Below are 72,089 nucleotides of genomic sequence, written 5' to 3' on the forward strand. Positions count from 1 at the left end.
CAGCAGACTGTCTGCTATAGTTTGGTGTTAGTAGCAGGTTTGTTCAATAATTTGTTACCTGACAGTGTTGAAAAATGATGATGACCCAGTACATATTTCATATTCTGGATCTTAGTGTCCAGAATATTACCAGGATCTGGATGGTACTCTTACATCTGTAAGAAATTATGTTGACCTTGTCTTGTATTGTTTTGCAAAGCAATCCGACTATTTGTGGTGGAGTTATATACTCATATGGTGAAAACGGCCCTATCTCACAATGATAAAGAATCCTTTAGAAAAATCCCGGATCCAGACAGGGATCCGGATCACTTTAAAATTTAATCACTTCTTCCTCATCCCATTTCGTACATTTTCTGAATATTTCATCAAGATCTGTTTGTTATTTTATGAGCTATGTTGTTCACATACAAACAGACAAACTCTCCCAAAAACACAACCTCCTTGCTTGAGGTAACAGAAGCTGAGAAAGACTTTGTTTAGCTGCTGCACATCCTCAGGTCTGAGGATGCGGTATCAGTAATCATGAAAACTTCCATTTGTCAGATGAAATGGCTTCAGACCAAAGGGCGTCAGACTAAACAGCCTGACTTGTCAGACAAAATTGTATAAGACCAAACAGCTTCAAACCAAACAGCTTCAGACCAAATGGCGTATGGTCTGAAGCTGTTTGGTTTGGTGTCTTCTGGTCTGATGCCATTTTTAATCTGTACAATGACAAGAGTTTTCCTAATAACTGATACCCAGACATGAGGATGTCCTTAAATATACACCTTACTGCTGTCTCTTTAAGGCTCCCTGCTCCACAAACCACCTTTCTTCTGATTGGCCAGCCCTCTGGAAGCCTGGCAGGGGTGGAGCTATGGCCAGACTTTGGTGTTTGAGGCCCAACCCTTTAACGTGTCATAAATCAGTCCGGTGATCCTCATGAGATGACCTCATCATTTACAACATTACAACAACACAGGTTTGAAAATCTGCTAAAGTTTGGTGTGAACATCCAGTGTTGTTACATCATATCCATGATTAGGTCTAAGATAGGATGTTACCCCCTTTTCTTGCTGTTAACATGGGCACCACACATTAACGTAATAGGTTTGTCTTGACCTTTGGAGTGAGCTTCAAGTGAACTCTCAGTTTTCCACACTCCTTCATTTTCAAAAAGGTTGGTGTTGAGAAGTGATTTTTCTCCAAAAGTTCCATCTTCAGCTGCCATAACTCAAACTCTTCAGAACTTTCAATCAGCTCTCACTCTGAGGAAGTAACACTTCACAGCCTGTTTTATTTTTCAAGACTTGGACAGAAACAGTATTGTAAATACCAGTAGGTTTTTCTCACTGCAACTGAGATTTCTACTGCTTTTATTTCCGACTCCAGAGCACACAGACCAAATTCTTCAAAGGGACTTCAGAAGGCTGTAACATGAATCCCACTTCCAATTATTGGAGTCAAAGAAAACTCACTCCTGAAAAACAACCACAATCCTCTGGAAACTACTCAGAGCCGTGTTCAAAAACAGAATCACACACCAGAGTTAGCTCAAACACAACAGTACATTAAGTCACAGAGCTTGATAAACTGTATATAAAAACCTCAAATTCAGCTTCTTTGGACTTGAGGACCAGCTGCCTTTTTACTCCAGCTCTATTGGTTTTCCAGCAGAGAATTAACAGTCCTGTAACCTTGCACTCCTCCATCATGCAATTACAGTTTCCCTTGTTTGCTACTGATTGATGCCTCTACAAAGATGAACCTCAAAAAGGATTTTGATAAGGTAATTGAGTTTAAAGGTGAACACGCTCCCCGAAATGAAAACAGAGAAACCAGATTTACACCAGCCTTGTATCCTTTCACTGTTCTGCTGATTAATGTTGTACAAGAGCACCGGCTGCAAACAAATCATCTGACTGCAGCGGGGAGGAACTTGTCAGTAAAATATGCTTTTTAATCTACCAGAGGCAAATAAACACAAACATCTCCTGTGTCGTCAAAGGTGAGACTGGATATAAAGTTACTTCAAATTTAATTAACAATCGATAAAAAACTCAAAGGTCAATCAAATTAGCTCTTTAGCTTGAAGCTGCTTCATCCCCAGGAGATGTAAAGGCACAGGAACAACCGGCTAGCTAACTTACAGGGCTGATTTTTAATGAGAAGAAATGCCCCTGCATGCTAACGTCAATTCTCGGGGACCTCAATGCAGCGACACCAGAGATCCTGTAGGCTGTGATGCCCAAATCTTTGCGACCCCAGCAGAAAAAAGCTGGAGGCAGTTTGCATCCATTAACACATTTTACTGAAATGCCATACATATGCATTTTAGACTGGATTCAAGCCGTGCTCTCTCTGATGACTGCCGCTCAACTGCTGGCATCATTTATGTAGCATTGCAAAGACTTATGAATGATTCATGAAGTTTGATCAAGTCTCTGAAGTTCTGATGTGATTTGTGTCTCTCTGAAGGTCATTCCACCACTCTGAAGACTGTGAAGATGCTCTGCTTGTTAGGTTAGAGGAGTTCTCGGCCTATTATGTTCTCCGAGAAGGAGTTTCTCTTATTTCACGACAGCTGAAAGAATCTGAAGTCTCACTCTGCTGGTTAGTGCAGACAGGTTCCTTTATTTGGACATGAAGGCCATCAGTGTTAAGCACAATGTGAGTTTGAAAGACCACTTACTTGTAAGAAAACCCTTGTTGTAAGCTCCTTGATAGGTTTTAATGTTGGATCTCTCAGAGGGCGAAGTAATAAAACACATGAAGTGGCACAATAACTAGTAAAGGACAAACTGGCACGCAGAGAAAGAGCAAGAAGAGTGGCTCACTCGAAAGAGGCTTTTATATCACCAGACTGTTGTATCCATTGATGAGAACACACAGATGATGCAACTGACCACCAAGTGCTGCACATCTCCTGCTTTAGTGGTGAAACGTAAAGGGAGGTAATATCAACACTTCAGCACCCAGAGCGTACACAAACAGAGTCTGTTGAAGGTGGCAATAATGTGCTGGCTGAAATGACTGAGGGTGACAGTGTCAGGATCAAGGAAAAAAATAAGGGCAGCTGGAGGAAGGGGACCCAAGTGCTGTCACTTATCTTTAAGGAGCATGTTTCTGGTTTTTATTTCTAATGTAGAGTTAATTACTCATAATGAGCCTGAAGGACACTCAAAACATTCAGTTAAGCTGAAACTAAGGGCGCTACCACGCTGGCCATTTGCACAGTGCCCAAGCACACTTCAACCCAGAAGTCCGGTTCCAGTCCTTTAGACATTTGTTTTAAACAATAACAGGGGTGTTAGATGGCTGTGTCAGACAAAACCGGCTTAACATACCATACCATACCATACCATACCATACCATACCATACCATACCATACCATACCATACCATATCATACCATACCATACCATACCATATCATACCATACCCTACCCTACCCTACCCTACCCTACCCTACCCTACCCTACCCTACCCTACCATAACATAACATAACATAACATAACATAACATAACATAACATACCATAATATAACATACCATACCATACCATACCATACCATACCATACCATACCATACCATACCATAATATAACATATCATACCATACCATAACATACCATACCATACCATACCATACCATACCATACCATACCATACCATACCATACCATACCATATCATATCATACCATACCATACCAAACCAACTTTATTTGTGAAGCACTTCTAAAAACAACCACAGCTGTAAACACAGTGCTGTACAGGTAGATTAAAAAAAAAAAAAAAAAGATAAGGAAAACAGACACATAAAACAACTTAAAGCAAATAAAAACAGATAAAAGGGAATAAAAGAAAGTAAAAGGGAATAGGATTGGGCAAATAAACTAAGTCTGGCTGAGGTTAAGAGCCAAAGAATAAAAATGGATTTTGAGACGTGTTTTAAAGTGGACAGTGAAGGGGCCTCTCTAATGTGCAGGGGAAGACTCTTCCACAGCTGGGGGGCAGCATTAGAGAAGGACCTCTTCCTGAACCTTGATCAAGTGTTTTTGTCTAATTTTCAGTTGAAATTACCTTTTTGTACTTAATATGAGCCACAGTAACCTGACTGTTCCAGAAAAATGTCTTATTTGAAGTGATTTAAAGACAAAAATGAGGTCTGAATTGCTTGTAACAAGTTACAAAAATCTGCCGATGGAAAAAGAGAAAAGTTAACCATGGTAAGACATTATTCTAGTTTTAAGCTTATTTTCTAGCAAATATCTCTTGTTCCATTGGCAGATTTTTTTTAATTGTTAGCAAGCAATTCAGACCTCGTTTTTGTCTTTGAAAAACTTCAAACAAGACATTTTTCTGGACTGACCAGTTGAATGTGGCTCATATCAAGTACAACATTTTTTTTTTACTTAAAATAAAACAAAAACACTTGCTATTATTTTAGTTTTTTGCAGTGTACCTGCAGGAGCAGCTGGTCAGCCGACCTGATTAACCAAGAGGGTGAGTAGGGGTGAAGAAGTTTAGAGAGGTAAGGTGGGGCAAGAGTATTTTAACATTTAAAAACAAACATAGGAAGAAAAAGTGAAGCCAATACCAGGCTGATGTGCCCTCTTTTGTGTATACCAGTTAAAAGTGGTGCAGCAGCGTTCTGGGCCAGCAGCAGACGTGAGAGCAGGGACTGACTCACTCCAATAAAACGTGAGTCACAGTAATCCAAACGTGTTGAAATAAAAGCATGGATCACTGTTTCAAAGTGCTACCTGGACATAAAAGATTTGACCTTTGCCACCGCCTCAAGTGATTAAAACAAGATTTAACAACAGTTTTAATTTGGCTGTCTAGTTTAAAATCACTGTCCAACTTCAAACCCAGATTGGTGACAGTTGATTCAAAATGTACTCTCAAGGGTCCAAGGTCAATAGAGGTGGACTCACAGGGGCCACTTGATCCAAACACAATGACCTCTGTTTTCTTTTCATTACAGCTTAAGAAGTTCAGGGCCAACCAAAATTTAATGTCTTCCAGACAAACAAGGAGGGGTTTGACTGAGAAGCCATCTTTTGCTTTTCAGGGCACATAAATCTGACAGTCATCAGCGTAGCTATGGAAACTATTCCATTCTGTCTCAGTATAGACCCCAGAGGCAGTATGTACAAGGAAAAAAGTAACGGCCCCAAGACTGAGCCCTGTGGGACCCCACATGACAGAGGAGCAGAGGATGACTCTGAGCCTAAGTATCAACACTGAAGGACCTATCAGTCAGATAGGATTTAAACCAATCCATTGCAGTGTCACATAGGCCCACTTGTTGTTTTAAATGATGATGGTTGATGTTGGAGTAGTGATGTGAAAATACTTTTGGCTTAGCCATACCCCCCACTCACTCAGACAAACAATAAACATTCAATAACAGGTACTTTAGCAGGTGTCACAGTAGGAGACATTTCACAGGATACTATTGATGAGGTTTGGAAACAGAAAGATTTTAGATCATCGCCAAAAAAAGTCTAAACTACACAATGGAGGGATGTATGAATTATGTTTTTGTTCAGAGGGTCAATAAACTTTATATTTCTTAACAGCAAAGTCACAACCTGCTGCCTCAGATATGTCAGCTTACCTTGGAGCAGATGGAGACATCCTTCTTCATTTGATTCACACAGAGCTGATGTTGCTCTACTGCACAACTTTATCCAAAAGAGACACTTTGCTCTGTTCAGATGTGTGTTTGGAAAGGGTTAAAAATACACCCCCTCGCCCAGCCTCCCAGGATACTTTGTGTCAGAGTTGCATGTATCCCATGAACACCATTTGACCATTTTTAAATTGAAAATCTCAGAAAAGACTGAACCAACAGCAATCTTTTGCAGTGTACTCCAATGGTTGTACAAGCAGAGAATGTCCAAGTGTATTGGAAGGCCATAAGCACTGTGATTGGCTTGTCCCATTTGTGGGCGGGACTTAGCCACAGATCAACTGTGCTGGTTGGGGCAATCATGACAAACCGTGCCATGGTCAATCTGATTGCACTCTAAGGCATCTTTTGACCCTTTTGTGTGCAGTTCGACCGTGGCAAGTAAGGTTGAGATGGTACCTGAGTTAGATCCCAAACCTGGATGCAGTTGAGGTTTTTATTCCACCCCTAACTTTCACACATTTGAGGTGCTTTTCAGCTTCAGGAACTTGAGTATAAATTTAGTTCTGGGGTGAGTGATCCACCACGTGAAATGGCTTTCCCGGGGGGTACTTTCCTGAGGTCCAGGAACTTTTGAAGGCAGGGCCTACAAGCTGAATGTTTCTGATTGGTGGAGCATCCACAGTACCCCCCCATCCACCATAAGGTGACCCCCAGCTGTGATGGACTTGGTTTAGTACCTCCGAACCAATGGTCTTCTTTGTGCCTGATAGTGTGAATGTGTCTCTGTCAGCTTTTCCAGTGTAAAAAGTGACCCTGTAAACTGAGCAGTTTGAGAAGGATTTGTCCCACTAAAAGTCGTTCATCAACATTGTTGCTATTTCATCCAGAACACCGCTTATCTCTGCTGTCTTATAAAGCGCAACATTAACCAGAACATGCTGAATATTCTCCATGCTAACAAGCTTACTGTGGTGTTACACATATCATACCTCTGTCTCCTCCCTTAGTGGCATCTTTGATTGCCCTTCCTCATTGTCTTACTGCCCCCTACAGGTCTGCTGGTGAACTCAACTGTTAAAAGTCTCTTAATTGACACATCATTCATCTTGTTTTCAACCTCCCTAAAGCATCAAGCTTCAGCTTTGCTTTCTTTTGTGTCTGCTTTCTGTGACACAGCAGAGAAAGTCATCACTGCTGCTGGGCCGAGGACATGTTTGGAACTTCTCACTTGTTGTGGATAGACGGGATCAAAGAAAACAAATGACAAAGCTGTTTGTTTGTGGAGCACGCTTTGCTGCAAAGACAACCGAGGTGACAGAAGAGATATGAGAACACTTCACGCCGTGTCAGCTGGACTTGGCGCTTACTGCAGATTTGAAGAAAACAGCAGATGCAGAGTGAAAAACTCTGGTAGAGCAAGAGAAAGAGGGCCTACATATTAACATGAACTTTCTTTGAACTGTTGTAGAGAGTGAATTTTTTATCTGAGGCTGAGATTTTTGTCTTTTTTTGATAACAATCATGTTTTCCGATCAGAGTTTCATGGAACTTCTTCCTCCTACCTGAACCGTCTTTTATAATAAGGCGAAAGAGAGAGTGGAAAAGATGCAGTGTCCTTCTCGTCAGCTTTTTTAGCTTGTGTCTAAATTCAAGTCACTTTTAGTCTTTTTTACTTGTATAGCTAATAAGAGGTTGGTAATAAGGGATGTACCAAGTGTTTAAATCTACAACTTTTCTCTCTCTAAAGACTTCTTCTTGTGTTATATCTTAGTGTAATAATTGATTCTGATCTCTCCTCCTGATGTAAAGCTGTTGCGCTGTCCTTGCTGATCTATAGACTAAGTAAAGGTCATCACACATGGATTAAAGTGAAGTTATGGAAGAAGAATGATCTTAACTTCAAGTCAAGACAAAAGACTCTATCTACTGTCTCTGTATTTAATCTCTGGATCAAAAACAGAAGAACCATGTTTCAAGTTAAAAACGGTCTTTACATGCACCAGCAGAGACAGACTCACTGGACAGTCTGAACTACTTCTTCTTCTTTGATAATGAAGAGTTGACCCAAAACTTGTCCGTAAATTGACTAATTCCAGGACAGATCCCCAAACAACCGAGATAAGCCATCCCACTTTGTGGGACCCTTCCATAGGGGTGCTAGACCATGATCTGATCCCACAAGGTGGCGCTACAACACTGCAGACCGTTGATTGGTCGAAATAATTGGCACTTTCTGTGCGACAGTGGCTGTATTTCTCCTCACAGCACACAGCCTTCTCTGAAAAAAAATTTGATTGCACTTTGTTTTGAAGAGCCACAAGCCAATTATAAAGAAGACAAATTGCTGGATGTCTTCCACCATTGCTCTTTGATTACTGTGTCGCATTTTTGTTCTTCATTGAATGTATTAGCAGGGGCTTAAGATCGTCAATGAAAATGAGAAAAATGCATGGAAGAGGTGAGGACTAAAGTTTCATGTCTATAAGTAAGAACTTTATTTATTTATCTATTTTAAAATGTATTCTTTCCTCTCCAAAATCATGAATAGTACTAGTTATCAACATTGCATTGGACTTTTCTCTTGTTGTGTAAATGAAATGTCTGTATTCTTGATGAATTGATGAGAAATAACCAATTTGAGAAAATATATTAGTAAAACACTATGTTAGCTTGAAAACGATTTGTACCTTTTTTAAAATCTCATTCTGCTGATTCTTTAGTAGATTGACATTTCCAAATGTATCATATTTTATTAGTTATGAATCAGATTACCATATCTGTTGATGCTTCAGGTATAAATAACTGTGAGTCTGACATTTGGTATTTGTTTGTCTTCCTGATGTTGTGGTAATGTTGCTCTGCAGACGCATGCTGTCGCATGTCCAACACCCCACCATGCACCACAGGAAGCACTCGAAGACAGATTTTTGCCATGTCCTTTGAGTTCATTTCACTGACACTGTCAAGCTATTCATTTACCACTCACGTCTGTGTTTCTGCATCCTTTGCTTTTCAAAGGGGCGGTGTAGCAGATACAGTCACAGACTTGTTTGCTTAAAATTTGACATGACTTTCTCTCACCCAATCAATGATGAGCACTTATTCCATGCTTAAAATCAACCAACTGCCATTTTTAGTGGTAGGACAAATTCATGTTGAATTCGGGCAGAATAGTGCCACGTTCAAGGCAAACTGAAAATACAGGACAGATCACGTCCCATAATGATTCAAAACGGGAACCAACATTTAAGTGTGAAATATGGGACGATTCCGTATTTTTCTCAGACGGGTGGCAACCCTAAGCCTGGCATGCATGACAACATCGTTCTCAGGCCCCTCACGTTTTCATGTAAATGGATTTCTTTACACTGCATTTTTTGCATTTTTGTGAAATGTCTTGTAAATGGTGTCTTATGTTCCCTGTGTGTTCATTTGCTAGTGACCAGATCAATTTGTGTTTGACCAATAGACTGTATAACACATGGACGTAGTCTCGCCGATGTCACCCGTCTGTTTCTAAAAGGGGAAAATGAAGCACATTGGCTATAGCGGCCATATTGGTAGTGGCAAGGGCTTCGTGTACAGCCATAGGGCGCTTGTCGGTCACGTGACCCTGAGCTGTGCCTCTTATTGGGGGAACTCGTAATCTTAATATCTTCTAAATGGCCCAGTTAGAAAAAACTTCTCCTTACAGTGGGAGCTGGTAGTAAAATTAGCGACTCAGACAGGAGACATTATTTGAACCATGCTGTAAAAAGGTTAATTTCTGCTTTGAAAACAGCTTTTTTTTGGCTCGGTGTGTATGTGACTTCCGCCATTTCTGGAACCAGCCTCAAGCGAACACTCGAGAAACAGCAGATTTTATCACTTCCGCATTGTCTCATATTCTCAGACTGGAGGTTGTCGCTTGGTTTGACCATCTTTTGATTCCTGGTTTTTGACTCTTTCGCCTGCCTTCTCTGTATCTTTGCCTGTTCTCTCACCTCCTGGTCACAGCCTTTCCTTTTAAATAAAGACTATGACTTTTTTAATCATGACTATGTCTGATTTTTTTCTCCTGTCTGTGCCATGACATGCTACAAACACTTCAATACCCTCTGTACAGCAGCTGCATACTCAAACCACTTCAGAAATCTTGACCTGTTTGCTCCCTTTGCTTCACCTTGCACCTTTCACTCTATAGAAAGTGAATTCATCTTAAACCTCAGAATGATGGGTGTTTTGTCCTTTGCTGCTGCACATACCTACAAAAAAACCCTTGATCTCTTGATCTTGAACTTGTGTTCCCACAAGGGAGTGCCTTCGAGGAATTTCAGTGCATGAGATTAGATGGAAGCTGCAGCATCATGCAAGGGAAGAAAGCAGGAAGCGCTGGCTCTGATATGAAATGTTTGCAGCCATTCCTGTAATTTGCTCTCTGCATCACAGTGAAAAATGAGTTTAAAGAAGTTATCCAGCACTGGGAGATAAGAGTGCTGGTTACTTGTTCCTTTTCCTGATCATATTTCAGGATCTGAATAAAGTTATCACACAGTGAATGCCTTTCCAGCACACTTTATCTTAAACTCTGTGTTCATTGCATCATGCATAATGCATGTTGCATGTCTGTGTAGTTGTCTGCGCAGCACGTTGGGAAACATAAAAGCCCATAGAATATGCATGGCCCGCTATGGCTGTAAAATGCCACACGCTCAAACTTTAGGGTCCATCGACAAACGAGACTCAGCAGCTTTAAGCACTCACAGTCCCTCCTCTTTGATTAGTCTGACTTCAGCAGAGATTTCCAGCTTTTTATTCATTCTGGGGAGCTCAGAGAAACAGCTTGAACAGATATTGTGTCAAGAAAATAAAATTTCATGGCAGGCAGGATTCAGCCCACGAGCCCCGAGATTGGCAAGCGATACACAAGTTTAGTTTGTAAAGTGTGTTCCAAGTTGGAAAATGAAGCGCTGATAGATATATATTTTCTCATCAAGACTGTTTTCCTGTGCAAACAGTGGAAAATCTGTTGGGTTTTATGGTTTCGAGGATGTAACTCAAAATGACATGCTGCTGTTCGGGCATGGTGCCAAGTTTAGGTGACTCAGCTGAGATCAGAGCCGATGAAAAACACAGGAAATATCAATGTGTTGAGTTCAAGAGCTCCTGAGATACTCGGTGTGCAAGGATAGGGTGGATTGGCAGGATGTCAGATAGTGAAGGCTGAAGTTAGAGAGCTGTCAAAGCTTGAAACAAAATGAATGACAACAGGAGAGGACGTGACATGTGAAGCATGATGTCACCAACTAGATAAAGGATAAACTAACTGAGTTTGTTTGGTATGAAGTATTTGAAGATGTTGCAGCTCACAAACTGTGGAACAAAGAGCTTTGTCTTTAAGTTCACTATGAGGAAACAGAAGAGACAAAGGATCCAGTTGGACTACACTTCCCAGGGGTCACAGTAAGGACCACAAGCTGATCTACCTGGGACTCACAGCCCAATTGGGTGAGACACCATCCAAAACTTTAAGAGCTTTTGGATCTTGACTTCAACTGCCAAGACAAGTGATCCTCCACCTTCTTCATTTGTTCTTCTTCCTTTGCAGCATCTATAGCCCTGTCACCAAGTGGATAAGTTTGGTTAGTCTTGGCACAGCATGCATTTTACAGTGTTCCCACTGGCTAATCCCGGGACAGATCACCAAAGAACCCACTTTTTGGGACCCTTCCAAAGGGGTGCCAGACTAAACTGATCCAGTTCCAGAAGGTGGAGCTTCAACACTGCAGACCCTTGATTGGTCTAAAAAATCATCACTTACTATGCGACAGCCGCTGTATTTCTCCTGGTGGCACACAGTCTTCTCTTCAACAAAGCCCAATTGTTCTTTGTCACAAAAAGCCACATGCCAATCACAAAGAAGACGAATTTCTGGATGTCTCCCATAGATCCCCTTTGTTTACTGTGTCATATTTTTCTTCTTCATTGGATTTATTAGTGGGGTACACTGTGTTGCTGCTATGGTGTCATGCTATTATTTAACTGATGCAGTTGTAGGCATCCAGCTTGTACCCCGCCTACCACAAGGGGGAATGGTTGGAAATGCAAATAGGATTAGGCTCAACGGAACTAGCCCGTACCAAACTGTGCTGATTTAAACCAGACTGCTTGGTCGAAACGGGGCTTTTCTCAGTGTACACATTTATCGAGGCCCATGGAAGATTCTCTGTATGAGCAAAAACATAGCCTGTAACCCGACTTGAGATAAACTAAGGTCCCTTTCCTTCACTGAATAAAAAACTGGTCGCCCAAGAAGACGAATAACACAGTTGTGGGTTCTTTTCATTGTGTAAACCAGCGGATCTTTGCCGCCAAGACTAGGCCCTCATGCGAAAGTATGTTAGCCACTGCTAGCTGCTAATCATGGCATTCCACCCCCACGCCTGGAAAAACTGACTTTGTGGGTAGACAACCATACTACAACTTCCTATAAGAGTAAAAGGCTTTGGCTTTAGTGTTGCCAACTCCTCAGTAAGGAAAGTAGCTGTTGGGTGTCCTAGAAGATGCTATGGCATCACCTATTATTGGGCAATTGCATGTAATTGTCATGGATGCTGTAGAAAAGAGGAATAACATTTTGGGAGAGACAAAAAGTGAGTAAAAAACACTGTAAATGTGTGCGAAACTACAAATGAACTTTTTTCTATTGATTCTTGTTTTTTGATAAACATTGACGTATCAACCTTTCTCCTTTATCTGGCTTTGGATGGCAAAAGGGACCCAAAAGAGACACTCTGACCACAGCAGCAGCACGTTTGCACATGCTCAATTCATTTTCATGCAGTCGCCTGCTCTGGCTGCAGCTGGGAGGGACTGCTCCACAATAAGAAGGACATGTCAGTCTGTGAGTGGTTTGAATGAGCTGAAAAAGTTGTTAGATTTGTTGCCAGTCACTTTTTTTTTTTTTTTTTTGAAAAAGATAAGCTAAAGGGGTCTCAATTTTTTTTTGTTTTTTAAGTAAACACTGTGCCTTTTTTTTCCACTTGATTTTCCAATGTAAAGTTTTTAGGGGTTCCTGTCGCATCTTTTTTTGTTTTTTCCATTATGTTCTTGACATTACTTGTACTATCATACTGAATGATTGCTGGGATTTTTGTTACTCTGCACTAGTGGCACTAACCCGCTTGCTGTATGATTATTAAGTAATTTGGAACAGGCTTCAAATAGGCTCCTATGCAGATTAACAGAGTGATAAAACTTACCATGAACGAGGTCCTTGTCTTGGAAAAGCACTACTAACTTTGGCCAAAGGGGTCACCAGATTCAACACAGCATGCACGGTGGCTTTAGAGGGAGTTAACAAAGGTCAGGCCAGGTTATTGTCGTATTCTTCTGAAGAGCTTCCTTCAGGTGTAGTTGTAATGTAGTTTGGCACATCTGGATTAACTTCACCCTTTAAAGCCAGAGACTGCATTCAATTTTTCCTTCATGTTAGGACAGAAGACTTTCAGTGACCTTTCTCATGGATAGAGTATTTAATTCATATTTCTGCTTGCACCCTGTTTTCATAAGGAGCTTTTTAAAAAAGGCAGACAGGAGCTTGAGGGAGACCTACAGCTCTTCAGGAGGACAATGTTGCAGTCTGGGCACACACTGCAGTAATTACAGGGGAGGGAAGCTCTGTGAGAGGCCCTTTAGATTTAATTGCTGTGCATGTTCTTTTTTTTATGACTGTTCCTGCGTGACGTTAGAGCAGCAAAGGACGGATGAGGGCGAGGGCTGTGTGGGTCACTGAGATTATAACAGAAGCCTGAGACAAATATCTTTCTTTGAAAGGCCACTTCAAAGCCCCGCTAAAACCATGATATTGATATTCATGAATTCTATTTTTGACGGCGGCCGGTTCACTCTGTATTTTCCCTGACCCCTCCTTTCCCCACTCGATAAGCCAACTGAAAATCACTGTGAAGAATGTTTTATATCAAGCCGGAGGGGAGTAAACTGAGTCGACACATTTGAATGATTGATATGACTTCATTATGAGCGGCTCAGATTGAAAAGTAAATGAGGAAAAAGGGAGTGGGAGGGGTAATAGATTAATTTTGCCTGAGGTGTTGTTGACAACTGTTTCAGGTGTCGACAGATATGAACATTTCAGCAGCATGCATTCATTCAAATATATTGTTTAACAAAGAGAATGAAAAGTGATGCTTTCAAAGTGCAAGTCAGCTCAGACAGACTGACTTTACAGGTCCTGTGTGTTTTTTCACTGATGCTCGCTTTGTTCTGTACTCAGTGGGTCTTTGCTGCTGCTCTCCCTTCCCAGATTTTCCTGTATACTAATGAAAGAAAGAGGACCTCTTCTTGACAGTACAGTTTTATAGAATCGCTACCTTGTGGTATAAAGTACAACCCCAATCCTGAAAGACTTCGGACATTGAGTGAAATGTAAAGAAATAAACAGAATGCAATGATTTGCAAATTGTATAAACCCATATTAGAATCACAAAAGCAAACAAACAAAGAAACAACACACCAGGTATACAAAGTCAAACATTTTACTGTTTCATACAAAAAATTAACCCGTTTTGAATCTGATAGCAACAAGTCTGTTTGTTGCTCTTGGGTCAAGGGCAACAAAGGCTGAAGAAGTAAGTAGTTCTGATTAGAAACAGCTTGCAGAGCATTTTGAAACTAATAAGATAAATTGGCAACAAGTCAGCAAGATGACTGGTGCTCTGTAACCACAAATTAACATATCACTTCTGTAAATACTCGCTTTTAAACCTGAAGGATGGCTTTTGCATCCCTTGTTCATTGGACATTGATTCAGCATTCAGGTTTTCTGTACCCCAAAACAATCTACAGTCTGACTTTAAAGGAGCTGTGAGAACTATCTATAAAAGCTAGTGTTTTTCCAGGAAAAGACTCCATTTCCCATGAGCAGTTGCACCTACTGTCATTAGGACATGACCCTTTCCAAGGCATGCATTTGTTTTATATTGAATCAATGGAGAGCAGATTTCCTTTTCAACACTACTTTTCTTTGTTCAAGACAACTTTTCCCAGGATGCAAAGTGAGAAGATTATGTATTACTTTGTGGTTACATTGAGCCATTGTTTAAAAAACAAAAACAAACTTTATAAACTCTGTTTATGCCGTAGTTAAGAACCAGGATATATTTACTGCTACTCATAGCCCAGTGCTCTGAGACATGTCTGTAATCGGAAACGATGGTCACTTTTGATCATGTCCTACCAGAGCTCATATACCAACTCCAACCTCTCCAAGCAGAGCTAATGTAACCTCACTCTTCATTTTATTGATAGACTCTTGAAATGATACACGCTACAAAGTAAATCCAAGAAAACATTTTCAGCAGAAAAAAAACCCCCCACATATCTCTCTTCTCTCTGCTAAACTTTGTTAGCTGGCATGGTGTTGTCATGGGGACTTCTCCATGCCCTAAACCAATCTGCGCCTGGGTTTCTGAGAAATAGCATTTAGAAACAACCTGTTTTGGGGCTGATAATCTCATTTTGGATCATGGAGAACAGTCAGTGAGAAGTTTTTAGGATCGCTTTGAAAGTCCTCACAAGGACTTTTAACTGTAAAACTTAGACTAAGTGTTTGTTAAGTCTTTTGTGCAAAGTCTTTCTATTTGCTTTTTTATGGTTCAGATTGTTTAGTTGTTAACACTTTTGTTTGACAAAGGTCTCAATGCATCAAGCCTGGCTAAATAAAGGTTCAATAAAACAAAATAAATTTAAGAGGCATATGAGCATACAGATAACTCTGAGACTTTGTGATGTAATAAAAAATGGAACTGAAAAGTGACTGAAACTTGGGGTAGAGAACAGTCTGAGGAACAAGTTTAACCCACATTCACTTATTATTTAGACAATTGGCTTATAGTTAATATAAACAAATAATACAAACATTATCCAACATTGTTACAATTTATGTACATGTTAAATTATGCTAAACACTGAAACCTGCTCTTAAAATCATCTTTCAGTGCTGACACTGTCTCTGATTAACGCAGGCAAAGGTTGCATCAGTCTTCCATTAAGGTTTGTTTGACTGTTTAACATAACGTTGCTTTCGTTAATGTATTTCTCTCAGTGGCTTTGTTTGCTGTGGTTGGATGTGTGCAGATCTCTTTGGAGTAGGGACGTAGCTCACACTGCGCTCTCATAAGAGTGCAAATAAATAACACAGCATCAAGTGTCATTCTGCGTTTTTCCTGTTAATGTAGTCTAGTTGTTTGCAGTGAGCTCTGCCCCTATTCATACACACATACACACACACACACACACACACACACACACACACACACACACACACACACACACACACACACACACACACACACACACACAAACACACGGAAAACAGCAGAGATAATGGATATCAATGGAGATAATGAAAGAGTGGAAAACAGCCTGCCACACGTCTGCCACTGTAAAGAAGCAGAAGAGTAAAATCACTGCTGTAATATCTCCTGATCACCCTCTACATTAGCTTTCAGACTGGTTAACTCTGGATATGCTGATAGGTACACTTTACTAGCACCGCTAGTAGATTCTACAAGGTACTGGAAACATTCCTCAGAGAGTTTGGTTCATATTGACATGATAGCATCACACAGTTGCTGCAGATTTGTCGGCTGAACATCCATGATGAGAATCTCCCGTTCCACCACATCCCAAAGGTGCTCTATTGGATTGAGATCTGGGGACTGTGGAGGACATTTGAGTACAGGAACTCATTGTCATGTTGAAGAAACCAGTCTGAGATGATTCCAGCTTTATGACATGGAGCGTTATCCTGCTGGAAGTAGCCATCAGAAGATGGGTACACTGTGCTCATAAAGGGATGGACATGGTCAGCAACAATACTCAGGTAGGCTGTGGACTTTAAACCATGCTCAGTTGGTACTAAGGGGCCCAAAATGAGCCAACAAAATATCCCCCACACCATTACACCACCACCAGCAGCAGTCTGAACCGTTGATACAAGGCAGGATGGATCCATGCTTTCATGTTGTTGACGCCAAATTCTGACCCTACCATCTGAATGTGGAGCAGAAATCCAGACTCATCAGACCAGGCAACGTTTTTCCAATCTTCTATTGTCCAGTTTTGGTGTTGCTGTGTGAATTGTAGCCTCAGTTTCGTGTTCTTAGCTGACAGGAGGGTCACCCGGTGTGGTCTTCTGCTGCTGTAGCCCATCTGCCTCAAGGTTGGACGTGTTGTGTGTTCAGAGATGCTCTTCTGCAGACCTCGGTTGTAACCAGTGGTTATTTGAGTTACTGTTGCCTTTCTATCAGCTCCAACCAGTCTGTCCATTCTCCTCTGACCTATGGCATCAACAAGGCATTTAGTCCCACAGAACTGCTGCTCACTGGATATTTTCTCTTTTTGAGACCATTCTCTGTAAACCCTATGGTTGTGTGTGAAAATCTTAACAACCATGTCACGTTGCAAGTCCCTTAAATCACCTTTCCTTCCCATTCTGATGCTTGGTTTGAACTGCAGCAGATCATCTTGACCACGTTTACATGCCTAGATGCATTGAGTTGCTGCCATGTGATTGGTTGATTAGAAATTTGCCTTAACGAGCAGTTGGATAGGTGTGCCTAATAAGGGACCAGTGAGGGTATACATCTTGTTTAATTCTGTCAAGATGAACTAAAGCTGGGCTTCAGTTTATTCCTCTTACAGCTACTAATAGTTGTAAAATAGAATTGGACTTTATTGTCACATTGTGAACACTGAAAAGCAGTTTGGCAAATTTTAACATAGCAGCAGGTAAAAAAGTAAAAGATAATTCAATTTTTTTTAAATTCAATTTATTTAATAATGATAACTTTAAAAACAGTTACAAAGGAAAAAAAAAGTTAAATCAGGCAAAATAAAAACTGCTTAATGTGTTCGAAAAATAATGCACCTACAGATGACTGTTGCAAAACCAGTGTTTCTGGATTTTTCACCAAGCATAGGAAGCATTGACTCAACAGAGGAAGGAGCTGTTTTTCAGTATGTGTTTGATTTAATTGTCTGGTATCTCTGTCCAGAAGAAAGGGGGACTGTGAGAATAGGATTGGCTCTCCTGTGTAGTCTGCTCATTGAAGATCTCTCCTGTACTCTGCAGATGAGCCACAGAACCACAGTAGGAGGTTGGTAAACTCTATTGTTGCCTGGTAGAAGTTGGTGGGAGGTGAGCCTGCTTGAGCTTCCGGAGGAAGTACAGTCTCTGCCGGTTCCTGGTGGGAAGTACGAGCAGACCAGGTGATGTCAGCTAAGATGTGAACCATGAGAAACTTGAAACACTCCACTCTCCCCCCCTGAATGAAGAGGGGAGAGTTCCCTAGTTTCCCTAACCTCTGTTTAACCAAGAAGATAACTCATTAAGATTAAAATTAACGCAATCAGGAAGTTCTCTGAAATCATCCAGAATCAAAAGTATTAGCAGCCTAACTATGACGTGATCTCATGCAAGATCCACCAGTTTTAAACACTTTTGAGTTTATTAATGTATTGTTTTTCATCTCGATGAGAGTTATGATATCTGCTGCACAACTGGTGAATAAAAGTTTCAGTAAATGTTATAAACACAGGTTTTGTCATCAAGGTTTGTCTAGCTCAGGTGTCTGCAACCTTCACTTTCATAGGAGCTATTTTGCCTCAGCTCACCTGGATTAACATCTTAACACGGAGCCACAAAATCTACTTTATCTTTACAATGAAAAATAAAAAGTGGATACAATTCTCTACATAGTTAAAATCAAGTGAATATTTTTCTAAATATTTTTTTTTTTTCAACTCATGAAGTTGTACATGTGATGTCTAAGGTTTTTTTAATTATTTTAATACATTTGCTATATATATATATATATATATATATATATATATATATATATATATATATATATATATATATATATATATATATATATATATATATATATATATATATATATATATAAAAGAAAAAAAAGAAATTTCCAACAAAAAAATGAATCCCCTCCCCAAAAATAAAAAAATGAATAAATAAATAAATAAATAAATAAATAAATAAATAAATAAATAAATAAATAAATAAATAAAAATAAAAATTGAAAAATACTTTACTTGATAACACATATTGATTTTATTGCTCAACTCATCATTTTCTGTAGTTTGCCAGGGTCTTGCCACATCTCAAGTATGTATACTGAGCTGGCACATTGGCAGTTAATGGAACAGGAGGAGGTGAAGGAGTCGAAGAAGAAATGTCGGCTTCTTTTTTGCAAGATGTGCTACATATTTAGCTCAGCAAAATGTTAACACCTGAGTTTATCTAGTGTTGATTTCTTCAACCATCAATACCCTTTGTGAGAAAAATAACAATTCTTTATTTCAATAATATTCTCTTAAAGGAGCCACTGGAAGAATCAAAGAGCCACATGAGGCTCCAGAGCCACAGGTTGAAGACCCTTGGTCTAACTGTTTCCGTTTTGGTGAAATGACTGAGCCTGACTCCTGGACCGAGAATTTGTGTGTGAATTTGTGGAATGGTCCCACTTTATTTTTTACTGTAAAGCTCCAATATCCTTTTTACGACACAGTTTTTTTTATGGTACATTTAAAAAGAATGAGTCGTGTAATGGTACATTTTGCTCAGATTGTATGGACACAAGCTTAGAAAGCAGTGTGCTCTGCCTGGGCCTCTGTGGTTATAAGTATCTCACTGTAAAATTATCTCTCTCAGACTCCGAGCCACTGATCATTTATCACCCCAAGTGTTTCGCATACTCAGCCTCTAATTAGTCTGATATGTCAGAGCCATGAAAGTCCAAACAAACCGAGGAACAGGCTGCTTATTCTTCGGTTAAAAACTAACAGAGTGTGCTTTAGATCTAAATATCTTGTAATTTGTCTTTTTTTGTTTGGTGCACAGATTGCATCATTTGCATATTTCATCACACATATTTTCTTTCTTTGTTGTTAGTCTTCTGCTGCTCTGTTCTCCTGCTGTTACTTGCTGTGTTTTATAATCCTGTGGCTCAAATCTTCCCACATTTTAAATTCATGAGCTTCCATTGAATATTTCCTTTTGATTCATCGCTAATAGCAACGGTTCCCCGACACAAAGGGATACAAATAATTACAGATGGTACATGTATGCTACTTATCATGGTGTACATGGCAAAGGAGGGAACATGCATCCTTTATTTAACAGCAGTGATATGAGCTTGTCTGGTGTTGTGGTCCAACAACTCGCTTTGTTTTTGTTATTTCCTTTAAGCATATAACAGGGTCTTTAAAGGTTCTTTATTATGGTAATTTAACTGTTTAAAATGTGTCCTAGTTTTTAATTTATGTAAAGTTTTGAATCTAGTTAACCTCAAGAGTCCAGCCTGTGTGGAGGATCTGCAGACAGTAGATGTGAACGCGATCACGGCTGCCTGAATGCCTGAGGGGAAAGACTGGTTCAGATGAATGCAGAGGCAGAAAAACACTAAAACTAACTGGTGCTGTGTGATTAACCTAATGTCTGCAGAGCGGATTGTACCAAACAGGAAATCAGACACGAAAACGATCAGAGTATCTGGTCATTTCAAAATAAAGCTCCATGTTCTGACTCCAGATCGTAAATCTCATCCTTGTTTATCAAAACTACGTCTCTGGCACGTGACCAGAAGTCATCAGCAGGTCAGATCTAGAAGAAATCAGACGTTTTGGAGGAAGAAAAGTTCATCTTGGTGGTGGAAAACTTCATAATTCTATACGACACAACACATCCTTTCTATAAGGACACCAACAGGAAGGAGAAGGCATGGACTGAAGGGGCCATTACTGCAGCGCACTCTGGCAAAAATATCACCAGCTCTTTTTTCTGTCTACACCAACATCACCTGTGGCAGCGAGGGCATGGACCTTTTTAAATTTTACCTTGGATTTGTGATTTTACCTTGGATTTGTGATTGATGATTCTCTGTCATTTAAGCTTCATATTGAGCAGCTTATAAAGAAGCTTAGGCTGCGACTGGGCTTTTACTACAGGAATAAGTCTTGTTTCACTTTTGCTGTGAAAAAGCATCTTGTTTCTTCTACTTTCTTGCCACTGATTGATTATGGTGATGTCTTATACCAGCATGCTTCTTCTCAATGTCTTAAATCTTTGGATGCTGTTTATCATGGAGCTCTAAGGTTCATAAGAAATCTCAAGGCTCTAACACATCATTGTACTCTGTATGAGCGTGTTGGGTGGCCCTCTCTGACCATTTGTAGACAGAATCATGGCACATCCTGATTTACAAGGCTATTCTTGGCCTGCTCCCATCTTACTTGAGTAACTATATTCACTTGAAAATTTCTGGAAGCTACACTTTTTCGTTCTGTGACTCAGTCACAAAATTTACTCTTGCTATCGGTCCCTAAAGTTTGTCTTGAAATGGGTAAAAGAAACTTTGGATACGCTGCTCCTGCAGACTGGAATCTGTTACAAGAAAAACTGAGTCTTGGAGAGCTGGTCTCTTTAAATCGTTTTAAATGCAGATTAAAGGCTTTAGAGGACCATGAAGCAGGCTGTAAATGCTTTGACTGAAATGTTCTGCTCTGTGACTCTGACTTAACTGATTGAAATGTTTGTATCTGTGTTTGAAATTGCCTCATGTCTGTAACTTGGTAAATGTCCTGCTGCCTATCTTGGCCAGGACACTCTTGAAAAAGAGATTTTTGATCTCAATGAGGCTCTTCTGGTTAAATAAAGGTTAAATTAAAAAAAATATATATGTATATATATATATATATATATATGCAATGATATGGCGCTTGTGGCTCATCTGGCTGATGCTGCTGCTCTGGACAGGTATCAGCAGGCTGTTCAAACTTTGGCCCAGACATCTAACCAGCTTTCACTAAAGTTAAATGTCTCCAAAACAAAGGAACTGTACTGTGGGGGCAGAGGAGAGACAACTACAGCCCTTTTTTTCAGCCACTCAGCATTCAGGGTCAGCTTGTGGAGCAGGTTGTTTTTTTCGGTACCTGGGAACTGAACTGGACAGCTGCTTCTCTTTTGCACAGCATGCAGACGCAATTTAAAAAAAAAAAAGTCAACAACGCCTCCATCTGCTGAGGAAGCTAAGGACTTTTAATATCAGCACCCATGTTTTAACCCTGGTTTACCAGTCCCTTATTGAGTCCATACTCACCTTTAACATCTCCTACTGGTACAGCTTCCTCTCATCCAAAACACAAAGCAAAACTCACCCGCACAGTTAACCAGGCCAGCAAAATCATCAGAGCACCACAAAACCCCCTCTCAGAACTGTACACTGGTCTGTGACCAGGAAATCCACCCAGATCACAGAAGACCCCTCCCACTCCCTCCACCACTGTTTTCAGATGCTGCCATCAGGCAGGCAGTACAAGGTTCCTCTGGCCCGGAGCCTGTCAGAGAGGAATTTCTGTCACTTGTGACAGACAATTAAGTTTTTATCTATCTATCTATAGACTGGCTGATTCATGCTTGATGCGACCCTGGGGTACGCACGGCTTCGTGAAATTTCGACGAAATGCGTCATTTTCTCACCTACGCCACCTGCGTGGTCCCTTTCTTGCTGATAATTCCAGGGCCGCCTACACTTGAAAATTTCTAACATGCCGGACAGAGATGTGCAGACAAGATGTCGGAAGAACGGGATCTCCTAGTGGTCGAAGTGCAGAAATACAGGCATCTGAAAGACTCTTTACCCAGAGATCACCGTGATAACCGAGTGGTAAATAACTGATGGTGTAAAATTGCGGCCACTCTTGGCAGAGAAGAGAAATCAGTTAAAATAACCTGGAAAAATCTCTGGGACAGATATGTGAATGTGTTGTAAACAAAGGCAAATTTGGACTTCCGTTTAGTACTCTGGTAGACGTACATTTGTGATACACCGCCCCCTGCTGTTTGGGAATGGACACCAACAGAGGCAGTGGGGAAAGCATATCACAGCCTTAACAGTCGTTGGTAATCGTGGCACTGGCAGACTGCAGTGCGTGCTATGCAGGGGAAGCTCATTTTTTTCCGGCCTACATCATAAATTTGTTTCTTCATTTAAACGTAAATTCTACCCTCTGTACCTTTTCAAGAAAATGATCCGTGACCCTGTCGTACCAACCAGGTGTTTTTACCAGTGTTCTCTCAATGGCCTGCAGAGCTAGACTGCTTAACCGGCCTTGGACCATTGTGTTGCGGGTGCAAGACTTGAGCCGCTTTAAACAGGAGAAGCTCCTCTCTACAACTGCAGGCTGTAAGTGTGAGTGACAGGGGGAGAAGCTCCGCAGCTGTAGCTGTAGCTGTAGCTGCTTAATGGTGAAAAGAGAGAATCTTTAGACACAAAGCTCAATGTTTTTAAGAAAGGTAAACTTGCTGGGGATTGATAAAGCCTCCTGATCAGTCCAGAACATCTGAATGTAGAACTCACAAGATGCTTCAGTGGAGGGTTATACTTCAAGATCGCTGACTGGCTCATTTCACTGTCAATCAATAAGGGATTTGGCATCAGTCAGATCATCCAATCATCATGCAGAAGCCCAGCGTCCAGGCCAGCCCACTGCCTCATAGACCCCCAGAGACGCTGAGCGTCCGAGGGCGGGACAAAGCCCAGCGTTTATCCAATGACTACCAGTTTACAGTGGAACAACCCACTCTACGCTTCCCTGCTGAAGTCAGAAGACGCTCAGCGCCCGACTGTGTCAAAATGCTGAGATACCGCGGGGATGAATGAGAAGGAGGTGGAGCCAGTTACCTGTGATAGGAGCTGATTCTGAACAAAAGATGAAGGAATTCTAGCGCATATTTTGTCAATGAAATGTTCACACAGCCGTACATATCACCACTTCTTAGGGACATTTTAGGGGAAGCTGAGCTTACCTTGCAGTCTTAGAGCAATCACCACTGGTGCTATGTGAATGTAATGATTGACTAGAGTGGTTTCAAAGTATGGGGTAGAGCTCGGTGTGGCAGCTTCTAAAACACCAGTGAAAGAGAAAAGTAGGGATTTATTTTTGAGCTGTAAATTATGTAAAGTTTCTACAGGGACCCAAAGAGACAGGGTTACACCTATAAAAGCACAGTGAACTCTGTTTGACTTCATGCACCACATTTCATTTAAAAAAAAAAACTCAAAAAAGAAATCATGAGTGCTCTGAGTGTTTCAGCACACCTTGATCTTAATTACTAAATCACAATTATTAAACCACTGTGTTGAGCTGACTGTGAAATGTTGACAGGAAGAGCAGCTGCTGAGAGACTAAGGCAGAGACAGAGGCACTGTCATGAAATATATATGTCTAATTAAACAATGATATCTGCCCATCAGCCTGGGAGAGCAGCACTCATCACACATCAAACATGTGTCTCATTCGGGATACAGGCCTGGCAGGAAACGTCCACAAATATTGGACATGAAACTGAGGCATCAAAATATCATTTACACCAGAGCACCAGCCTAGAAATAACCCAGCTCCTCTAGCTGCTGCTGCTGGGCCCTTATTATCAGAGCGCTGGATCAATGCTGTAAAGCTGGGCTGAAAAAGACTGTTCTGACAATTATTTAAAGCTGGGTCAAAAGCACTATGAGCAGTTTTAACTGATTTTGAAAAAGTCTTGTTCTTACACCAATGCTTCCTCATGACCCATATAGTAAAATGAGATCATCAGTGATGACACTGGTTAATTCTTGGTGCTGAATCTAAGTACCTTTAATTAGGTTGGATTGTCCAAGGAAAGAGCCCACTAGGTATTCTTCCTCTGAAGAGCTCTACTGACATGTTTCTCAGGGAATGTTAAATTTGTTTAAAGGTTCCATGTTATGCAAAAATCACTTTATTAAATCTTTAAGTGAAATTTGTGGGTCTTTGGCTTTCCTCTCAGCCCACAAAATGTGATGTTTAATGACGAAACCTGTATTTAGTAGTGCTCGTGAATGTAAAATCCTGACCTAAAACGAGCTGTTTGGATTTTGAGGATTTGCCTACGTCAGCGATTCCCTTTTTTGTATAATCAGCAAGTCTGACCTGAAAAAAAAAATTCACTTGTTGAGCAGACAAGACCAGAAACCCAGACCCAAACTCTGAGTCTTCCTGGGAGACCAAGACAGATTCTAAAGTGTATTTTAAAATAAACAAAGAAAAAATAATTATCATGTCACAGTGTTACCTGTTAAAGTAAATTAGTTGAGTTGGCCACAATTCTGTATCGGCCATTGAAAGTGGACGCCAACTCATGAACTACTATACACCTCGTGATGCAACCTGGACACATCATCAGTGATGTACCTGGGGCCATTGAGTGTTTCAGGTCTTACATCAGACACACAGGCGACCCAGCCGGGGGTGATCAGGCCCCAACTTGTGTCCAGGTAGTGCACTACGCAAATGCCACCCCCTCCACACAACCAGAGCCACCGTGAAGCCTTCTCTTCTGCTTCCTGGATGTTTTTGATGGCTCTTCGTCTGTGCTGCCCACCACTGCCTAGGAGTCCCAGGACCCGGTGCAAAGACTTGCCTGCCAGGCTCCTGCAGCCCACTACGATACCCATTCCTCCAACACTCAGCAACTCATGGGTTCATTCTCTGGTCAGAGGGAAGGCAACCTCACCTGAGTCTCCCCCAGCACTTTATAGCCCCAACTCCTGACATAGCATCAGTCTTATAGATAAAGGACAGTTCACGAGTTTTTACCAATAGTTGCTAGTTTGCAAAGAATCAAATGGCGCATTTGGCTTTTTTCCTTTCTTGGAAAAATAATGTTTCATTATTTTCAAGAAGACTTGGCTACGGTGGCCAGTAGGTGTCAGACAACTTGCAAAAGCAACGACTCAATGGAAGTACAGCCACAATGGAAAATAAGAGGTTTGTTGTGAAAGTAAGTAAATGGTTGTTTTCTTTTTAACTTCAGCCATGATAAATACAACTGTAATGCTTTTGTTATGGCATGACTGAATCATAAAGCTGAATTGCATTTCTGCTGTGCCTTTTGTAACTGATTTGACACCTATCAGCCACCGTACCTGGCAGAACAACCAGCACACGAGACTTTAGCCCCTCAGAGAGCAACCAATTAATCTGTCAAACATTCATGTCTTCTTAGACTCATTTTGACTCTTTGTTGTCAGTTTCAGTGTAGTTTTAATTTGTTTTAAAGTGGGTTTCTAGTTTGGCTTGTATTTTGTTTTTTGAAATTGCTTAGTTTCAGTTCAGTTATTGTTCTTAAGTATTAGTTTTAGTGACTTTTGAAAGATGAAATAGTTGTCAGGGTGCAGACCCATTAATAGTTGTCAGGGTTGAGACTCAGTAATGGTTGTCTCATGCTCCCTGGCTGGGAATCAGCTTCTGCTCAGAGGGGGCCGGGCACTCTACCTTACCTTGACCAGGTTAGCTAAGTTAGCTTTTCAAGTTAGCCTCTTTTTTGTGTCAAATGGACTTTGAGATAAGTAAGACTGTTCCCCTTGACAAATGTTTATCATACTTTATCTCCTTCCACTTTGAGGCACCTGCTCCTATCAGAGACAGTTATATTCAAAGTAATCCCAAATGGGACTCTGACGCTTTCTTCCAACATTTGCTGGCATGCCGCTCTACTAGCGGACAAATTGTGGATTCCTGCCTGCTTGTGCCCATAAAACAACTGGCATGAAACCAGAGAGAAAAAATAAAAGTGAAAATATAATAAGGATATTTTCTCTTAAAATGTATTTATTGCTAGTTTTGTGAAATAACAATACAATTTTTGTGAAATGTGGTAACCTTGCTCACCGTTTATGATTGTTAGATGCGCAATCCATAAAAATGTTATAAGATGTATATGGATTTTTATGGCTTTGGTCAGGGGGTATATAGGTAATGAGCTTCCAGTAATGTGTGACCTTTATGCTCAGTGGTGACTGTGCCACCCCTTGTGGATTTAAAGACACTTGAGTTATTTTGGATTTAAAAAACTGACAGGTACAATGACCTTTGGATTCAGATTTGGATTCAGGTAAAATACTTAAGCTGGCAGCCATAAAAAAGGCTAAGACTTAAAACAGTATTTTTACCTCCGTGCATATGAAAATGAAATGCCTCAGCCAGGAAGCAGATTTTCAGTGTGACACACTTCTGCTTCCTCAACAGTAAATTTAGTCCAAAAGAAAGAGGCCAAAGCGAAAAAAGTATGACTCAACAAGAAAAGTTGCAAGAAGAGTTTACAATGTGAAATTATTTTTGAGTGTAGAGTAAATAGTTCAAAGATTTTAAAGTTTGAATTTTAGGTAGTCACAGTTTGGTAACATTTGTTTACCAATGAGATGGATAAAGAAGGTGTATTATCCTTTTTTTTTCCACACTTCTAACTGTCCATTTTGTACCCTGTAGTATCTTTACATGATTTAAATATAAATATAAAAACCCATTTTTCTCTTGCTGGTGTTTTAGAAAACTCTTATTTTAAGCTTTTGTCTGAAACACTTTTTTTTAGCTGCTGTCTCTTTAAGGCTCCTTGCTCCAGATACCCACTGTCCTCTGATTGGCCAGCTCTTTGGAGGTCTGTTGGGGGCAGGGCTATGACCAGGCTTGGTGTTTGAGGCCCAGCCCTTCAGCTTGTCATGTCATGTCATGAACTAGATCAGACATATATGCTCAATTTTCTACTCTAGGCCTCTATCCATGTGTGTCAGTGTCTGTTTCTGCCTCAACCCCCCCCCTTCTGCCTGTATGTTGATGTTTTGGTTGTGTTGGGATGTGTCTGGGCAGAGAGTAAACATGGTCAATCACAGCTAGCCCAGTGTGCAAGTGACTGTGCGTGTAGATGATAGCGATAGGAAGAAGCTATCCCAAGTGGCTACGATAGTGGACTTAGCATGGAAAAAAGAAAACCACAACCAGAGTAAAAAAAAATGCAAAAATATAAAGCTTTTTCCTAAACAAGGGTCACTTTCAGGCACTTAGAGGTCAGCACAGGACAAAGAGTGACACGAGTTAGCTTTCTGCTCGCCAGGTATTTGTCAAATACCTGTGATTAGCTTGCGCTAAGGTGCTAAGTCAGGTCCACGGCTCTTGAATCTCTCCGAAGCAGAAACACAATGCTACAGGTGGTTGCTAGGCTAGTAAGTGTGGTCATAAAGCTTTGGTCAGAGGCTGTGGGTGTGTGCTGCTGCTGGCACTGAGCCAAGGGGGAGGAGCCCAGATTGAATTTGTGTTTACGGACAAGTCTGACTGTTTTTATTTTTTATTTATCTGTTTTAATTATGTTTTTAATTCATTTTTTTGTAATGTTTTTTATATATATATATATATATATATATATATATATATATATATATATATATATATATATATATATATATATATATATATATATATATTAGTATTTATCATTCAATTCTTTTGTATTGCTGTTGGTTGTCTGTTTTTATTAGTGCTACTACTCTGTGCAGCACTTTGGGGACCTTGTGTTGGTAAAATGTGCTATACAAATAAAAATGGATTGGATTGGATTGGAAGTCTCAAAACATCTTGCAGACCCTACCTTTAAGAAAGTAGTGGTGTTTTGTTTCATTCATTTGACTTGGACATGATCAATTTGAGAGTTTTAAAACAAACTTTTCTTTCATTAGGCTCCCTTTTCACTTGCTCATACTCTGTAACCTTTGACCTAAACCTCTGACCCTAACCTCCATCACAAAACTCTCAAAGTCAAGGATGGAAACTAAACTTTCATTGAACTTGAAGTCAGATTCTGGTGCAGTCTTTGGATAATCAATAGCAGACTGCTTGGAATGGACAGAGTGTAACCAGCAGAGCCGCTGCCCTGTGTGAGCTCAGCTCTGTGTACCACTGACCTCACAGCCAATGCGCTCACTGTAGACTGAGCCGGGCCCTGTTAGCATGATCCTCCAGCCCTTTGTGAAAGCTAAACCACAACAAAGACAAACACATACAAACAGTGAATCCGAATCTTCAGCTGCAGTGTTATCCATTATTCCAGAGTCAACACAGATCTGTGAGTGAGCCACAGCAGACTGCAAGCCAACTCAGGCAGAAATACTGTGCATGGAAACAAGGAGAGGTGCTGATTGTTCTGCAAAAATGGATGAAGGATGCAGTATTTAAACACAAAAATGAGAAATGGTTGACGTCCAACTTCTGTTCAGGAACATGCTGGATATAGATGTGTAACATCTGTACTCTATCACTGAGCGTATATTTCTCCCTCTGCTCACCAGCCTCAACTGTGAGATCATATTTCACAAAAAACCATTTCTATTTCTCTTACTTTGGGTGATTTTTTCAGGAACAGAGCATGAGCGAAGACAAAAGCTACGAGGCCCCCAAGGGCCAATAAAAACAGCCTCTACCCGTACGGCCTGTGACTGAATTACCACCCACCTCCCCGAAGCCGGCTCTCTTCCCCGGCAGTCGAGCATCTAATGCATTTACCAACAGAGACGAGAAGACGGCCCGCTGACAGCCGAGAATCAGCTTCCTCAGAGATGGTAATGGGGGAAAAGGAGCCTCCACCCCAGTTCCAAATCCTAATATGGAGGGCAGGGCTGCCAGAAAGGAGGCAGTCATGGTGAGAGGCTGTGGGATTGGTGGGATTATAATGGCTTTTGGAGAGGATGAGAGGTGCAGATGGGCTGTGAGAGGAAACTGGGTCCAAACCCAGCGCTGACGTGGATGTCAGGCGTGGAGATGGTGCCGTTTCGCTCAGCGGTGCATCGTAAATCCAATTAAGCACTCAGATCCAAATGAACACATGCACAGACATGCACAGAGGCACATGCAGACAGCAGGACCATACTGCAAGTACAAAATATTTGTTCAGAGATGCAAATAAATTCACCAACCAAGCTGGCATCAGATTTTCTCAAGCCTTTAAATGCCTTCGTCTGTTTTCTTGGCCTTCTGACAGGACGGACAGGGTTGTTGCTTTTTATAATATCAAAACAGGCTCAACAAGTTCTCAGACAGACACTCATGAATGCTGCACAAAGCCTTACCAGTCTAACCTCAGAAGAGTTATATCATCTGAGCACATAAACTCCACAAATCGATGCTTGACTTTATTCCATCACCAACCCGACTGGCAAGAAATCATCTCCAGTGAAACTCAGAGGAGTTATATGAGCTACAAGTGAAGGCTTGTTTCCTGCTGTGGATGTAAACAATGTTCTCACAGCTCTCTCTGCAGACCCGAACGTCAGTGTTTGTGAAACCTTGAGCTGCCCCAACACACTATTTTTAAATAAACAATCCCGATACCACAGCCCAAGTGATCACAAGTTGGTTTTATTTCAACTTTTGAAAACACATAAAATCTCTGAGCCTAATCTTGACGGTGAGAAATCTGAGCTCCTGATACTGATGTAGTCCAAACAGGAAGTGAAACCAGACAAGCATCACTGTCGCCTTAACGCCTTAGTTCCAGCTGTTACATTGCTTGAATAGAAACAGAAATGCTTCAGTCATGTTTTTTTTTTCTGTTTGATGCAAAGAATTCATCAGGCCTCTGATGAGGGACTCCACAGGGGAGATTTAAAACTATTCAATCTCCCATTTATCAACCTGAACAGCACAGACTGAGTGATGAGTGCAGGAACCAGTGCAGAACAAAGATATCCCCTTGAGATGTGCTGCCTCATTTTTGAGGGGATCCTTACAACATAAATACAGTCATTGATAATACAAGATCATACTAAAGGTAAATCCTGAACACAGTCAAAGATATTTAAACACAAACACACAAGCACACACAGTCATTCACACTTAGAGCTTCCTGAAGCCTTGGCACCCACCAACCCACCAGTATTTCACATTAAAAATGCACATATATATTCATACTCACATAGTGTTCTCAACATTGTGACACAAGGAAAGGCACAAGGTACACATGCACAAACAAGGGCAGAGTCCAGACAGACCAAGTCCACCAGAGAAAAAAACAAAAACAAAAGCAGGATGTTTGACAATAAGAAGGGATGATCTAAAGATGTGAAGAGAGGTGACGGATTTGATTGATCAAGGTAGGTGAGTCCAATAAGATGGAGCTGTAAACTTAAACGCACGGTGACCAATTTCTTTCCTGATTCTTGGAGAAGTGAAAAATAAATGATCAGTGTGCCTTAAGCTCTACTGTGAAAAGTATACTACTACTGCTGTTTCAGATATGAAGGGAAATTAAAACGGACACATTTAAAAGTAAAAAAGTATCCAATGAAACTTTCTTCTGGCTTTGGGAGCCAGCCAATTCTAAGACTCATACATTAATGGAGAGTCCTGTAAGGACCTGTTATATAAGTTGTTTAGAAGTTTTTTTTTTTTTTTTTCTGGGGTGTTGCTATAAATAACATCTGCATAGTCAAGTATTGGCGGCACCAAGTGTGGCACAATTCTTTTCTGAACTTGTAGGTAGGGATTGAGTTGATGCAAGATTCAAATAACAACTTGGAGTCAAGCCAATGGCCTAAGTATTTAAATGCCTCTACTTTTTCTAAAGCTGTTCCATCTAGGGCAGGTGTGCCAAAATTCTTCTCAGTGAAGGGCCAAAAACGAATCAGGGTGGAGGGTTGCAGGCCAAAACTAAACATTCATTTTGCAGTGGATAATATTAAATATGCCTTATAGCATAACTGTGCAAAATCAATACTCATAAAAGTAATTTTAAGAATAAAAACACTTCACACTTCACATGGCACAAATACAAGGCCTATGTCTTCAAGGGCATTTAGTGCAATATAACCTAAACAACATGGGACACAGCGTGCTGCTATGGAACCAAAACAGTGCATTTTCCACATTTTTAGAATAAGGAAAAGTAATAAAATTGGGCACCTGATTTAATTTTTTTTCATCATAAAATACTATTTTGAAACAGCAATTTTTTCCCTACATATTAGGCAAACTGTGGTTGAATTTATTTCTTTAAAAAAGTACTCATGTTCCCAACTCTTTTTAAACTTTCTCTTGTCAGAGTGCCACTGTCTGTAACGCCCCATCCCAGCCATGACCCTGCATCTTCTCGCTCTCTGGTCGTGGACTTCCAGATTTGAGCCAGGGGAACTAGCGCCACCCTACTCCCAATGTGACACAGTGTTAATTTGTGGTCAGGGGAGGAAGTGCAACAATAAATAGATAATGGATGAGAAATTCAGGTTGCTTGCAATGGAAAGATAACAATGGCAAGTAAAAATATACATACAATAAAAATTCAAACATGGGCAGTGGGCCGAAAAAAATTGCTGGCAGGCCAACTTTGGCCCGAAGTCCCCAAATTGGACAGCCCTGATCTATGGAGTTAACAGACTAATATATATATATATATATATTTTTTTTACAAAAAAGAATAACCCTGAATTTTTTTTTTCTCATTCAAAAGAAACTTATTGACGAAGAACTGATTTTGGACTAGATTGAAATTGGATTGTAATGAATATGCAAAATGTCCAGGATGGAGGAGTAAATAACAGTGTCGTCTGCATATAAGTGAATTTGACAGTTAGAATAGCACATCATCTGTGATGAAATGTATGTTTCTGGACCAATCACCCTGTACACATAAACAGGTGTTAATAAATCTGGGGGCTTTAACTAATCACCATTGAAATAACACATCCCTGAATATTCTAAAGGCGTGGAGGGACACATGGTACAAAAAAGGATGAACGTCCTTTAGTTAGAGATCCACAGCATAGCAACTTAAGTCAAGAGAACTGAAGCGGTTAGTGTGGTAGAATAACTGTCTAGAAGGAAATCACAGCAGCAGTCAACAGTCTGTGAGCAAACAACACCTAATTGTGGGGTACATCATAAGATTATCATAAAAACCCAACAGCAGGAGAGGAGAACCTGACATCACAGGAACCACCAACAAAGACTGTGACCTCAAGGACCAGAGTCAAGAAGAAGCGAGCAGAAGAAAGATGTAGAAATGACGATAGAGATCCAAATAATTAATTATGATAAAGTGCACAAATAAAAAAAGATAGAAGTCATGGAAAGAAGTTATCTAATCATAATGAGTCTTCATTTTCATTTGTTCATATTGAAAATGTCTGTGATGACACATCTCGCAAATTCCCCCTCTGTGGATCAATAAAGTCTAATCTTGTCTTATCTGATCATATTAAATACAACAATAAGACAAATCTGAGTCATAAACAGAAGAGAAAATAATTTCAAGAAAAAAAGGACAATCGATAACATTTAATAAAGGAAAAGAAATGGGATAAAAAGCAATAAAAAGAAGATGATATAAAAGCAAGTTTGTAAAAGCAAGATTTAAAGGATAATACCAATTCTTTGAGCAGTGTTGAGATATGAATAGTGGGAGCCAGCCCCACGTGTCATGGTACACGGAGAAAAACAAGAAAGAAACGCGGACCCAATAGCAGATCAAGACAAAAAAAAAATTGTAAATGAAACTCAGAATAAAAAGACGAAGAAGAAAAAAACGCTTACAAAATCCAAAACTGACAAACTTATACAAAAAAACAAGATTACTAGAAAGCACTGGAAACTGAAAAAGGACGAAGGACAAGAAACAAACAAATGGCAACAGCAGGCAATGAACTGACTTCCAAGGAATTTAAGAAACACTGAGTCTAAATAGACACATGGACAATCAACATAGGACTGTAATGGGACCAGTGATGCTGGGAACACGCTACTCTGATTTGACCGCTTTTTTTCTGTAACGAGTAATTCAACGCGTTACTATTTCTAAACTAGTCATCAGATCAAAGTTACTCATCGAAATCAGTGTGTGTTACTTTTCTTTTCATTTTTCTTGTAAAAACAATCTTCATGCTTTTTACTTGTGTCTCTGGAGTGATGGGAGTCGCGTGTTCATCACATCTTCAGCATGTGAACAACTCAGGTGTAATAGCAGCCAATGACACAAACGGAAAAAAAAAACAGAGGAAGGAGAAGAAAGACGCACGTTTTCTAGCTGGAAACACAGCCACTGTTTTGAGTTTGTGTCAGCTAAAGATGACAGAATTATGGTTCATTGTTCACTTTGCTCGCAGTTTGCTTAAGCTCTTTGACTCGAACATTAGGAATCAATCAGAGAGAGATCAGCACACTGCAGACATAAACGCTTGAGAAGTAAATTGTTTGACTTTTACCTGGGGAAAAGGTGAGTCCTGTCCTTCACTGTAACTCCCTCTATTCCATGAGCTGAACCCTCCATGTAGCATAGATCCATCGTTAATGAGCAGAACAACATAACAAAGGCTACGACAAGGCCCCTGGTGACAAGCAGGGGCGTGTCCAGACAGTTAGACTGGGGTGCCTGAGCCAAAAAAACCTGCCAAAATTAAAAGTAAATAAAAGTGAAAATAAAAAGGAAAATAATGTATAACAATGTATGTAATGTATATAATGGAAATTTTTGTTTTTAATTGTAAAGTACATGTTTTACAAATACCAATGTCTGCATGTTACTTTAAAACAAAACATGTAGACTCATATTATTATTCATTTTAATCACAGTTGCACAATTTTACCAAATCATGCACCTGCAGGTGTTATCGGCAGCTGCTGAAAGTAACTAATCAAGTAACTTTTAATCAAGCTTAATTACTTTTAAAATCAAGTAATCAGCAAAGTAGCTAAGTTACTTTTTAAAGGAGTAATCAGATTACTTTTCCAAGGTAACTGTGGCAACACTGAACAGGACACAGGGGAAACACATGAGGAGCAATCACACAGGAGGGAAACACAAGGAGAACTAAGGCCATGTCCACATGTAGCCTGGTATTTTCAAAAACAAGTGTCCCCCCATTCGATCGTTTTTAAAAAATACTTTCATCCACACAGTGTGCAAATCCGCCAATGAGTGCAGCTCGAAGCATGCCAAACCCATACTGGCCAAAGTTTTTCAGACGTAAAACCTGTGCCATCCAATCAGAATGAGCCCCTGTCATTCAGCTGTGTTGTTGAGATGGTTTCTCTGTTTCTCAAAGGCCCAACAAGGGACAGGAGTTGGAATTTAGCACTTGTGAACTTTGTGTCAGTGTTGGGTGTAACGAGTTACAAAGTAATGCACTACAGTAACGTAACTGCTTTTTGGGGTAAAAAGTAGTGTAACGTGTTAATACTAAAATATGGTAAAGAAACATAGTTCCTTGTTTGGTTGGGCACAACATTACTTTTCCATTGAAGACAAAAGAAATGAACATTTTAATATCAAAGCATTTGTAATCACCATAATTTTCTGGGAGAAATTGAGCATTATCTGACAGAATTGCAGGGGTGCCAATACTTTTGGTCAGCACTGTATGTGCTCCATAGTAGAACTGTATGCAGGCTTATACACATTTAGGAAATGAGATGGGGTTCTGCCCAAAGTGGAGCACCATAAAACTAACGAGTAACGTAAAAAAGCTTCTTTCCATAGAGGGTAATTAAGGAAAGTAAGGAACTACTCTTTCAAAAAGTAACATGTCACGAGCAAACACTACTTTTTAAAAGTAACTTAGCCTGTTTTAACAAGGCTAAGTTTAAAGTGGCATATATCTGGAGCAGCTCATTGTAGATCTTTTTAAGAAAAGATGTTTATAGAACAGTTTTTAAGCTAACAATAAACCTCCTTCAGTTTCCCAAGAGCCAAAGGAAGCGTTTTTGAAGCGTAAAACAGACAAAAACAAGTAAAATACACACAAACCAGGGGCGTCTCTTCATTCCATACCTTCTCCCAGCCATGCACTGCTCTCCCTACTCTGATGCTTCTGTAATTGGTTTGATAAGTGATGACAAATGGTGTTGCATACGCTGACAACAATAGAGCATCCTGCTAAACCGTGCAGAGGAAAAGCGGCTTAGATCTCTACAGCCAGCTGCCAGTTATTCTCCTGTCTCTCATGTCTGTCACAGCGACTGTATGAGACGCTGCCAGGAGAGAGAAAAAAAGCACTCAGTTTTATCGCCTTTCCAACATCATTTAATGTCTCACAGGAAAACCGGCAGGCACAGCATGAAAAATCACCTCAATGCAGAATGCAAAGCACACTCATGTTTAATCCCTCCCTCTGCTCTCGGGTGTTTCAGAACATGCAGTCCTCAGGTTCAAAAGGTGTTTGCATTTCCAAATGAAGACAAAGAGTTGTGACTGCACTGCAGAGCTCAGCAGATTGATTGTCCGTACAGGGATAATGCATTGTTAGGTAAACAACCACTCTATCTGATGCTACGCTAGCACTGCGATTTAATCACACCCAGAGCAAATATATGAATTCCTCCTCCTGAACACTCATTAGAGATGCTCACCGAACGGCTCCTTCCTGGAATGAGGCATTTGCAGATTCGCTAGTGAGAGTAATGACCATCACTCATGCTGCCAGCTCTCATTGCCTGCTGGTGTGTTTAGCTACACATACTTGAGAATCCGAAGGACCAAAGGCGATTGTATTAAATCATCCCCAGGGAGTGTTTTGCCTTGAAAATCACGTTCAAGTGATCATTGGCCCGTGCAGACAAGAACAAATTCTTCACAGAGGCTTCACATGCCTCACGTCTCTGTCCAGCACTTCTGACATCTTCTTTCTTCTTAGCGGATGTGTTACAGGGTGAGGTATCTGCTACTTTAGAGTAAGATCAGGCATTAATGTGAGGTAGTTAGCTCTTACAGCAAGAAATGTCATTAAAAATCCCAATAAATAAGACTTACACTCGCTCATTATGATAGCCTATCATCATAATATATCTCCAGCTACAATGATTCAGCAATTAATGGCCATAATATCAGACTTCAACCCCCTCTCCTCATTTAGAAGTATGATGAATGGCCTCTTGAGTAGAGGTGACTCCTTCAATTCCTCCTTCAATTCCTCCTTCCAGTGACAGAGGTTTATAATGAGTGTCTGACGTCAAGGACTTTGCTCTGAATCACTGCAAAGTCACGTTAGGTCAAACTCAGAGACAGGAGCGCTGTTTTTCTGACAAACAAAACCACAACCATGACGTTCACGAGTTAACCTCTGTGACCCAGAGCTGTTATTCTCGTTCATGACACAGATCAGTCTCTCCAGGAAGTTTTGAGGCTCTCTGCAACCTTTGGGTAAGTTTGCATGTCAACTTTTCTGCTAATGTGACCCATCACCCTGCTTTTCCCACATGAAATACATGTTTGATATTAATCATGTCATACAGTTGAGTTTACTTGAAAATGCTTGTTACCTTAAAAAAACTAAGTAATGAAATAAGTTAATTTAACTCTACATCTTAAGTACCGTAAAATACCAAATAAATGCAGAGTTCCAATTAATCGCCGGGTTCCAAACAAACGCCGAGTGTAGCAGCACGTTTAGAAAAATAGACGCCCGTTCCAAATAAACGCTGCGGGTATGGTAAGTTATTTGGCGCAGCCTACAAGCCGCGGTCCATTTCTTTTGTTCTTTTTTTCATCCCGCAGTCATAGTTACAGAACACACATGGAAAAGCTGAGCTCACAACTTACAGTTGACTCTTGAAAACTGATTTTTGTAAAAGAAACATAATCAGACTTTACCTTATTAGTAGTGGTGCAACGGATCATGATTGATCTGTGATCTGTTCAGATCGACGTAAACGGTTCGGCACACACATGACCCTACAGCAGTGTTTTTGTGCAGCTGAAGCCTAGAGCGCTCGCACCAAACACCACCTCCCTGCTCCTCTGCTGGTTTCCTCTGCACTCAGACGGGGCCATATTTTACTTGATCAAAAACACAAATAAAAGGAATCCCACCGAAAAAATCTGATATCGGTCTGCATTCATGCTTTATTTAGAGAATTTTCAGCGAGTTACTTTCACACAAAAACACTGCTAAATAAGGCTCTAGTTGTCATCGTGTCGTAAAACGGTGCTACCTCCGCTGCAGAGCCACAGCTGGCTACGAGGCGCTCACTGCTTAGTGTATCAGTCCGCGCGCGGCGTGCCAGATATAAACAAACGCAGGTAGTCTGCCAGGATGATTTATGAAATAACCACGTAAAGATGAGGAGGCTTTGAAGAGTCAAAGAAGAAGACGTTACCATTTCCGCTGAACGTTATTTGCTGGGAAAGGAATTAAACGCCTGTCCCAAAGAGTCGCCTGGTCCCAAATAAACGCCTGGTCTGCTCAGTGATTGAAACAAATAAACACCCCGGCTACTATTTGGTATTTTACGGTAGTAACAATTATTATGGAAAATCGTTCTACTGGATGCCTTTAATCAAATTAACCTAATGCTTATTTGTTACAAATTAAAATATTAAGTAATGTTAAAAAAAAATGTTGCATATCACTGTAAAACACAATAAGATGACCTTACTCAAAACTGAAAGATGTGATATAAATAAATTTGTCTTATGAATTACGTAAATTTAATAATAACCAATTGAAGCAGATCTGAACAACTAATTAAAAAACATGTTATAGTACAGCTGGGTCTCATATCCACAGCGTTCCTTCCTCACTCATGGTTACAAACACTGTCACAACAAAAATCAGCTCTAATCTTATCATGTTGGTAACCGTGAGTGAGGAGGGAAGGCAGTAGATATGAAACCCTCCTGTACATTTAAATATTGTTCTTTAGGGGGAACAGGTTGTCTGAGCCCCATGGCACTGACTGGTGGTCTGTGCTCCATGGCACGGGTCTTGTACCTACTGACTTTTACAGTGTGTGCCTAATTTTAATATGTGAAATGATTTTTTTTGTATGGACTTTCATGCTATCTAGGCCCATTTTAAAATTAAGAGTTAAAAGATACATTTATTTATGATGCAGACAGTCAGTCCACACCACATAGAACATAGACAGCTGATCAATGCGGCAAGGAGCACAGACAACTGGTCCATGCTGTGATGCACGGACAAACAGTCTGATAATATTGAGCACAGAGACCCTGTGCCACTGCTGTACGTCAAAAAGTACAGCAGGGTCTCATATGGACTGTGTCTTCTCACTCACAGTTACAAAGCACAATCACAAACTAATGATTTTAAGTTGTGATATTTAAACAGTAACAAAAGTTAAATCTACTCAAAAATCATCAATTTCAACCCTGAAACTCAGACATTTGAATACATTGTACTTACTAACAAATGTTACGCTTGATGTCTCTTTTATTTTCTTTGGATTCCTGCTTGTTCTGCTGTGAACAGGACAGCTGCTCAGAGTTCAGGTGCCAGTCATGGTACAGTTAGCTCTTAATGTTAGCATGTTCACTTGACTATGTTGTATTTTGGAGTGGTAATATTTTCAGCAGCACCAATGTTCCTAAGACAGTGACAATGTTTGTTTAATCCCAACTTGGTGGTCTATTAGGTTTCCATTGTACTTTTTTCTTTTTCAAATGGGTTCACTCCAGTCTATTGTAATATTAAAGCTATGCACAGATTATCGATTATTGATGACTAACAGCTGAAATACACTAGAAATGTCTGCAGTCCATCTCCGCTCCATCACAGCAAACTGATCAGATAGGTTTAACCGAACACCCAGTGACTTTCAAAATAAAACGAACTGTGTCAAAATCAGTTTGTGTTTAGCTTGACTACGACGATAAATGGACATGATGAGTGGAGCCAGACCAGGAGTCAACAGGTTTGAGGTTTTACAGCCCAACATGAATGAAGAGAGACTTATTAATGGAGTGGCAATGGGGGGGCAGCCCAGAGTCTTGACTTAGACATTTTTTACCTGAGAGTTTATGTGTTAGAATGGCCAACATATTAAATGTGTAAAAATAAACAAAAATAGGCAAAAGTAACACATTTGATTTTTGGGATCTTTTTTTTACTTGACACAACAAAGGTGTTGAAATGACTCACACATCTCTGGTGTGAAAGTCAACAACACGTGTTGTCCCTGAACACACTTGCTAGATGTGTCAAAATTCTGCACGTGTTATTTTGACTCATCTCTTTTTACATTGCAGGCATCAATGTGATGATTCATCTTTCATGAGCTTTACAACATTGTTTCTCTACTGCTGTGTCTCTATAGACAATCAACACACTTCATCTATAATTATAGATTCAATTCTGCATGTTGTCTTGTCATTATCTTTCCACGCTGAAAATTGTTAGCAGTCGCTTTTTTTCACTTCACGGTGCCTTGTGTGGAGTCTATCAACCAATCAATGGCTTTGAATTCATCAAACAGAGGCTCTTTGGATCAGTGGGTAGATGTGGGATTTACAGCTCTTTGTAGGGAGCTGGATCTTGTGGATCTGTTCCTTTCATGGAGGTTTTTATATTTATTTTTAAAAAGACCAGCCTGGAGGAAACTCGTTTTATCTGGGGAATACTCACTGGGAGAAATGATGTGGCAAGATTTAGATCATAATCATGAAACTCAGGCATCCTACCAATATATATTCTCTTGGTTGAGGCTCTTTTTGCATGAATTTCTGCATCAGTGTGTTGACATGGAGGAGATCAGCCTGTGGCTCTGCTGAGGTGTTATGGAAGCTCAGGTTGCTTTGATAGCCGCTTTTGACTCATCTGGGTCTGACGTTTCCATTCTCCCTCTTGACAATACCTCACAGACTCTCTCTGGGCACAGTCAAATCATGGCCTTTTAGCCAGCCATTGGTACTTTTGGCACTGTGGGTGGGAGCCAAGTCCTGATGGAAGCATGAGGTGCTCTGAAACATTCTATATAATATTAGCTTCTTCATCACTTCCCAATCAGGTCAAGGAATACTGGATTGATTTTCGGCACATCCAAGTCTCCATGACTACATCACACCAACTAACTAAGTTAAACCAACACTATGTAGTTTTTCAAACATAATATAGTCCTTACATATCCGTTGTCATGGCCCTCCGCTTTAGGATGAGTTGAATGACACCTCTTTCGTGTTCTGAAGTGGTCTGTATCGCTTGCACTAGCGCTATGTAACTTCGAGGTGGCTGGTAGTAACCCTGCCACACTAAAAAACTACAATTTTACATCGTCTTGCCTGCTTACGGCATACGTCACTTCCCCTGATTCCCGGTTTTCAAGGAAGTGTCGGCGAAAGCCAAACTCAGAGCTGTAGCCATGGCGGAGGCAGCAAGTAAGAGAAATTTTTTGTCGGAGGATGCAAAACAAAGAAAGCGAGAGAAAGACAAGCTGAATGCCCGGACCAGAATAAACATCGGTTCGGCGTTCACTCGGTGGCGTGAAATAAAAGACGAGGAGGGATGTCCGACTGATGCTGACTTGGCCCTGTTATTGCTGGACTTGTAAGTACTTGTTGATTGTTTACAAACCGTGTACAGTATTCTCGAGTTTGTAACGTGACTTTTTGTATCACTAAGACCCATCTCTGTTCATATTCATAAACAAGTAATCCCAGGCGGCAGCTATTTATTGCGAACATGGTAACTTTCGAAAGCTATCGAAACGATGACTGCAAACCGCTAAGCGTAAAAGAAAATGTATGTGTGTTTAGCTTCCTCCGGTGTAAAATACCGAAAATGGAAGATCATTATATTGAATATTTCTAAGATTATCATCTTGGTGTTCATGTACCTGATCGAGCTGCTTGTGCTAACTGTAGCCTACACACGATTTTTTTTTTTCATGAAATGTTTTTTCTCTACAGGTATCAACAGAAGCAAGTAACCTCAACTCCATATAAACCTCACTCTCTGCAGCCAATAGTTTCCAGTATTACAGAGGAGTCGGACTGTGATAGGTACTGCGTTTATTTGTTTTATTTTATTTTTTTTACAGGGCCTGCAGTTTCATGTTTTCCCCAAATTTTACTTTATTTATATCATCATTGACTGAATTTATGTTTTCACTCAGAGGGGAGTTTGGAATGGAAGGTGTACAGATACTGCAACAATGTGCTGAGGCTGAAGAGCTCAATGTTTTAGAAGCCAGGTGAGTTTTTAGTAGCCAGAAGCTGCAGTGCTCCCCTCCCCCCAGTACTTGTGAAAGCCCCTGGTCTTCTTAATTGTGTTCCTTGCATGCTGTCCTACAACACCCGCTGTCCCGTTCTGTTTGCTCGCTGTCATAGTCCCATTTCATAGGAATGTCATGGAACATTATAACGATTGGCGCAGGACAGTTGGCAAGCAACTTCCACCACAAACATTGTAGCACAGCTTTTGTTCAGGGAATGAATTTTTTTGATTTTGTATTTATACTGTCTGCTTGCAGTTTATACACTTTACCTATATTCTGCTGTCTTTGCAGCGTTCATTCTCTGTCAATTGTGGAGGAAGAAGATCCCCATGACTCCCCGGACGAGGATGCAGTCAATGGAACAGCATGCAAGTATTTCTAATGAATTGTACTACATTTTGTGCTGTCATTATGTTTTGGACGCACTTCTGCCAGAGATACATATAACAGAAGTGGTCACAGATGCCCATGCACAAATTTCAGCTTTGCTGAGTAAGTAAAATGGTTCTACGCTTTTGATTCTGTATTTTCAGATGGATGTTTTTGAGATTGTAAAGTCTTCTTTTTTTCACAGATGCAGACCATGGAAAGTACAAAAAATGGGGGCTCCAACATTCACTCGACATTTGGCATGCAGGTAAGAATTTAGGAAAGAAGCTGAGACGGGTATACTATTTCATTGTATTATGAGGGATGTGTTGGTGATTGCATGTCTACACTTTTATAAAGTGCTGCAATAAAGCAGCATTTTTTGTGACTGTCTAACACTGGTCTTTTCTATTCTCAGGCTGGTACAGTGAGGGACTAGTCTGAACTGTTGCCTTGGATCTGGGACATTGTGAACCACTTCTGGTATTGTGCGAAGCAAGCATCATCTGTGGAGGATTTCAAGGTATGTTTGTGGAAAGTGAATTGAGGCCGTACAAAAACATGGATTACAGTAGGTTACAGATGTACAGATGTGGTTTTTAATTTTGCAGAAGAGGTGGCACACTAATTCATCATGTTCGGAACCAACACACATGGGCAACTGGAGCCTGTGAGCATGAACCACTGGATGATGAAGCTCAGGAAAAACCTTGGATAAAACAAGGTAATTCCAACATATTTTATGAGAGGTGTGTGTTGCTTTGAATGGATTTTTGTCCATCTCATACTGAGATATGTCATTACAGGTTCAGCAGCTCATCAAGCCCTTTTAGCAGTTGTCTTGGACAAGCGGTGGTTGAAGGATGTTAAGAAATTCATCACCTTCAGGTATACACTTTTGTCAATGCTAATGTCAGTGTGTCTTACAAAAAATAATCCAAATAGTGCTACAGCTGGTGCAAGTGTTGCTAAAGTCTCACATTACAATATCGATCTAAAAGATTTATTCACTGTCTGTTTATTGAGACATTTATACACTGATGTAGAAGCAACAAGAAATAATGATAAAGTAAAATATAAGCATGTTCATTTATAAGGTCAGTAATTACCAAAATGTAATAACATTTGTATCTATTTGTACACTATCCAGGACTACATCAGATCTGTGAAATTTCCAGAACCATATACTGATGTATGCAGGGAAGCGGTTCTCATACACTCCAGCAGTCTATCGCACACGGACTCTGCTCGCTGCAATAGACTATAACTGTCAAAATGGCCGCCTCCCTGCACGAAACAAGGATGAACACAAGATGTAAGTTTATGCACATTTGCAAAGACACTCCCTGTCGTAATCTTAGAGCATTTTTTCAGTATTCTAAAATTGTTTGATATATTTAGTTACAGGCGATACTACAATAAAAGGTCCAAGAGAGGGTGTTTTTCAGAGTTAACGCTGAGGATCATCCCTTATGTGTTTTGTTGAATGGACATGTTGACCTGCAATCTGACTTCATACACACAGCCACAGCTTTACCTGTACCCACACTCATATTGTCTGCTGCTATTACAGGGTTCAATTTTTATTACCAGTTTATTATTTTATTTTTCTATTGCATTTACACTTCTACATACATCACTCTCTCTTTACTTTATGCACAGTAACTTACTGTCCATCCTACACATTATTTATGATAATGAGTGGGATTTCTGCCGGAGTTGTTGTTTTTGTAAATAATGTAAATAAAAGTTTGTTATGCTTTGCAAAAAATGTCTTTATTTTACACACACAAAAAAAAAGTGCACACAAAGAAGTAGAAAACAACAAAAACTAAAGCTCTGTTCTAAAGTAGTCGCCGAACCCTGAAACCTGTGTACTGTCCCATTGGGTCTGGAAAAGTGTCTGTTACTTTCCAGACACAGCAGCTTGGTATGACCACTCCGACGCCCACCCCGAGGCGACCATGCTGCCAGAGCACAAACTGGCGATACGCTGGGTGTCTGTACTGTCTTTGCTCCTCCCCATGCTCCTGGTGATCCTCCACAGCAAAGATGTCATTCCAAGCTGCCCGGGCCAGACGCAACACCACCTCATCCAGGATGTATAAGCGCATGTGGGCCATGTTACTTATGCAGGTCTCTGGTGTTTGCCGACAGCAAAGTCTTTCCTGGTCAGTGTTCATTTCCCAGCAGTTAGAACATGGAGGGCCTCTCCACCTAGGTCTTTCTGGTGTTCAGGATCCCTCAGCAAAGCCAGTGCATCAAACATGAGGCCAGGAAGTCTTGTCAAGACCATTTGGAGCAACTGGTCTCTCTGCTCAGGGTCTAAAGCCTGGATAGTGGCATTTATCAGCATTTTGCTGTTCATGCAGATCCTGAATCCTCTGCTGGCTCTCGGGATCCAGGTCTTCAGGTGTCCTTCTCCCCCTTCCTCTCCCCCTCCCCCTACCTCTCCCTCTACCTACTCCCCTCCCCCCTCTACCTCTTCCCCTTCCCCTCCAAGTTGTACTCTGTGGGGGTTCAAACTCTGATGAGGCAGAGGTCGAGGTGTTCTCAGGAACGGCAAATTCCTGATGAAACAAAGAAACAGAGTAGGTATGATGTAAATGCACAGTTCTATGTTCAATATGAATCAATATTACACTGAACTATAAAGCCAAGGGAATTTTCACATACAGGGGATTTGTCTTGGGTTTACATAATTCTAAAATGATTGAATGTATCAGCAACAGAATCACTGAATGATAATAGTAATAATAAAACTGTAATTCGTAATGAGGAAGCTTTATTACGGAAATGTATGACTGCCACTCAATAACAGTCATGTTATAACATGTAGCGTTTCATGTTCTTTCAATAAAGTGTAGCTCGTTATAACGTGAAAATATATTGTTCCAACAAAAACACAACACGTTATAACGTTACTGATCAATCATTATTTATATAGGATGACAGTAATACGCTGCCGTACTTATAACACAATTGTAAAGAATTATAAAAATAGAGGAAACAATGCAATGTAAAGAAAACGTATTGGGCATTTGTAGTATTTTTCCTGAGAAAAATGAAAGTTTGTCAGGCTAATCTGCTAAATGAGAAGAATGGGCATTTTATTCACAAGTTATAATGTATTTTGGGCGACCAATTTATGAGAAAGTTGCCCTAAAAACTTGACAGGAAATAGTACAGCACAACAAATCCAGACCGTACCGGTATGTAGTTTTGTTTAGACCAGCTATTTCAAGAGTGTGATATCACCAGCTCGTGGTTGTCTTTACTTTTATTCACTTTATCGCTTCAACAGGACGAGGGCGACTTCACGGTAATAAAACCAAGTTGAACTTAGCGATTTATAACATCGTCATTTAGTCAGAAATAAATACATTACCTCGTCGCTATCCATCCTGCAAACAGCCGCTGAAGACAGAAGAATACTTTGGAGCGAAGTCCTGGCTTCTGTGTTTCGTTTTCAAAACAAATGCACAAGACCGGCAGATCCATATATTTACGACAGTACTCGCGCGCAAGGCCTCTTGGGTAGTTGAGTTCTCATAGCGGTCAAGCGGAGATCTTCCGTTGTCCTGCTTTAAGTAGAGAGAAGAGAGATCCGTGTTTTTCTCAACTGAAAATGATTTCTGTGATTAATTCTGTAGTGATGGTGGACACTGGAGCCTAACTGTCAAACAGAAAAAGGACAGAAGAGCAGAAGAAAGATAAACAGGAGAGAGATAGAGCACGAGCTAAAGGCAAACACAGGAGCTAAACTGTTTGTGCTAATGTTGATTCCAACCCACAGTCAGCAGTTATTTTGCAGTGGTCTGTTCAAACTTAAGAGTCTATCAATAAAATGAAGAGTGAGGTTACGTTAGCTCTGCTTGGTAGATGACTGGCAGGACATAACTAGGATTTACTGACGTTACACATTACAGACATGTCTCAGAGCATCAGGCTGTCAGCAGCACTGCGTAAGGATAGCTACTGAACTCATAGGTGTCGATTTATGTTTGTGCTGGTGGGTTCTCAAAATTTACATGACATTCACTTGAACAAAGCTACTAAAATGGGTGTTAAAGTACATTGTGTTATTCAAAAGCATCATAAGTTCAGAGACCAAACAACAGCAACCGGTATAAATGTACACACCCACACAGACGTTCTCCTGTTTCTTCTTGTGCTATTTAGTCATGCAACAGGCTCTAGTGGAAGAAATCTAAAAACCGGCTCCCCAGGAACTAGATAGCTGAACAACACACTGTACTTAAAGCCATCAGGAGCAGAGCTGTCTGTGGCTCTGAAAGTTTATGCCAGAAATCAGGGCATGCCAATCTGCCAGACACAGACACAGGCTAGAAAAGTAATGACTGCTGCATTTACATGAATGGCACATGTTGGTGCTTAGGATTTTCCATGGATTCTCAGGCCCTGAAGCACCCACAGAACCTCCATAGCACCAGGTAGCGCTACATTTATTTGGCTACTTACATATGGTACAAACTGATGTTTGTTTGTTGTCATGTTTCAAACAACAGCGCTACATAACCGCACTGATAAATACCTTACCTCGTCATGTTGTATTAGCTGAAAAGTTGACTTGACTTGAATATATAGTCATATACCGGTTATACAGTTTTGATAAGATCTGCTCTGCAGAGATTGAAGTGGTCTGCATTGTGTGCTGAGTGAATGCAATAATTGACTAGAGTGGTTTCTAAGTACGCCATAGTGTGTGGCGTAGCGCTCGCACTTCATGTGTGAATTAAGGGTAACGCCACATGTGGAGCCGGAACATTCAAACCAGCCCCATTACATCTGGGTACTTAATGACAAATCTGTCACATGTTCAGAGCAGGAGCTTTAGAATAAATGTGCTATCAGGTTTTAATAATGAAAAAAGGTCAGCATCTCACTCCTCTCATCCTGTTCTTTTACACGTGAGATCAAATCTATTTTTATTTCTTTTCATCCAGTGTGCACCCTCCTCTGAGGACAGCACATACCTTAAAGCCAGTCTTCTCTGAACCTTTGACTTCATCCCATGTAAATTTTATATCTGCATCAAGCACGGCTAAAATTTAAAAACAAGTGAGCCTGTTTGTGCTTCTCTTCCAGCGGTACGTCACTTTCAGAACTACTTAGGTATTCTTATTTCTAGCACAGTTGGTTTATGAATTAATTTGCACTTTTCTAACATCTCTCTACGGCTCTTATTAACCCTGTGTCATTACTGTGTATGCACATGGCCCTGCAGTCTTATGCCCTAATACACTCAGCAGCTACTTGCCAATAATAATTAATGCACAGTGTGTATATGAACTTGGATGAAAAATCACTATAACAGCCACATGAGGATTACTTTTACCATGGACAAGTCAAACTGTCAAAGAAATGAAACCAGCTTTCTTGATGAAGTCTTTATACAAACCTCTGAATGAACCCCATGGTAAGAGCTACCTCTGCCTGGTTCTATGTGTTTGGATAAGGAGTCTCCCAAAGCTGGTTCTGTGCTGACTTCATGGTACTGAGAGATGTCCCTCCTTTTCTACAGCTACAAAAGTTGCATTCAATGACCCACTGGTTCTTGGAACAATCCTAAGAGCCACTCATTCAAAAGTCAGACTAGTATAACAGGAAGGTGATTTACACTGTCAGTGATTGTACAAGAAGAAAATGACAGTCCATCTGTTGACACTCAACAAGCTATCAGTAGATATTCAGTGTAAATTTTCAACAGACAAGTAACATACATTTAACTAACTATGTAGACGATAAGGTGCATTTCAAGGTTTTACAACATGTTAAAAAAAATCTAACTCTTCTTTTTTTATTTTTATTTTTTGAAAAGGCTATTGATCGCGATTCAACTATCTGTAGATTGTCAACTTCTACTACTCTGAATTGATATGTCAACATATCCCCAATGTTTCTGACTCTGTTGATACTCTGTTGGTTGTTGACTATTAATTAGATTACCTGATTATCAACAGTTCAGATATTAATGAAGTAGTAGATGACTACCTGTTGATTGTCGACATATACACAACAATACAGGCTGATAACTTGTTGAGTGTCAACAGATGGATCATCAAAATATAGTGTTACCGAAAAATGTTTCAGTAAATAACCGCAGATTTATTTGACATATCAGGTTACTAAGGCTGTATTCAGACTAGAAAAGTCCTTTGGTCCACTTGTTTGGTCCAGACCAAAAGCGGACTTTATTTTTTCGTTTGGTGCAGTTCGTATTCAGATTGTACTTTTTGCAAGTGGACTATACTCTGTAAACACATCCACGTGTGTGACGATCAGTGCTCTCATTGGACAGCACTGACAAAGGGCGGCACACAGAGTACAGACCTGGAAATGGAGGTAAACGTGTGTTTATGCTCTTATTAGAGCTGCAAAATCATTTTCAGTTTCAAGAGCAGCTCCTTCAAAGAAGGCTTAACAACACTGTTTCAAATTTTGTAACAGCGAAGACGAATGCGTGCAGCAAGGAGACGCTATGCTCTGCGTGTCCTGACCCACAACATGCGAGCAACAGCGTGGCTAAACAGAAGACAGAGGATCAGGTATGAACCAAAGACGGTTAGGTTACGGTGGCTTTATAGGCCCAAAAGGTGCATGTATCCAGTGGTTAGTTCGGATGGACCTTGGTTTGTCTTCAGACCTGCACCGGAGAACCACGAACCGCACCAGAGTTAGTTTGAAAGCGGACCGAGACCACCTCAAAAAGTGGGTCTCTGTGCGGTTTTTTGGTCCGCACCAGGGTTCGTTTGTGTCTATTCACACCTGCATGAAAAGTCTGCACCAGCATGGGAAACGAACCCTGGTCTGTTTAAAGTGGACCAAACAGTCCAGGTCTGAATACGCCCTTAGATTTTCAGAGGCACCTGTGGAAATGAAGTTCAGGTTGAAGTGGTCAGCTGTACAGCTACTATAAAGCATTACACCAGGAATACACCAGAGGCCTCTCTGCTCCACAGATAAACAGCTCTCTGCATACCTTCTCATCCGTCAACTCACACCGGCTGCATGTTCAGTTCAGCATGTTGCAGGACTGCCAGACAGCTGGAGTCACAGAACGGAGAGTTCCCTCGATTCCCATCCTAATGATGATCCTCTCCTCATTCATGATCTCTGCTACAGCAAATCCAGGTCAGATACACAAGGTAGCAGGGACATGTCAATTTATAAAAAGCAGATTGTGCACAGAAACTATCTAAACCAGGCTTTCAAAATGAAAAAAAAAACAAAGGCAGAATGTATTTATCTTGACTACAACAACAAAACATCAACATGATCTGAGCCAGACAGATATCAATTAAGCTGCGTTTCCACCAAGCAGTACGGGTCGGTTCAGTACGGTTTGGGACAGTTTGGGACAGTTAAGTCTGATCCCGTTTGCGTTTCCACAGCAAACTGTGCCCTCCCATGGTGGGCGGCGTGTTAGCCGCATGCCGGAAGCCACAGCTGGTAAACAATAGCGCGACGCTGTAGCAGCTTACCCTGCGATTAAATCCAACAAAGAAGAAAACGCGACACAGTAAACAAAGAGCACGGATGGAAGACATGCAGCATTTCGTCCTCTCTGTGATTTTCATGTAACTCTCTGTTACAAAGTGCAATCAAGCTTCGTTTCAGAGAAGTCTGTGAGCCGCAAGGAGAAATGCAGCCGCTGTCGGGGTGAGTGACGATTCTTTTGACCAATCAACCGTCTGCAGTGTGTTGCTCCACCTCCCGAGAGCATATCGGTTCAGTCTGGCACCCATATGAAAGGGTCCCAAAACAGTGGGACGGCTCGTCTCGGTTTTTAGGGATCCGTCCCGGGATGAGTCTGTGGAAACGCCGCTAAAAGCGCACCGTACCGAGACGAACCGACCCGGACCGCTTGGTGGAAACGCGGCTTTAGTTTGGGTTTTTTTAGCCCAACATGAAGGAGGGGAGGATCATCATTAAGCTAGGATTCAAGGGATCACCTTAGTCTCCTGACTACAGTGGCCGGGCAGTCCAAAGACATGGACATGAGATGCACCAGTTTTAGTTTGGCCACACACAATAACACATCACTCTTACACTGTAAACCCAGGTAAGTTGAGTTTACTTGAAAAATGCTTTTAAACTGGTTACCTTAAAAAACTGAGTAATGAAATATGAAATATAAGTGAATTTAGCTCAGCATCTTAAGTAGTAATGGTTATTATGGAAAATCATTCTACTGTCTTTCATCAAATAAACCAGATGCTTATTTGTTACAAGTTAAAATATCAAGTAAAGCAGATCTGAACAACTAATTAAATAACATTTTAAAGTCCAGCTGGGTCTCATATCCACAGCGTTCCCTCCTCACTCATGGTTACAAACACTGTCACAACAAAAATCAGCTCTAATGTTATAATGTTGGTAACCATGAGTGAGGAGGGAAGGCAGTAGATATGAGACCCTGCTGTACATTGAAATACTGTTCTTCAGGGGGCACAGGTTGTCTGAGCCCCATGGCACTGACTGGTGGTCTGTGCTCCATGGCACGGAGTCTTGTACCTTTTGACTTAACGTAGAGCATGGACAGCTGATCAGTGCCGTAAGGCGCACAGCCAGCCAGTCCATGCTGTGACGCACAGACAAACTGGCCGTGTAATGTAGAGCAGAGAGAAGCTGTGCCACTGCTGCATGTTTAGAAGTTCAGCACGGTCTCACATAGACCTCACTCACGGTTAGTGATGGGCGCTCGAGGCTTTGTTGAGGCTCCGACACCTGGTTCGAAAAAATGCTCCATTGCTCGAGGCTTCAATGATACAATGCTCGAGTAGGTCATCTAGTGGTCAATAAAATGAAGTGCAATTGAAATGATGATGAAGTCATTGTTTCATGAGTCATTTGGGATTTGAGCCGCTAATGCGTTTTTGTTCGCATACACTGTATGGATGAATGGTTTCACGCTCTCACACAATAAAATACATTTTGAAAAATAAAAATAAAGACAATGTATTTGTGACGTCAGATTGGAGATCACAGTAGCTCCATACTTAAGCCTGACAGTAGTCATATTACACCCTAAACAAATTTAAATATCACAATGCTTAAAAGATTTCGATGATGATTTTGACGCTAGGTGTCTAACATTGTTAATTGAAATATATTATCATTGGCATGATTGGACAGGAATTGAACACACAAATGCTAGTTACAAGTCCATTATAGGTAGCAGTTCACTACAAAGCACCTTTATGTGACATGATTCTGTGTGATATATAATTCTCATATTATGATGCTTAGCCCTACAATAACTGTTTTACTTTACTCAGAGTAGTCTATCATGTTATGTTGGATCTTCAGTACTGAATGTAACTGTCAAACCGAACCTCTGCCAATCAGGTGCTTCGTTTGATGTCTGAGCCACAGCAGTGGTTCGATACACTCAACTGTATTATACGTCACTCAACTGTTTCGGACGTCACTTGGCACGTGACCGATACACGCTCCGGCACAGTGCTTCGATACGTTTGCTTCATGAGCTACGGCGCATGTGTCAGAGCCTCAAGTATCAGCGGACCATCACTACTCACGGTTACAAAACGCAGTCACAAACAATGTTTTTATTAACAAAAGTTAAATGTACTCAGAAATCATCAGTTTCAACACTGAAAACTCAGACATTTGAGTAAACTGAACTTACTGACACATTTTAAGTTTTCATAGCTTATTCCAATGGAGTAATTTGAACTTTGGGGTTTACAGTGTAGAGTGCTTGAAACAGGCTGTCTTTTAAGTTGCAAAGTGAAAAAATATTAAGGAATGTAAAAAAAAAAAAATTACAAAAAAAAATCTTTGGTTAGGACTCAAAAAGTAAAAAAAATAAAAAAATAATAATAATAAAAAAAAGTATATATATATATATATATATATATATATATATATATATATATATATATAAGGTTTTGTGATTAATTAAATACAATCTAATCACATATCAATATAAAACCTGAGGTGCAACAAAACAACGAGTAAAAAGAAGAAGAAAAATAAAACCTGTGTTCCTATCCATACAGACCTGCTTTACTTCCTGGAGGCAGGATTCAGATTCAACACATGGCGGTGTTGTTGCGATTGCTGACTTGGACAGGGGTTTGGATGACAGAAGTGCCGTGAAAGAATTAAGTACTGTTTTGAGCAGGTGGAGAAACTGGTGCTGAGGCTACAACACCAACACTTGCAAAAAGCACATGTGCATCCTCCTTCTTTTTTAATGAGTGCAACCAAGCAACACCATGATCCACATCTGGAATAGCTGAAATACCCTGTATATCTATTAGATGTTTTCAGACGTCCTTCTTCCACTTTTGCAGTCAGCTTTCAGAAAAGTGGATAACCTTCCTTCCTCTTCTGCAGAGAGAACCTGTCAGCCTGCTGACAACATCATTCCCAGAGAGAAAGGTGAAGTGAGCACACGTGAATTCTTTGATGAATGAACAGAAAGGCCCACTGTTCATTTAATCCGTCCATGCTGGGTGGAGGGTGGGGGTGGGGGCGATGGAAGAGCACTGGGAGGTGTACGGAATCTTCAGAAAATCTTTAACCAGGTCACGTTCTGCTGCTCGAAGCCTGGGAGAAAAACCCAATATCACCTGCAGGCTGTCTTCACCATGTCTGCATGGCTAAATGGGTTGTGTTGCTGCCATGTGATTGGCTGATTAGATATCTGTGTTAACGAGCAGTTGAACAGGTGTATCTAATGAAGTGGCCAAAGAGCAGAAAAGTAGCTCTTTAAGGATACCAGGTAGGAGATTGAGGACACAATGTTAATCAGTTCTGTCTTTTCTATCCTCTTTGAACAAACGTAAAATCAATCTCTTTTTTTTTTACAGTGCATGCTGCAGCAGTCAGATGAACAAAAACCAGATGCACTGAGATTTAAAGTTTGACATCAGGTCAGGTGAGCCTGGTGAATAGCATCCAGGTGATGAACAGCTCATGCTAACAAGTGGAAAGATTTACTGGATGAGAAAAACTTGCAGTAGCCTCTCACACAGATAATTTTGTTAAAAACAACTGTAATGCTTCAACATCACACCCACCCACACACTAACAGAGCAATGAAATAAACAGCATAAAGAGCAAATTAATGAAGAGCCTATGCAGCATTTTGAACCCCTAGCACGTGCAAATGAGTCAAAGAAAGTTGACCTCTAAACATCCACGGAAGTGAATGTAAATCTATGAAGAAAGGTGTTCATTGCATGTACCCAGACAAAGATGAATCCATAACTGTGACTCAGATTTTGACCTTGTAATGAAAATTAGGAGACTGCCAGAGAAAGCTAACACACACACACTTATGTTGTACACACACACACCCTTGCTAAGTTAGCTTCATCCTTAGAGGTAGCTGGTTTTCACTTTAACTAGATAGATAGATAGATAGATAGATAGATAGATAGATAGATAGATAGATAGATAGATAGATAGATAGATAGATAGATAGATACTTTATTTATGCCCAAGGGGAAATTCAGGAGTCACAGCAGCATTTAAGAAAACAAAAGACAGAAAGAGTATAGAAAGTGCAAAAAGGTCCATAAGAAAATAGATGACGACATCCCGTCCACCTCTCTCCAGCCCAGCCAGTCTCCACCTCCACAGGGTCCAGGACTGAGCCTCCCCAGCAGTCCGTTCAGTCTCTGTCTCCTGGATCCTGTCTGCCCACAGCAGGTGAAGCTCCTCCAATGTGGGGCCGGCGTCCGATGTCAGCTCCGTCAGCCACGTCTGTGAACAGCACGATGCCACTGGGTTAGCACGGCTAGCTCGTCCATCCCCCGGAGCGAGATCCCACGTTCCCAGCAACGATTGATGGAAGGACAGGTCCACGTCATCACCTCCCAGCTCACATCCGAGAACCAGCACATCGTCCTCACCTCCTCCTCCTCAGCTCGAGGGAAATCATCAAGCCCTACACTAGTTAGCATTGACATGCTACAGGCTGCTAACAGCTAATTTCACATGTAAACAATGCAGCCATGGTTACATGTAGGATCTCCAGACAAACACAGGAGAAAAGTAGTAGTAAATATTGCCAAAGCCACAAAAAAAAAAAAAACTATAACTAAAACTATAATGCATGTGTCATATTTGTTTATTCATGTGTCAATGAAAACACTTCAAACCTTCATGTGAGCCAGGAGAAAAGGACAGTTCACTGAATGTGGAGCTGTTATTGCAGAAAACCCAATGTAGCTGTGTAAAATTATCCACAAATGTGTGCATATGTGTGAATTGATCCTCAAACATGAACTCTGCACTGCAAATGTTCAGACCAATTTGCAAATACATATTTAGTTAGTAGTGACTTAAGTGTTTTTGCTATAGGAAATTAAAATACACAGAGGTCAAGGATTCAATGAATCTGTCACTGATCCGTATTCGGTCCTGAATATTTGAACACACTTTTGCTCAATGTGTGGAGCCAGGTTTGAAACATTTTCAACACCTTCTCTTTCTCACAAACTTATATAAGAAAAAAAACTGCCCCTCCCATTCTTCATAGAGGATTTGAGCCTCATCATTAAGGTATTTTTTTTTACCAGCAGAGTGAAGGAGGCATCTCTGCAACTGCTTGCAAAAAGAGAACAAATTGCAGTGACCTACTAAACTTTGTGGGTGAGTTTGCCTCGTCATTAGCTCATGAGTTGCTCCTCTCAGACCTTTGAGGTCAGATATCTGTAATGATGCCCGTCTCTCAGTGTATGCAGTTCAATAACAGCTCCAACACCAAAAATCAATGGGAAACTGTGTTTAATGCAGATTACAAACAGAATTTGGTGGTTAAAAATCAATTGAAGCCACCATTTCCATAAAAATAGAGCATGCTTTGATTCAAACCACTCAAAATTGGCTCCTTCCAGATGGAAAACCAAACTGGTTCATAGAAAGAAACATGAAAACAACCCACTAAGTCAGTGGTCCCCAAACTATGGCCCGGGGCGGATGTGGCCCGCCTCTACATTTTGCCCCCTAAACAATACCAGAGGTGCGTTGTGATTTTTTTTTTTTTTTTCAGTCTGGCCACGTGATCGAGACTTACACATGCATAGAGCGTAACTTTCTATTCCACTCTTCTGCAGTTTGTGCCCCATACGAAACTCCTACCTTAAAAAAACAAAAACAAAACAAAAAAAAAAAAATCCTGTTATACAACAATACTGGTAGTGAAATGTATTGTGCTGGTAGTTGTTGTATCACTTAGTTTGGTTTCTTAGCCTGCTAGCTATATGGTTTTCACAGTGAAGTTAATGAGAGAGCTGCAAACGGTGGTGTCTACAGGAAAGTTAATATTTCATGGTCTTTTTTTCTGTGAAAAACCTGAAAAGGGTTATTTAGTTATTATTTATTTCATAAATAGTATTATGTATTTCATTAATAGTATTATTATTTTCTGATTTTTTTTTCCTGTCAAGATCTCAGAAAGGGTTATTAATATTTCCTTATGTGTGGCTTTCTGGGAAACAATAAATATTTATGTTTGGACACCTCTGTGATCGTCACACTTTTTTTTTTACAAACTGACCCTAGCCCCCCATCAGAGAAGAGAAAAGTTGTTTGGCCCTGACGGGAAAAAGTTTGGGGACCCCTGCACTAAGTGCGAGCATTAGCACTTAACAAGAACCTGGGTGTATTGGTGGAAAATGGTGGTGGAGAGTCAGACTATGGCTGCCATTACACTACAGGCCTTAATGTTCAAATCTGATTTATTTTTTTTATTTTTTTTTTTTTGGGGGGGGGGGGGGTTCACGGTTTTGAATGTGGCCTGTCAGCAGACTGTGATGTGAACTGCTCCTGAAGTAACCCACACTCTTAGTTAAACATTAATGATGCTTTTTGAGGCCTGTTTTCTAAACTGTAGCTGCTTATTTGGGCCTGCTTTGCTGGTTGCACAATCCCCACCTGTTTCTCTCTCAGCTCTCCACGGGGAACACAAACGCATACTTTAGTTTCACTTTCGCTTTGTGCACACCTCTGTCCAACTCTCCCATTCCCATTTCTACTTTCTTTCATGTCTGTGATCATTGAGCATGGCTTCTGCTCCAGAATGACGTCAATCCAGGATTCGATGCAACTTGGCTGTTCAGAGCCTGGAAGTAATACAAATAAATCTGATACGTAACCAATTCAGCTCCCCTTTAGGAAGTAGCTTGAATCTGATCTGAACATGTCTGATTCAGTGGCCCTCAATTACCAAACATGCATACGCCCGAAAAATGGGTGTAAACTCCTATCCATGCACAGATTTGCATTTATCAATCTGAACATGGACGTCGGGTATGCTAAAATCCCACACCAGGTGGTCCCACTCCATGCCAGTGGGGAGCGCGGTGCAGCGAGGGGAATCTGTCTGTGGAGGAGAATTATCAGATCATATGAGCACAAAACATTTTCAGAAATTAAAAACTGATGTTCTTAGATTGATATTTAAAATATTTAGAATTAGATATGACACCAAGAATGTTTCTAACATATCACTCTTCCTCCGACAATCTATAAAATACTTTGCTATGAAAGAGCAGCGCGAGCTGTCAGCTGATTTCTCCTCTTAAAAAAATGTGTTTTATTTACTGGTTAACTATAAAGAAATAAAAATAAAGAGGCAGTTATCAGTTTTTTATACACTCCCATGTACATGATAAAGTCTCCACAGAAAACATTCAGAGGACGCTGGATCAAACTTTTAGCCTGGATTTTTTTTTAAGGAAAAATCTTAAAAAAACTGCTGAGTTAGAAAAAGTCACCCCTACACAGCGTGGAGAGCTGAGCTGTTCATTCTGAAGTTATCTTTACATTAGGTTGTAAACTTGTTTGTTTCTGCTGTAAAAATCTGCTTTCTTGAAACAGTGTGCTCACAGATTTCTGCAGCTCTGGAGCCAGCCTTTAGTGGACACTTAAACTATAGTTTTTTAGCTCTTCAGCATCAGCGTCTTTTCTATTGGCCAGGCGTGGCTGCTTGGTTATAACTCTGTCTCTTGTTAGCATTAGCATGCTTTGATCACTGGCAGGAAAATGTTTCAACAGATGCTGGCTTCATAAAAATAAAATCTGAAACTCCATTGGTTTACTGCTGTAAAGCTGAAGAGCTGGTCAGCAGGGGTTTGAATCATTAGTATTTCATTAAGTCCTGGTTTTACTCACCTCGCTCTGAACTTCAGTCTGAGCCTCTTGATGCCCTGATGTTTGTGAAAAGAGAAATTCAGGAGAAGTGGAAGAGGAAGATTTTTATGGAAAGTTGATTCGCTGATAACAAAACAGCAGCAGCTGTGACAATTGATTTAATGTGCCTTTGCTGTCTGAAAGCCAGTTACAGTCGGGATGTGAGCAGCAGCCTCACTGCGAGCTTGGTGTACTTAAAGGTAACTGAGATGATGTCAAATTGTTTTTACGAAGCTGCTGTGAATAACAACATGTTGTTTGTGTCTATTACAGCTGAGCCTGAACCTGTGCAGAGATGGAGCTGTCACCAGAATGGCATTAAAATAACAGAGGTCATTTTAAAAATGGAAAAGAGCCAGCTGAGTTGTTCTTTTCTGTGTTCATGTTTGTCATTGGAGGAGTGATTGGTGTCTTTATAGCCTGAGTTTATGGTGCATAGCCCATCACATAAAAGCAACAGCCCTGGTCTGATCCAGCTGGAGCTTTTTCTGCATGTTCAACCCTTTTCTGCCTCCAAATGTTATGGTTTACTTTGGTGCTCTCTGCTTTCCAAAGAGGTTAAAAATGAAACATAATACTGAAGCAGGGCTGTCAAACAGTTTTATGTTTGAACCTTAATTAATTGCAGAATATTGAGTCCACATTAATTAAAACCATTTAAACCTAGTTGCTAGGCGCCACCCTGGTGGTTGTGGCTGCCTATTAAGGCTGCTCTCTCTTGTAATTTCTTCATCTTTTTTTTTTTTTCATCATCTTTGTATTTGGAGTGAATCATCCCTTTGTACGGTATATTTGTTGGTCATGGACACAAAACTTTCTGTGGCTTCTGTGATATTTTTACTACTTTTTCTCCTGAGTTTGTCTGGAGATCCAACATGTAACCATGGCTGCACTTTTTACATGTCAAATCAGCTGTTAGCAGCCTGTAGCATGTCAGTGCTAACTGGTGCAAGGCCTGATGTTTCCCCACAAGGTGAAAAGAAGGAGGTTAGGACAATGTGCTGGTTTGCAGGTGTGAGCTAAGAAGTGACAACATCGTCCTGTCCTTCCATCCATTGTTATTGGGAATGTAAGATCTATCTCCAATAAGATGGACAAGCTACCTGTGCCATTGCTAACCCAGCAACAGAGGGAATACCAGATTGCAAAGTAGCATCATGCTATTCACAGACATAGCTAACACCAGACACCAACACCATGTTGGAAGAGCTTCACCTGCTGTGAGCAGACAGGAGACAGAGACTGAACAGACTGCTGAAGAAGCTCAGTCTGGACCCTGTAGATGGAAACTGACTAACTGGACAATGATGGACAAGCTGTCAGCATCTATTTTCTTATGGACCTTTTTGCACTTTCTTTACACTTTCTTACTTTTGTTTTCTTGATTGCTGCTGTGACTCCTGAATTTCTCATTGGCGATAAATAAATTATTTTCCTTTCTATTCTATTCTATTCTATTCTATTCTAAATTAGGATCATTTTTTTGCACTTAAAAAGCAGTTTTTTCCTGTGTCTCCATAAAATGAATGGCATCATATATGCTCCATGATTTACACTGCCAGATTTATCATCAAGTTTTGAAAGAAGAAAAGGAGAAAAAATAAAAGCAATTGCAACACACTGATAGACCAGTAGAGGGCAGTAAGATAGCATCAGCCACTTTGTAATGATGATGCCATGAAAGAAGAAGACAGGCCAACGTTGTTTTGTTCAACATTTCCGATGTGGCTTCCAAGGGTCTGCATAAAAAAACAAATGGGTGATGTCACAGAGACCACATCCAAGCATTTAACAGTCTGACTTCAGTGTACAGTCTATACTCACATGCCTGAGGATGTCCCATGGCTCATACATCTCTGACAGCAGCAGGTCATAACTGCCTCTCAACCAGTGCTACTGTTACTTGGGGTGTTCCCCAGGGCTCACTGCTTAGACCCTTCTCTTTACACTTTCCTCCCTCCCACATGGACAGATCATTCACAGCTATGGCCTCCAAATTCACTGCTACACTGATGATACACAGCTCTACCCATCCTCTAAAGCTGTCACTGACACCTCCCCTCCACCCTCACCAGCCATCAGGCAGACATTACATCCTGGAAGCAAACAAACTTTCTCGAACAGTGACAAATCCGAGGTCCTCATCATAGTCCCAGAGTACCTCATTCGTTCCCCAGGAAACCTTTCCCTCATCATCAGTGGAATCACTTTAATTCCATCCACTGCAGTCCACAACCTTGGTGTTATCTTAGACCTCACCCACTCTGGAACCTACTTCAAAACAACACCAAAAATACCCCAATTCTTTCTTCTTTTAAATCTGCCCTCAACACCACCTCTTCAGACTCACCTTCCCCAGGTACTCCTTTCCCTCCCTGATTAACTGCCTGTTGGTCTACTGTACAGTGTCTTTGAGTGTTTAGAAAAAAACTTCAGAAATGCTAAGTTTATTTTATTATTACTGACATAAATGCCCAAGTGTTCCACATTGTTCACTGAAGTACAGTCACCCATGAAGCAAACACAGATTTCTGTCTTTGTTAAGTTTTATCCCCTCCTCTGTAGTGATTCACACACCAATATTGATAACCGCTGGCTGTTTTGATGCTCCAACAATACACTGAGCTCATGGGTGGTAGCTCAAACCTTATTCTGTATGACTCAAAGTTTGCATTTCGACCTGTTAACTGAGTCATTTGGGAGGTTTTTAAAGTAAAATGTGCACTAAAAGTTATCTTTGTATCACAGGGATAGCAGGGCGAAGGAAGGAACTGCTTCAGTGATGTTTGCCAACACAGAAAAGCAGTTTGAAACACTGGCTTGTTCATTTTTTACCTGAATTGTAACAGAATTATCACATCAAAGCTAACAGCTCAGTAAGATTTTATTTTATTTATTTTCCAGGATTATGTAAACTAAGAAAAGAGAGAGTGCAACCCTTGACTCAAGACACCAGGCTAGTCTTGACCAAAGTGACACATTTTAACATTTTAGTGCTTAAGAGCAAGAGAAAAAAAATCAGCACAGATTTCAGTTTAGCTGCATACACATACACCAACCTGGAAGATGTATGTTGCTAATGCTAGCCATTAGCTAGTGATCTTTTAGTGTTTATTAAACAAGTAATATTGAATGGTTAACTCGTCAAAAACATGTCAAAATTATAGTTAAGACACTCAACAATTAACTAGGTATCATCATCTTCAGTTGTGTGTGTGTTAAACTGAACTTACATGTATACTCTCAGAGACAGGTTCAGACCATTGTCTGTATATAAAGTGGACAGCATGGTTCCGCAATCTACCAATTTACGGTTTTGAAGCCAAAATTCCTCCGTCTCAGACGCAGCCATCGAAGCAGTTGTGCAGCCAGAGTCTGCACAGTAGAGACTGTGAGGGATTCTGGGAGAATCCGAGTGGAGCCAGATGACAAAAACAATTATAATTTTTTCCTTCCGAGAGTCTTATCACTTCTTGACTCTACCTCCCGACATATTTTACAATCCCCGAATAAAATACACGAGAACGGCATCTATCAGTCATTGTTTAACGTGATGTAAACCTTGTTTTTAGCCTTGTATAACTAATGAAAACAAAACTTTTCAGAAATAGAGGACTTAAATACAAGGCAGCCAAATTATATCTTCAAATCCCCACAACAATCGGACGTGAGAAACTATTCTACGAGGTGTATTTATTTTTATAAGTTTGACCACAGCCCATCTAGCATGACTACAGAGCAGGATTTTTTTGACCTATCCTGCAGCCAGCCACCAGGGGGAGCAGTTTTTGTGACAACCTCACTTCGAGCCAAGCAAGATGACATCTATTTTTTTTACAGTCCATGGTTCAGACGTGTTACCTGAAGTAAATCCCTCCATGCTGTGAGGAATTACCCATAATGCAGTGCCATTTATATTCCAGTGCCAATTCCTGCAGACCCTTCCTTTAACTACTTTACTATTTTATGAAACTCAGATATAATTACTAATTCAAATTAAAACTGTCATTTTCTTCAGTCCCAGTCCACATGTGTGAGTGTCTGCTCTCAGAGCTGTGCCATCAGTGTATGAATGAGGTGTGAGTGGGTGAACGTGACATGTGATGTAAAAGAGCTTTGAGTACACAGAAGAATAGAGAAAATGTTATAAAACACACAGCTAATTTTCCATTTCTGAGGTTTTTGTTTCTTATGAGAAGGGTCTTGAAAAGAGGGGGTACTTATTATCAGGTAAGTATGGTAATCAGAGAATAACAAACCTCGGTTTATACAATGAACACTTTAACGTTTCAGTCTCCTGAAATATGCATTCACTGATTGAGCGATGAAGATTATACGTTTGTTTCCTCTGTACTGAGCTCGACCTGAGTCGACCTCCTCTTTCTCTGGGATACAGTACGAGGAGACAGAGGCTCACACTCCCACAAAGAAGTAAACACAGCAGCCTTTCTGAACACTGTGTTCTGCTGCACCTGGTCAAACAGCACCTGAGGGCTGTTTTCATCTTCTGCCGCCCAGCCCACCCTCACTTCACAGGTTGTTTATCACTGACTTTTTTTATGTATCTCTTCCTGTGTGAGACCACAGCAGCAGCTTTGTGGAGCCCTGCTGTGACTAGCTGAAACCCAGCTTCCTCTGTAGACTCTCTGAGCAGACTTGGGGGAAAAAGACTGATATTGCTTTGTGTTGCACGAGTAGAAACAATTTCTCTTTTTTCCTGTTCGTTTTTCTAAAACGCTTAATTGTGTCTGATTGATCCACTGAGGAGCAACCCTCTTCATCCTTTGTTTGCTTCCTCTGATGGCAGAAGAGCTGCAGTAGCACCCTTCATATCCACGCTGGTAAAGATGCATTCTCACAAAGATCCTGGAGCATCAACAATCTACTGGCACACTATCAAAATGCCCCCTCCCCTCCTCTTTGCAGTGAGTTGTCGTCAGAGAAAGTGGGTGGTTGTGAAAGAAACAAACGTGACTCACAAAGCTACCTGCCAGCTCTTTAAGGCCGACTCTGCAGCTCCTTCAAACTTTTCTTTGTGGGAGATTTTTTCTTTTTTTGTAACTCTTTTGCACCACAAAGAGTAAAAGAAAGAGCAGTGCGAGGCCACCCACATTCTGCAGTGGTACAGTCCATCTCCACGAGGTCAGGCGGGGTTAAGATCACCAATCAGAGGATGGTGATTGAGCACTCGGGATGAGAAACAGCCAGAGCCTCCGGAGATCCAATCAAGGGTCCGCAGGCAGGAGACAAAGTCTGGGCTTTAGCTAACTCTGTCACATTGGGATTCAGGCAGGTGCTGTGTGGAGGTGGGAGGCCCGGTTATGTCAAGGATAGAGAGGGATGGTGAGAAAGAAAGAGATGGATGCATTAGAGAAACTCTTTAAAGGTGTTAGCGCCACAGAAACAAGGAGCAGCCGCACCGTCCTTTTGAGCGACATCCAAATTGGCCGGCGGGTTATCCCGCAGTAAAGTCGCATCAAAGTTTGTCCCTGGGCTGATTGACTGAAGAGAGCTGCATTTTAAAATTGTCAACGCGTCACTTTTCTGTCTTTCTTTCGGGCACTCTGCTAAGCCGCACAGATTGGCGCGCCCTTAATTCCCATTATTCTATGCATTTTCAAACAGCCTCCTGGATACTGCAGGGGAATTTCAACCACGGCCACCAAAGCAGCGCGGCCATGCTCGCCTTTCTGCTGCTCGCATTGATTTTCAACTTCCTCTTCTTCTTCTTTGTTGTGGGCTGCGGCAAGGAGCATCAAGGGCAACCAAAAAGCAGGCAACGTGTTGCTATGAGAACGACTGTGAGGCTGGTTATATCAATAGCAGCTGTGTATAGGAAAGGGCAGGCTGTCATAGATAAGGTAACCCCCCCTGGTGTCTGCATGATTGTTGTTTCAGTGTGTCCTTACTGTCTTAAAGCACACACACACACACACACACACACACACACACACGCACACACACACACACACACACACATGAACTAACACACAGCACCAGCAACCATATTCATCCTGACTGATTTGGATTAGATTGAAGAACATATTGTGACAGAGAGCTGGTTTTAAATTAACGGTTGGTCAAAATTAAAATGCTTGTTTCATAAAGCTAGTCTTATACAAAGACCTGGACTTTTCTATAAAAAACCTGTTGCATTAAGAGCTATTCTAATACAACAACAACAACAACAACAACAACAAAATGGTTTCTAGAACAGAAGGAGCAGAGGAAAAGGGAGCTGTTCTCAAAATAATAACTGGTCTCAAACAAAAAGTTGTCCAATGTAAAGTGCTAGAATTTAAACAAGGAGCTGGTTATATAAAAAAGTCTTAAAATACCTGGTGTCATAAAGATACTTGGTTTCAAATAAGGACCTGGTCCATTATATGAAGAACTGGTCTTATATTGAGGGCCAGTCTAAATCAAAGACCCGGTCTCTCAAAAGAGCTAGCTCAAAAAAGGATCTGGACTCAAATCAAGACCTGATCTCACACAAAGAGCTAGTCCCATACTAAGAGTTGGTCTCAACTAAAGATTTGGTCTACTTTAAAGGTCGGGTCCAATGTTGAGACCTGGTCTAGTAGAAAAAGCTTGTCTCAAAGAAAGAGCTGGTCTCATACAAAGACCTAGTTTTGTAACAAACCTTCATATACTGAAATAAAAAGTCTGTTGGATTTACTTAAAATTGTTATGTCAAGTAGTTAGGTAAGCATTAATGAAGTAGCTTTCATATAATTTACTCAATAGATTTGAGTATATTTTACACCAGTAACTTAAGTACCTGCAACTTGGCTAGTTTAATTCTTTTTTGTGTGTATGCAACCTACATTGAAGAAACTCAATGTGGTCAAGTTCAGTGAATAATATAAATATACTTATAAGAAATAAAATGTTATTGAGTAAGAGTAACTCAGTGTAGTTTAGTTTGTTTCAATTCAGTTTAGTTTGTTAAATGAATGCCAAATAGTGTAGTAAAAAAAAAAAATCACATTTGTCAAACAGGCAGCCAAGCAGCTCATGCTGTGGGGCACAGACAGCCAGCTGGTCCATGCCACGAACCACAGACACATTGTCCCCGTACGGTATCTTAATGTGCAGCAGAGTCTCATATCCACAGCGTTCCCTCCTCATCCATGGTTTACTATAAAATCTACGAGTTTAAAATTCTTCTTCTGACTTACAAAGCACTTAATGGCATCGGGCCATCCTATCTTAAAGACTTAATTGTTCCGTATCATCCGTCAAGGTCTTTGCGTTCTCAACATGCAGGTCTGCTCGTTGTACCTAGGGTCTCTGAAAGTAGTATGGGAGGTCGAGCCTTCAGTTATCAGACTCCTCTTCTTTGGAATAACTTACCGGTTGAGGTCCGGGGAGCAGACACGGTCTCAACCTTTAAGAGTAGACTTAAAACTTTCCTTTTTGATAAAGCTTACAGTTAGAGCTGGATCAGATCTGAACCAGCTCTTAGTTATGCTGCTATAGGTTTAGACTGCCGGGGGGGAACTGACACACAGGGCTCCTGTTTCCCTCTCTTTCTGTCAGTCTAACTTCTAGTCTTAATGTCCTGTTATAGTTACTGACCATACACCTTTCTGGGAGGATCTGAGTTTGTCTTGTAGGTTCCTGGGGATCGGTGAAGTAGACGGCCTGCTGCTGTGCTCCGGTCAGACTCCAGCTGCTACGGCTTTGGATTTGTCTCTCTCTCTCTCTTCCTTTCTGTGTGTGTGTGTATATCCCTCTCTCTGCCCCCCCTCTATACTTCTCTCTCCCACTCTCTCTCCTCTATCTGTCTCTCTATAACCCCAACACAGTCGAGACAGATATCTGTCTGACATGAGTCTGGTTCTGTCCGAGGTTTCTGCCCATTAAAGGGAAGTTTTTCCTTGCCATTGTAACTTGCTAAATGCTGCAAAGTCCTGTACTCATGGTGGATTAAGATAAGATAAGACTCCTTATCTTGTCTTGATGTTGGGTTTCTGCTAATAAAATGTTATTAACATTTACGGGCCTAGACCTGTAAATGTTTTTGTAAAGTGTCTTGAGATAACGTTTGTTGTGATTTGGCCCTATACTAATAAAGATTGATTGATTAATTGATTTGTCCTTTGGGTTTTGCAGATTATTGAGTTGAAACAACTTAAAACTTTAATTTGTAAAATGTTGATTTGAGAAGAATTAAAATATGTTGTCCATTTGACCTATTAAGTTGTGCTAATTTAACTTATTGATTTCATTTCAAAGAACTTAATTTATTTAGGTATGACCAACTGAAGCAATTAATCTAAGTTGGTCCAACGACTTCCTTTTTTTGGTTGTAGCAAAGTAGAATTTTAAGTTGATATGATCCACAAAAATACTAAGGAAACCTTATGAAGCTTACACACTACCCAGTTTCAAACAATGCATCTGACTGCAGGAGTTAGATATATCTGCAGCATTAATGATGTGATTTAACAGACCACTTTAAACAAACCATGTTGTAAACTCAGTTGATTGGACCTGATTTGAAAAGGCATACACCTTACATGTTGCATCTACTCAATTAAATCATGTTCACATGAGGAATGTGACCTTGTTGTATGACATGAACTCATTTTATTTAAGTAAATTGAAAGACCCACCAAGTGGCGTTTTTTGAGTGTAAAACTAGGCTTGTATCAGATGAAGGTCAGGTCTATCTAACATTAAGACCTGGTGTCATATGAAGAGCTGATCTCCTTTTATAACTATAGACCCAAAAACTTTGATGTTAGTAGAAACTAACTGGTGAGGCAAGGTTTAAGGCAGGCGGCCCTACATCACTCTTTTGTCACAACAGTTCTGCTTTTTCTGTTCTTGTGCATGAAATGTAAAACTTTCAGTAAAATGTTCAGATCAGTACAGGAACTACAAAGAGGATAGGTTCAAACGTTTTTTTTTTATCAGCCTTTGTTTGTAAAAGTTATTTTCTGCCTGTGAAAACGACCTGTCACATCTTTCGAAAGAAGACCTCACTACAGGAAGTTTGTTTTTTAGTCCTGTGTCATCAGTTGCCAAAGAACATGGAGAGATATATATTTATATAAATGTGTTTTTATCTGAGCTAAAGGACTGAGAGGAGAGTTCAGGAGGAGAGAGCACATTTTTCAGCCTCAGGTAATCTTCCCCCACACAGCAACAATTATTCAGCCTGATGAGGTTGTGGACAAAGTGGAGGACACACTGAAAGCCGCCTTTAGCTTTTCAGAGGTGCAGAGGAAGAAGCTTTCCTGTGCTGAGCTACCTCACTGAGCTCTCCTCGTTTGTTGTGTCTGAAGTCCCTGAACTCCCTGTTAACACCTCAGAGGAAAACATCACTAATATTTGCTCATATTGACTGAAAAGGCTTCTTGCCATCCAGTCTAATCGCACACCTGAGCACGAAGTAAACAGCCAACAACACACCAAGGGATAAAAGTGATGACAGTGTTTCTCTCCACTGAAGAGCTGCAGGTAGTTTACCCAGAGGATGAATTAGGTAAAAATAAAAGAAAATGCATTTAAAGCAGGAAAATACTCATGAGACGAGCAGATCCTTCCTCACAGATGATTATTACCAAGCCTTTTTTAAGCTAATGCTTCCAAGTGCATTAGATGATTCAACATTTTTAATATTGTTACATCAAAAGTTTTTGTCTTTCTGTATTCATTAGTAAAACTGTGAATATATTTTATTATAGCTGTTCTCTTAATGTATCACTTTGCATGAAGTTTGAAACAATCACTAAAGTTTTCTTTGAAGACACTTTGCCTCTCCAGAAAGAAGTGCAGGTTTAAGTTCTGGAGAGGCAAAGTAAGTGTCTTCAAAGAAAACTTTGGTCATTGTTTCAAACTTCATGCAAAGTGATACATAAAGAGAATAGCTATAATAAAATATATTCACAGTTGTACTTATGAATACAGAAAGACAAAAACTTTTGATGGAGGAGTCCAATTAGCATTAACTTAAAGTGGGGGTAATTTTCTTCCCACATTGTAAACATGGATATAAAGTAACAATGATGGATGTTTAAACTAATTGTGTGCATAGTGATATTCATTTGTTGTGTAAACCCCTAAATCTGTCAACTTATCATAATGCTATGTCCCCAAAGAAGCACAAGATCTTCATGAAATCTTCACTAAACTGGTTGATGATATGAGGAGTGGGACTCAAACACCAAGGTATGCCCATAGCTCCACCCTCTGACAGGCCTCCAGAGGACTGGCCAATCAGAGGGAAGGGGTTAGTGAAGTTGGGGGCCCTAAAGATTAGATTAGATTAGATTAGACATACTTTATTAATCCCCGGAGGGAAATTCAAGTTGTTTGGGCACTCTTCCAAGCAAAGAATAAAGAGACGACAACTTAAAAATAGGACTTCAGACAGATGCTTAATTGTGGATTTTCTGAGACAAATAGGAAGTACAACAGGGGTACCAGAGAGACAGAATAAAGCCAAGAAGAAAAAACACAGTATCCCCTCTTTAAGCTATGTATAGTGGATCAAACTCTTTTTTATTCTTTATGAGATGTTATGCTCAGAGACTGTCCATAATGGTCAAATTCCTGGATTATAGGGTTTTTGTTTTTTAGTACAGATGCAATTATTTTGAAATCAGCCAAACATATATCTCCTCTGGCGTCTCCTCTCTATGCTCTCTTGTAATAGTTGCTGTGTGATATATGGCAACAGATATAAGTCTTAGTAAAACACAATATGCTCAGAGTTGCTGTGAGGAAATAGAAAATGTAGCCAGTCTGAAAACAGACGATCAGACAATTGTACAGATCACACTGCCCCCATGTGTTTCTCAGGGAGGCAGACAACGCAGAAGCGCAGAATAGCGTTCACAAGTGTGTCGCCTGCTGGGCTGGTGGGTCAACAAAGAAGTATAAGGAGCCATTTACACAACAATGGTTTTAGGGTGAAACGCAACATTTTTATTGCGTTCTGGCCTCATGTTTACATGGAAATGGCGTTTCAGCCTAAAACACGAACTTTTGAAAACTGCCTCTAGAGTGAGATTTTTCTGAAATGCTGCCGCCACCATTTCCATGCAAATAGTAGGCGGTGTTTTTTGTTAAAACACTGACGTCACACTCTGCTCCGCGCAAGCGCATGCAACAGGACAACAGTACCGTTGTTACCATCGTCACAAACTACTGTGTTGTGCTTGTGCTGCTAAATCTGCTGATTGTCCTTAACAAAATGTGCATCCATTGCTCCACTTCTGCTCCTTTTTTTTTTTTTTTACCAATACACCAGATGATCGGCTCAACTCTACTTCGGTGGAGATCTCCCCAAAAAAGATTTTAGACAAGACAGTTATAGCACCACCTACAGGCCTGGCATGCTCATTACAGCATTTTCAGTCCCTCAGAGTTTCTGTGTGAACAGAGATTTTTTTTACTGCATTTTAGCGTTTATAGATGAAACGTTGTGTAAACGGGGCCTAAACCAGGCCTAAGCATGGCCAGAGACAGACACAGCACTTCAGATCACAGTGTTTCCCATTAATTAATGAGACTGTGGCGGCCCGCCACAGTCTCATTTGGCCCCGCCACAGTCTCATATGGAGACAAAAATACGATCCGTCACTCTGTCAGACCATTACACAGCTGTACTTTCCTACTGCACGTAAACAAGAGAACAAGAGTGCGCGCGCACTGGTCACACTCGTAGACGTCGCTCTTTACCTGTTACGTTTGGCGCGAACCAGATTCCAGCGAAGTTAGAGCGGGGCGTTTGACTCTGAGGTACGTGTAACTTCTTTTTTGGGCATTACCGCCCATGCTAACTGCGGCCGTGGACACAGTATCTCACTGCGCTGTCTGCCTCCTTTCTTGGGAAGAGGAATGGCTGCACCGCGCACGTCTCTGTTCAAGAGTTTCATTATCACTGCGCATTCAGAGTCAGTGTCAGGCACACAGTACAATTACCTGTACGATACCAACGAGCTGACGCGGGTTATTATTTCATAGTCTCCTCTCCTGGGGCCTACATTTATTACAGCGAAGTCCTCTTAAGTTTCACTTACGACGAAAAGGCAAAACGTGGATACGACCAACATTCTTTTCAGATCTATCAAACTCTGCATACACACGGTTGCATGCTATTCCCCGTGATAAATCACACCGCGACGAGAAAAGCTTGAATGTGGTGAGCACGCCTCCTTTCCCTCCTTCAGCGTGCCCGAACTTTACCATATATGGTCAATGCAAATCAGTACGTGCATATTAAGTAGCCATGTGCTACTGCGATTTTTGTAGTGAGGTCAGCGTAAGACGGTGAACACCACAGACGGAGAGAGCATGGAGGAAGATGAATTTCTCTCAAAGTCAGATACACAGCAATATCAGGAAATATCAGTCAGAAAATCTTGCATTGATTTAGGCTACATTTTGTGATGAAGTGGGCCGCAGCAAATTTAGGAATCTTTATTTATTTAGACTATTTTCTGCAGTCACTATAGAAAAAAAAAAAAAAACAGAATGAAAACACTACACTCACAAATCCAAATAAGGGAGCAGAGAGAAGAAGAATCGTAATCAGACCCTTTATCCCAAAAAATATATTTTTTTAAGATGTTAAAACAATATAAAGGGTTTCCACTTTGCTTCCCTTTCACCTACTCACATCCTGGTGCTCTCTTTTCTTCATCAGCTTCAAACACACACCTCGTTAACTCAGGTGAGAGAATAAGGGTAGGCTACAGTCTCAGTAGCCTGATGACGGATCACAGAAATAGTGTAAATAACCTGTTGTTGAAATGTTGTTCAGTAAATTGTTCAAAATATTGTGAGAGAGTGAGTTTTTGGTTTTGTTTCTGAATCAAATTTAAAATATTTCTGATATGCCTTTGTAAGTTCTTATTTATCAGCGTATGTTCATGTCCATGGTCCCAAACTGCACTTACTGTAAGGGCGATACATCGCGCTTAAAAACGTACACACACATTAAAACCGCCGAGGGTCAGAGACTCCCCCACCACAGTCTCCTAAAATCCTGTGGGAAACACTGTGATCATAACTATTGACTGAAATGGGAATGGATTGGCTCTGCAGTGTGTTGCTCTCCCTGTGTAAACTGGACTTAACTACAAAATTTGCCATCCAGAATATGTTCATTTTGTTCATATTTTCTCTGGCAAATCCCCGTCTCTCGAAAAAAGAGGGAAAAAAACTGAGAACCAAGTCTATTTGAAAGAAATGACGGACAACAATTTAAAGCAGTTAGAAAATATCTTTTTTTTTTTTTTTAATGTGCAACAGTTAAGAAGAAAAAGGTGTCCAATTTGTCCAGCTGGGATTTTTTAATAAGTTTTCCTGTAATTCCCAAGTTAGTTGTATATTCTGGTTGTTTCTGAGAGTATGTCCTTTAAAAAGTAAATAGTCCTGATGGAACAACCCAGTTTCATGTTTCAGAGGTCTACTATCTTGTCTGCTAATGGTGACTACAGGCCCCGTGTTAAACGCACATGAACTGTGACCCCCTGCTGAGAATTAAGTGTACTGGGATTATTTAGCAGCGGAGAGAAGAAGCAGGCAGAGGTGGAACTTAAGCCGCTGTGATTACCACAACTCCCTTTGAAATGAAAGAGATCAAAGTCGTTGCTGCACTTTGCTCAACTTTCCATCATCCCTAAGCAGCAGGATGTTTCTGTCTCACCTCCACAGAAAATCCACTGCGTGTTAGTTAAAGCAGTGTCAGGCCCGAGTGGCACCAGCTAAAGCTGTGCTGCGGCAGAAGCAACATATTATCATTTTGTCAGCGTACGAACACTCAAGGAACTCGTTTGTCTCTGGGCTGGGAGCCGTCATCTTAGTGCAGAGAAGTGGTGTAAATCTGATGCTAACTCGAGTGATAGTCTCCTACGAGCTCTGACAAGTTCATTTGGGTATAATTACTTGCCCCACTCAGGTATTCTGTCGACATTTGTCACTTAGACACCCGCATTACCCGATGAGATTAATTTGTCATATTTCTTGTGTTGAATATTTTACCTCCTTGTAACTGATCTAATCCTCTCGGCTCAGCAGCGTGCAGCAGAGCAACAGGGACTGCTTTTTACCTGCTTTCCACAGTGTGGACCACCTCCAGGCGTATTTATGCCAGTGGTCTCTGCCCCTGTAGATAACATTGTTGGAAAGGACCCCAGAGAGCGGCCCCTTGGCTCCTGCTCAGGTCTAAGGCCTCACAGAGGGATCTGGCTCCTCTGCTCTGGCTCTGCACCACTTAAACTACAGACCGTTCAGGTCTCCATTAAGGAAACTCTTCCTAATGAACCCTCTTCTTTTGGAGGAAGTGATTAATAGAAGTGGCAGTCATTACTTTGTGACACTCCTCTTCACAGAAACAAGCACACGCAGGGGAACAAAGAGAGGAGTGCGTTGACAAATGAAAGATAACCTCAGAGTCTGAAACAGGTTAGGAATTTATTTCATATAATGAGATAAGGTTAAAGGATCAGCTGTTACCCCAAAAAACACAGGCCAATTGACAGAAACAGGACAGACCAAAGTATTAACAGAAAGAAATGTACAAGGCCATGTCATTGTGATGCTGGAGGATAAACTGCTGTTTTACAAGAAAGCAGAAATAAAAGGAAAGGACACTTTTTCATTTTTTACTTTTATTCCTGAACAGAAAACTTTGTTTGAGGGGTTGTATGTTCTTCCAGATTGGCTAAAATTTTGGTACCAAAGTTTTATTGTATACTGTGACTGTGCAGGGCTTTAAGTGTTGATGTTTTAAAGGGATAGTTCAGTTTTTTTGAAGTGGGGTTGTATGAGCTCTATGAGACCACTAAGGACATTAGATACAGTAGAAAGTTGTCTCCTCTCCCTCAGTAAGACACAAACTGTAATCGCTGGTGACGAGGAAATAGACGCTAACAGGGAGAGACCGTACCAAATTCAAAGGCTATTTTCTCTGCCTACAAGAACTAAAATCAAAAAGTAATACCACAGTTTAAGAGTACGCTACATAAAATATTTTTTAAGTGCATTTAGTCTTTGGAAATATAAACA

The sequence above is a fragment of the Halichoeres trimaculatus genome, unplaced genomic scaffold (assembly GCF_033239565.1).
Source record: "Halichoeres trimaculatus isolate MK-OKI-2021-1 unplaced genomic scaffold, fHalTri1.1 fHalTri1_scaffold_14, whole genome shotgun sequence".
Classification (NCBI taxonomy): Eukaryota; Metazoa; Chordata; class Actinopteri; order Labriformes; family Labridae; genus Halichoeres; species Halichoeres trimaculatus.